At 56.6% G+C, this 69897-nt stretch overlaps 1 protein-coding gene across 1 annotated transcript; it reads left to right on the forward strand.

Annotated features, from left to right (window-relative positions):
• Positions 1 to 27004: 27004 nt before the first annotated feature.
• Positions 27005 to 60264, forward strand: NACC2 (NACC family member 2; the record flags this gene model as incomplete). The annotated part of the gene is made up of 5 exons (XM_080709348.1): positions 27005 to 27929; positions 55692 to 55856; positions 57833 to 57938; positions 58493 to 58590; positions 59753 to 60264. The coding sequence occupies exons 1-5, from the start codon at positions 27044 to 27046 to the stop codon at positions 60262 to 60264; spliced, it is 1767 nt and encodes a 588-aa protein (XP_080565474.1). The 5' UTR covers positions 27005 to 27043.
• Positions 60265 to 69897: the final 9633 nt, after the last annotated feature.

Here is a 69897-nt window from a genome sequence, read left to right on the forward strand (position 1 = left end):
CTTTCTTGGCAGAGTAGACAAAACCGGAGTCATGCAAGCAGAAACTTCGAGGACAGAAAAAGTCTTTAACAGACTCCAGGACAGGGTGCCAGACATTTAAATAATCATAGAAAGTCTGCTTTGTCTCATCACAAGGCCAGCTTGAACTTAATCTTATATTTGGCCCAAACTAAGGTCAGCTTGAACTTAATCTTGGGCCCAGACTTTATCCTTGGGAAATAAAAGATCTTTGCTCACTCAGTCTCTCACATGTCGCTGCCCATCCATTTTAGTTATAATGCATAAAATTCCAAGTACACATATTAATCTAGATAATCTCAAAGTAACTTTTTTTGAAGAAGGTACATGGGGGACTCGGGCTTTTGCGAGCCCCCTGGCCGGGCTTTTGCTCGAGGCCCGCACGAGCTGCTGCAGCACCCCCAGGGGGTTGTTTAGAGCACAGAGGTAGAGCGGCCGATAAACTCGATCATCCCAGAGGGTCCCTCACTGCGGGCCGTCTTTCCATCTGTGGCCGGGGAGAGGACACCACCGAGCCGCCAGGAGTGCGCCGTACCCGTCCTAGAGCGAGCTAGGGCGCTGGGACGCGACTAAAGATTGAGGGGAGGACAGAAGGTTGTCCCTCGAACAGTACAAGGAAGGTTAAAATTACCCTTGGGTGGGTCTTCCCTCTACCCACTACCCACGTTCCCTGGCAGGACTCAGAGAGGAAGAGACTCCAGAAGAGGAAGTTAGCCCAGAGCGGGCAGGTCTGAATTGAAAGGAAATGTGGGGTCCTACCCCCCAGGGCAGGCTGCCCTGACTCCACCCCTCAAGGTGATGTCCGGTGTGGACCCCACTCCTAGCCCAGGCCAGCGAGGGGGTCTGACCTGTGTCCCTTCGGTGCTCAGGGCAGTCTCCTCCCGTGAGCTAGCCTTTGGACAGAGGGCGGGGACACTTGCTTGACCAGTGTCCAGGCTTCCTGCAGCAGCTGGCTGCTTCCCTGGAGAAGGCTCTCCCAGGGGGACAACCTGGCTGACTGGCAGACCCTTACAGCGGCCAGCCACGGCGCTGCCTGGCCCCTCATCAGCCTTTCCCCCTATATCCTGGTCTCAGTTAGACAAGACCAAGAAGGCTGTTTGAATGCCTGAGGCAGATTGGGAGGTGAACTTATCATTTTAAACTAATGTCCCAGCCTCATGTGGTGGAGCGGGCCTGTAATCCCAGTACTCGGGAGGCTTGAGACAGGAGGAATGCAAGGTCCAGGCCAGCTTCAGTAGTTTAGTGAGGCCCTCAGCAACTTAGCAAGGCCCGGTTTCAAAATAAAAAATAGAATAGGGCTGGGGGTATAGCTCAGAGGTAGAACACTCCTGGGTTCAATTCCCAGTACCACTGAAACAAGCAATTAAAACTAAGTCGCTTCAGGGGAATTGAAGATCTGAGGAGTGTGTTTAATAAGGGCTTCTTAGCTGGGTGTGGTGGTGCACGCTTGTAATCTCAGCATTTGGAGGCTGAGATAGGAGGATTGCAGAGTGAGGCCCTTTGCAACTCAGTGAAACCCTGCTTCAAAGTAAAGAATAAAAAAATAGGGCTGGGGGTGTAGCTCGGAGGTCGAATGCCCTTGGGTTCCAACCCCAGTACCACAAAAAAAAAAAAAAAAAAAAAAAAAGGACAGGACTTCTTGAAGATCCTCATAGAAGGCTGTGAGGTTTGTTTGTTTGTTTTTTGTGGTTCTGGGGGTGGAACCCAGGGTCTTTTCTACCTCTGGGCTATACTCCCAGACCTATTTTATACTCTATTTGGAAACAAGGTCTCACAAAGTTGCTGAGAGCCTAAGTAGCTGAGGCTGGCTTCGAACCTGTGCAATCCTCCTGTCTCAGCCTCCTAAGCGCTGGGATTACAAGCGTGCGCCACCACGCCCGGCAAAGGCTGTGAAAATTTATTGGGTTTTAGATCTACAGTAGCCTGTTTATTTATTTGCAGGCTTCACCTGACTCAGTCTTAGCTTGACCTGAGCTTGTCACCTCCTCTGGAGGCCAGGTGTGAGGAGAGGGGGTCCGGGGCCAGCGTGGGTTCCCAATGAGGGGTGAGGGCTTTGAGTCGGGGACGCGGCCAGTGATCCCTGTGGTGGCTCCGCGAGGACCTTGTCTCGCCCGTACGTTGGCTCCCTAAAGGGGAGGTGGGCAGTTGAATACCACCATACTGGCCACACTAATCTACAGGTTTTCAAAGGCCAGGGCTGGCCTCAGGGCTATGAGGCTTGGACAAGGGGACCCGTGACGAGATGGTAAGCCATGCTTCCTTAGCTCCCAGCCTGGGCTGGGGCCAGGCTGCTTTATGGAAAACCAGCCTCTGTCTCAGGCCAGGGGCCAGGCTTGTCCAGGAGGAGGGGTGAGTGGAGGTGGAGACATGGGCCGCCCACCCGGAGAGGCGGAGCGGGAGGGGAGCCCTTCCCCTCGCCCTCTCAGCTGTGGCTGAGACCCAGAGACCCAGAGAGAGTACGCCAGGCAGGCCCAGCGGCCCCTCGTCCTCCTCGGGCCAGGGGACCTGGAGCGAAGCCCTCACCACCGTCGGCAGCTCACCGGCCTTCGCTGCCCTTACCCGTGCCAGACCCGGGGCCTTCTCTGTCCTTCCTTCAGATCCATCCTAAGGGTCTGGAAGCATCCTTTCTCTGTGGTCTTCCTGTGATGTTGGGACCTGGAGATTTTCCTCTCTCTTCTAAGGGACTCTGGAAGAGAAGATGGAGGGCCCCTGGCCTAGTATGTAGGAGGGCGCCCTGCGTCCTCCGCAGCAAGCTGCCTGGGCGGCCGCCTCGCCCGAGTCCGGCCTTAAGCGCTACGCCCCGCGCTCTCTCCCACTGGTCACCGGAACCTGACAGTTCCCTCCGTCTGCTGTCTTCTGGGAGGTCCAGGCACAAGGCAGCCTCCTGTGGGAGCGAGATCTGGGAGACGGTCTGAAGAAGCCGAGGTGTGAGCCCGGTGTGGCGGCACACACCTGTAAAAATAAAACACACCGCGAGGCTGGGCGCAGCCAAGAACCCGAGACATGGACCTTTGCTTTCCAGGCCGGTTTTGTAACTTGTACCATGAGCCCGTCACACTCCTAAGAAAACCTGATTATTTTTAATATAACATTAAATTCTGATTATTATAGTCAATTATGGAATCAACCCAGGTGTCTGTCAGCAGATGAATAGAAACAGAAATGTGGTGTATATATATATATACGTACATATATATAAAACATGCATACACACATCTGAATATGCACACACACACACACACACACACACACACACACACACACACACACACACGAGGAACTTACCCAGCCATAAAGAAGAACACAGTTATGTAATTTGCAGGAAAACGGATGGGACAGGAGGATATTGCTAAGGGCAAGTGAAGGGGCATGTGTTTTCTCTAGAACAAAACTAGGAAGCAAGGATGAGGGGCGAGAGCAGGATGGGTCGCGCTGGGGGCAGGGAGGAGGAAGGGCGGCTCGAGGGAGGTGCAGGCCTAAGGTCTCACCACCGGCCTCCCCAGCTTGTATGGGGTGGGAGGCAGGAAGATGGGCCGGGTCTTTGGAGGAAAATATGTCCAGCCATGTGTGCATGTATGTTCGTACGACTTTGATTATCATGATAATGTATAGTTACCCTGCCCTAATAAAAAGTATAAAAACTCTAATTGTTAGAAAACACTTTTAAGAGTCGGGCGTGGTGGCGCATGCTTATAATCCCAGCATTTGGGAGGCTGAGACTGGAGGATCGCGGTTCATGGCCAGCCTCAGTTACTCAACGAGACCCTGTTTCCAAAATAAAACATAAAAAAATAGGGCTGGGGTGTAGCTTGGAGGTAGAATGCCCCTGGGTTCCACCCCCAGTACTCCCCCCACATAAAAGAAAATGCTTTTCAGTAATTTGTCTTAATTATTACCAACTTTATCTCATATACAAAATTCCTTCCAGAAGCATCATCCTCCTCGACCTTTTGTGACTTCTTTAACCTTCCCTGTCCTTATCTTTCTCTTCCCATTTCGGGACAATCCAGCCATTCCATTGTGGATATAATTTACCATGCAGGAGCCTTTCTTATTCCCCAAATATTTTCTTTTCTTTTTAACCTTCTTTACCAAAAATATATCTTCATACTCATGTACTTTCTTCCTAGCGCGCGCTGGCCCGCCCGCCCTCCCCCCCTCATTCCTATTTACTGATTCCGTTTTGTTTTAATTCCTTCCTTAAATTTACATGTAAAATAACCTAGCTGGGCGTGGCGGCTCAGTGCACACCTGTAATCCCAGTACTTGGGAGGCTGAGACAGGAAGATCGCAGGTTCAAGGCTAGCCTCAAGAACTTAGTGAGACACTGCTTTAAATAAAAAATAAAAAGGGCTGGGGGTGTAGCTTGTCTGTAGAATGTTCCTGGGTTCAAAAGCAATCCTACAAAATATCTGTCTGAATTTAGACAAAATCACTTTTATCCTTCAACAAAAACAACATACTTTATGGTTTTCTCATATTTTCCCCATCAAAGTGCTGCGTAATTTTGTGTATAAAATTACACATTGACCAGGACCCTATTTTCCCGCAACCTTTGTTGATTTTAGGGAAGACCAAAACCAAAGGCATTGTACACTGTTGTTTTTCTACATACCTACAATTTAATAGGTTATTCTAAACCTTAAAATACTGAGAACATAGCCAGGCGTGGAGGCGCACGCTTGTAATCCCAGCATTTGGGAGGCTAAGACTGGAGGATCGTGGTTCGCGGACAGCCTCAGCTACTTAGTGAGGCCCTCTGCAACTCAGTGAGACCCTGTTTCAAAATAAAGAATAAAAAATAGGGCAGGGGGTGTAGCCCGGAGGTCAAATGCCCCTGGGTTCCATCCCCAGACCCGCAAAAAAAAAAAAAAAAAAAAAAAATACTGAGAACATTTTAAGCATTTATTTCATTTGCATTTACCCAATTTATTTATTATTATATTTATTTATTTAGTGGTACTAGGGATTAAACCCAGGGGTTTTTTCTGCCTCCAAGCTATACCCTCAGCCCCCATTTATTTACTTATTTATTTATTGTTTTTGAAACAGGGTCTAAGTTGTTGAGAGTTTTGCTACATGGATGAGCTGTCCTCAAACCTGTGATCTTCTTGTCTCAGCCTCCGAAGTATTGGGATTACAGGGGTACATCTCCTTGCCCGACTCCAATTTATTTTTAATAATTAATTATACATTACCCCTGAAAACCAAGACATCAGACAAGCATCGTTAGTATCTCAACCCATTTTTCCTGCCAAAGAAAAACTCCAGAGCAGTGAACATTACACTTAAAAAGATCCTACAGAGAGCCACAGAATCTTGATTGGCTAGCCACCTAGGGAGAGAATACATGTTTTAATCACTCCAAGGACATCTTTTGACTCATGAAAAAAGTTGAATCCACTTATTGGAGGGATTTTAAAAAATGTATTTGTCTATCTACTTTGGTACTGAGCATTGAACCCAGGGGCACTCTGTCTCCGAGCTACAACCCCAAACCTTTTTATTTTTGATGTTGGGTCTCGCTACATTGCTGAGACTGGTCTTGAACCTGTGATCCTCCTGTTTCAGGAGTACTGAGATCGCCAGCATGCCCTGTTTATTTGCGAGATTTAAGTCCCATGAACTAAATGAGTGCCCATTTGTTTATTCATTAGTCAATTTTTAAAAGTAGAAAACAAAGCTTTCATTGCCTCTGTTTACCAGGTATTGAGCCAGAGCATGGTGGTCCATGTATAATCCCAGGACTGGGGAGGCTGAGGCAGGAGGATTGTAGGCTTGAAACCAGCCTCAGCAATTTAGCAAGGCCTATAGAAACTTAGTGAGATCCTGTTTCAAAATAAGAAATAAAGCCGGTGTGGTGGCGCACACTTGTAATCCCAATATTTGGGAGGCTGAGACAGGAGGATCGGGATTCGAGGACAGCCTTGGCTACTTAGGCCCTCTGCAACTCAGTGAGACCCTGTTTCAAAATAAAGAATAAAAAATTGGCTGGGGGTGGAGCTCAGAGTTAGAATGCCCCTGAATTCCATCCCCAGTACTGCAATAAATAAATAAATAAATAAATAAAAATAGGGCTGGGGGTATAGCTCAAAGGTAGAACACTCCTGGGTTCAAACCCCAGTACAAAAGCAAAAATAATTTTTAAAAAAGTTACATTTCCCGGATATTGGGTATGAACAAGTAGGGACAGGAGTTACAGGTATTTACTCCACAGAGTGCTTGCCAGAGCTGGGCCTTCTAGAAGCCCACGTCCTGTGGCGCAGACATGGGGAAGCCTGCACAGTTGGGTGTCCTTGGGCAGAGTCTGTCAGCGTGGGTCACCAGGTTTAGGTGACTGCTTTGTCCTTGAGGACGGCAGATACCCAGTCATCTGTCTAGCCTCCTTTCAAGTGAAGCGGAGAGTTGACCCTTGAGTAGCTGTTTTCTGAATGACAGGAGAGAAAAGAAAAAAAAAGAAAAAAGAAAAAAGCCGGTGTGGCGGCGCACATAAAATCCCAGAATTTGGGAGGCCGAGACAGGAGGATTCCAGCCTCCACAACCTAGTGAGACCATGTTTCAAACTAACCTATAAACTAGGGGTATGGGTGTAGCTCAGAGGTGCAGTGCTGCTGGGTTTAATCCCCAGTAGCACACGCAGACACACACACGCTCAAGATACCTATAGTTAGACAAAACAGAAATCAGAACAAAAGAATGCATTGAACTAAGCATGCCCGACCAGGTGAACTTATTAGAAAAGCCATGAGCTCAAAAAGGCAGGTTCTCCCCCCAGAGAAAAAGGCAGTAGCTGTAGTTAGCCTAGCTAAAGGACACACAGATGGCCCAGCGTGAGAGCAGGGCGCCGCGCCCAGCCCGTCAGAGACCTCCAGCCGGGGCTAGAATGCAGAGCCCAAGAATCCCGGGCTGGACCCCCCAGGGTGCCGGGGGCAAACGACAGCAGAAACTGCCCTTAGAAAACGTCTCCCCAGGGCAGAGGCCCCGAGGGAGGCGCAGAGCCTCCGCAGCTCACCCTGGCATTGAATTGTCCCCGGTATTCACAAGAAACACCCGCAAGCGCATTTCCTTCCCTTGTTTACTGGCCTCGGCCTGGTGTGCGCAAACATCCCTACCCGCAAGGGCGGGCACCCTGGCTGAGCCGGACTCCTCCTGGGAGCCTGTCCCGCGCATCAGAGGGCGGCGCGGGTCACACCAGGGCTGGCGCGTGGCTCCCGTCAGCCGTGGGATTTGCCGGGGCGGGTGGTCTCTGTGGGGCCACAGCGTCTCTGTTATGGCTGGGCCGTGGGGCACACCCATGTCCCAGTGTAGAGTGAACCAAGACGGTGTGCCCGTGTGAAGCCCGGTAAACCCAGGAGGCGTTCGGTGACATGCCAAGATGGCGGGACAGAGCCAGCCAAGGCGGTGCGTCTGTGTGAAGTGTGTGTGCGCGCGCAATAGCCTGGGTGCCAAGGTGATGTTCCGTGGGGCAGGCTCCTTGGCAAGATGGCAGTCCTGCTGGGCGTGGTGGCGGCGGCTGGAATCCCAGTACTTGGAAGGCAGAGATGGGAGGATCGCTGGTTTGAGGCCAATAACAGAGAGTTAGTGAGACCCTGGGCAACTTAGTGAGACCCTGTTTCAAAATAAAGAATAAAATAGGGCTGGGGTGTGGCTTGGAGGTAGGATGCCCCTGGGTTCCACCCCAGTAACACACACGGTGGCATCCTGCAGAGTGTGCTTGGTGTCAAGATGGCTTCTGGGGGGCCCCACCGGTCCTGGAATGTGACCCCATGGCGTTTCCACCAGCGGCGGCAGGCGGCTGTGAGCAGACCCGGGCCGAGTGCTGCAAAGGAGCTGGCCTGGGACCTGTGCGCGGGATACGTTGCGCCACTCCAGGGAGGGACGGGACCCACCTGTAGCCGGGGACGCCGCCGTTGGCAGGAGGCCCCCAGCGCCTGCGGTGGCGGGAGCGCGCCTGAGATGGGGGACGGCCTGGCCCTGAGGACACAGGACTCGTCTCCTTGGCCACACGCACTCCAGTGTTCAAAGTCTCCGGTAATGGCGGATCTGCCACAACCCCATGTGTGCGCCTCGCGATGGTGTGCCTGGTGTGTGTGTGTGGGGGGGTGTGATGCTGGGGATCGAACCCAGGAGCATTCTACCACCAAGCTGCCTCGCCAACCATTTTTTTTTTTTTTTTTATACAGGGACTCACTATGTTGCAGGTGGCCTAAGGTGCTGAGGCTGGCCTCAAACCTGCAATCCTTCTATCTTAGCCTCCCAAGTACTGGGATTTCAGGCATGTCCCACGCAGGGCTCAGTGGTGTCCTGGTGGGAGGGGCTGCACCCCAGCTTTGGGAGCCTTCCACAGCCTGGCTGCCCCAGCTGCCCCAAATATTTCCTAGAGAAATGGGCCATGCAGGGCTGGTGGCCCCACCACGGCATGGCTCTGGCCCATGGCCTGCCGGGGGCCTGGATCTGAGACTTCCCTGGCTGCCTGCTCTCTGTCCCCAGGGGCATACTGGTGAGCTTCTGGACTTCAAAACCAGCCATAGGAGAGACTCGAGCCTCACTGGCCTGTGCAGTCACTATCCAGGGCTCCAGCGGGCGCTCGGACATCCAGAGAAGGCTGGGCCAGCGGGAGGGAGGGGCCCCAGCCATGCAGTCTTCAGCCTCACGCCCCTCTGCGAGGACCGTGCCACCCTCACCAGGGCCCCACTGGGGCCGGGGCTGGGGGCACCCTCTGGCCTGGCCCTCAGTGTCCGGGGCCGAGGGGAGGGAGCCCTCTGTCCCATGCCTGTGCAGCGAGGACCACCAGGAGGTCAGCTCACCTGCCTGGCCACGCCTGGTCCCATGGTTGGACCTGGTGCTTGGAGGAAGTCCCCTGCCGAGATCGGCGGCATGGCACCGGGCTATGGGAGGGGAAGGGGAGGGGGCCTGGCCAGGCCTGGGGGGCTCCTGCATCTCCCCCTCAGCTGAGGGGTGTGGACCCCATCCTGGGGGAACCTGCTGCCCCTGGGGTCCCCGAGGCCTCACTGGCCAAGCGCAGGGTGCACGTTCCAGAGTAGCTTTTAGGATCTGCGCCCTAAAGGAATCTAGCGTGTGCTTTTGGAATGAAAAAAGCCATGATTGTAGTCAAATTACCATATTTACCTTGGGCGCTCCCATGGGAACCGTCCGGGAATTGGAGAGGCGTGGAGCTGCGGCGGCAGCCACGGGCCGGGCCGGTGCTCCCGAGGGCAGGGCCCTCCTGACCCCCGAGCTTCCCTGCCACGCAGGGTCGCCTGGCAGCGCTGTCCAGGCCAGTACGTGCCTCTGGGCCTCTGCCCAGCTTCCATCCGGCCCATGGGGCGGCTGACCCTGCCCAGAGCACTTTCCTTGGAGTCCCGCCTGTAGATCTCAGTAACGTTTCTACATCTGTAAATGGGTGATGGCACTGCCTCTGGGCTTCTCGAAGGTGTCCATGGAGAAGCCCAAGCAGGAGCTCAGCCCTCGCCTCTTGCAGGCGGGAGGAGTTATTCAGGGCACCCGCCCCACAGCGGCCTGCCATTTGGTGTCTGGGCTCTCCTGCTTGCAGGAAGCTGGGCCGCTCGTGGGACACCGGGAATCTGCAGGATGGAGTGCGCCCAGGCCCCGGGGACGAGACGTACTCTGCCACTGAGCGGCACCCCAGCCCCGCCGCTACTCACAGCAGAGACAGAAAAGCTTAGGCATGGCTTGTTTAAAGGCAATACTGAGAAGTATGATTAAAAAAACATGGCTAGAGTGATATTTATGACCTAGTCTGTGTGTGGTGTGTGTGTGTGTGTGTGTGTGTGTGTGTGTGTGTGTGTGTGGTACTGGGGATTGATTGAACCCAGGAACCTTCTACCTCCGAGCTCCACCGCAGCCCTTTTATGTATGCATGTATGTACTATGTATGTACTGTGTATGTACTATGTATGGATGTGCTCATTTTGGAAAGAAGGTCTCACTAGATTGCTGACAGTCTCGCTACATTGTGAGGCTGCCCTTGAACTTGCCATCCTCCCGTCTCAGCCTCCCAGACGCTGGGCTTTCAGGCGTGCGCCACCACGCCCGGCTGGTCGCTCCCTTTAAAAGCTCTCCTGTGTGTAACGACGCACGAGTCAGGATTCATTACGGGCTCATCGTTCAGGCCCCAGCTACTTTCACTCACCTTTTTAACAGGAAGGTTGAGCGTGTTGTGTCGGCCTGGGACCACGGGACGGGGCAGATGTCCCGGGTGACGCCTGGATCTGACCCTGAGATGCAGGTGGCCCCGGCCCGACTGGACTCCAGGGACTCACTCGCTGTTTGCGAATCCTAGCAAAGGGCTCCGAGTGAGCCGGCCCCGCCTTTGCCTTCGGCTCCAGGCCTCTCGTTTGCCTCTGGGAGGCCGCGGGGAGGTTCGGAGGTGGGGTGTGGACAGTTTCTGCTGCGCTCTGGGACCTTTCCTCCCAGAGCTACTTCAAGGCCTGCTGGGAACGTTGTGGGTGGCGTCCGAGTGCCGGTGTCCGCCTGGCGGGAGCTGGGGGCCACGGCTGCCCTGACCCCTGCAGGACCCACCACCCAGCAGCCGTGGGCCCGGCCCTGTCCTCTGGGGTCATTGGCATTTCCCTGGAGACCTCTCCTGGCCTCAGGCTTCTGCCCCTCCTCCCAGGAGGATTTGTAGAATTCTTTAAACACTCTGGCCACACCTTTTCCTGAATCCACAAATACCCCCCCACCACATGCACATGCACACTTGCTGAACGGCTGTCTGTAGAATTCCTGACTTTTTGACAGTGCTGGTAAGGTCCCCCGAGGTCAGTGCTGCGCCAATCCCTCTGCTGTTCTCTCGGCCTGGCCCTTTGATCGGAGAGTGGCCTTCGGGGTTTTTGATCTTGAAAAGCACGCAGGACGTGGCCCAGGCCCTCCTGTGCGTTAAGCGCATCCACGCTGTCCTGCAGTTGGCCCGGTCACCACTGTTCATCCACGGGGCTCTGATCTTGCAAAATGAAAACTCTGCCTGCATTGAACACTAAGTCCCCAGCCCCAGCCCAGCCCAGCCCGGCCCGGCCCGGCCTCGGCTTCCTCATCCCTGGAGCTGGCGGCCCCAGGGACTTCTGGAAAGTGGATGCCTGCAGGGGTTGGCCTTTGGGGCTGGCTTCTTTCACTGGTCACAGCATTTTTGAGGTTTGCCCAGGTTGCAGGCTATATCAGAACTCTGTGTGTGCGTGTGTTAGTGTGTGTGTGTGTGTGTGTGTGTGTGTGTGTGTTGCTGGAGATTGAACCAAGCAGGGGCATTTTCTTTTGAGTTACGCCACCAGCGCCCCCTTTTTTTTGTGGTGCGGAGGATGGAACCCAGGGGCATCCTACCTCTGAGCTACGCCACCAGCCCTAATTTTTATTGTTTATTTTGAAACAGGGTCTCACTGAGTTGCAGAGGGCCTCACTAAGTAGCTGAGGCTGTCCGCAAACCGTGATCCTCCAGTCTCAGCCTCCCAAATGCTGGGATTACAACGTGCGCCTCCATGCCCTGCAGCCCTTTTTATTTTGAAACAGGGTCTCACTAAGTTGCTGAGGCCCTCACTAAATTGTCTCGAAACTGATCCTCCTCTGTCTCAGCCTCCCAAGAGCTGGATTCCAGGCGTCGGCACAGGCCGGCCTCATCGGTGTTTCGCCTGCCGATACCCTACGGTATGCACGGGTAACTGACTGAGCAGCATTGGAGGCACCGGTCACTTCTAGCCGTTGAAGAGCGGCAGGCCAGCTTGTGTGCAGCCACTCCCAAGGTTGCTTAATGTCCCGCGGGGCGGGGAAGGCATACCCTTAGGGTTCTCTTTGCTATTGGACAGAAATCATTTGTATGTTTTGGGCACAGATCCCAGAGTTGGCAGGTTCCAGAGCATGAAATGTAATCCTTGGTAACTAGCACAGCAGACGGGGTCACAGGTATGCTCTCTGGTCTCTGGAGAAGGAAGCTACCGTGCTGCGATGCGGGAGGGGCATGGACTGTCTGTGACACTCCTAAGTTTCTGAGACTCTTCTTGGCGGTGACTCCTCGTGATCAAGAGTGATCGCCAGGTACAGCTTTGTTTGGGGCATGCGTTCCTCCCCCGGCCGCTGGGGCCATTGCTGGGCCCCACCTGCAGCTGGAATCTACTGCTCAGGATATTAGATTTTCCCCCTGGCCAAGCATTTGACTTGGTCAGTACAGAGGTGGCTCAGGACCGGCTTTTGGAGTCAGCAGAAAACCTTACTACTGCCCCACATTCTGGGTACCCCAATCTCCAAGACCAAGATGGTGCTGACAGCAGATGCCCTGTTCCACCTGTAGGTGGACACAGTTTGTAATCCCAGTACTTGGAAGGCTGAGGCAGGAGGATGGGAGGTTCAAAGACAGCCTCAGCACGCAGTGAGACCCATCAACCTAGTGAAGCCCTGTTGTCACCGAAAAATAAAATAGGGCTTGCGAGGAGGTAGACCGCCCCTGGGATCGCCCCCGTAGCCCACACCGGCAGCCCAAGCAGTTGTCCTGAAGCCACCACGTGTCACGGCAGCTTTTCAGGCTTGTTATTTACAGGTATAAGCCAAGGCGTGAGCGCACTCTCTGCGAACCCCCGGCTTCCATTCATCCGCCTGAGCCTTTTATCTTCGCTGAGTCTCTTCAACGTTCTGCCGGCACGCCTCTGGCTCGGGCCAGAACGCCTCTCCCCTGAAGCGCAGAGCTGAGGCGGAGGCGCCCTGGCCGGCCTCACCCTGCCACCGCCTTTTAACTGCGGAACTAACTTCCCTCTGCGCCGGGCTGGCGGTGGCCAGACGAGCACGGCGCCTGCTTGTCTTACATACGGCCTCAGCACCTGGCAGACCAGGAGCACGCTCGACACGTGTGCACACATGAGCATATAGCTCACACACATGCACACACGTAAGGATATGGCTCACACATGCACTCGTGGCTAATGCATACCCCATGCACACACGCAAGGATACAGCTCACACGTGTGCATACATGCAAGGACACAGCTCACACATGTACTCACGACACATGTACGCACAAAGACACAGATCACGGAGTACTCAAGACACATGCATACCATGTGTGCACACACGATACAGCTCACACACATGTGCACAAACACAAGGACACAGCTCACACATACTCATGACACATGCATACCACATACACTCACAAGGACACAGCTGATACATGTGCACACATGCATGCACACATGCAAGGACTCAGAGCCCACCCGTGTGCTCATGACACATGCACACCACGTGCACACAGAAGGACACAGCTCACACACGCACATAACAAAGACATAGCTCACACATGTACTCACGACTGATGTGCACACTTGTACGCCACATGCTCCTTTTTATACCTTATACAACTGACCAGAAATGTGTCCATCTCCTCTGACTAATAGCAGTAATCAACAGCATATGTTTTAAGGCTCTGCTGACTGACAGTGTTTCGTTTCTGTACTTCCAAATTACCCGGGTATCTCAATGTTCATGAATTCGTCTAATATTGATGTAGGGTGCTAAATTAAGGATTCTGGAAATTTTAAGTTGACATCACAGAATAGCACAGCTACTTTTTGGTTATTTTAAGGCCTTTGGGGACATAATTATAGACTCATGCAGCTGTGACTGGTACAGAAGGAGTGATTAAACAGAGTGGGGTATTCATATCGTGGAGTATTATTTGACCATAAAAAGTATTATTTGACCAAAATACAATGTAAATGAGTACGTTTTTTTCCTTTTCCAGTGCCGGGTATAGAGCCCAGGATCTCGTGCCTGCTAAGCAAGCGCTGCCCCTTGGGCCCCGGTGGGTACGTTTTATGGTGGGCGGCGCTCTCCCTGGAGGGGCCATGTGTGGCCTCCCGGGCTGGATGTTTTTACCTCACGGGACTGGAGCCTGCGCCTCCTGCGTGGCCAGTGACGTCCACACCTTGCCCTGAGCCCTGCTGCCCCCTAGGCCTTCCTTGGGAAACGCCTTGTGCCTTCTGCCCATGGGCGGCCAGGTCAAGCGTCGTGGTCAGATCTGCGGTTCCTCGGGTGGTCTCATACAGCCTTTGCGGGGTGCCTGGGCCGTGCGGTTTGTGTGCGGTTTCTCCTGGGCTGTGTCTTTGCATTCTCTTAACAAGCTCTTTTTTCAGCACCAGGGATTGAATCTGGAGACTTTCTACCTCTGAGCTACACCCCCAGCCCTGTTCCCTGTTCTATTTTTTAATTTTGAAACAAGGTCTTGCTAAGTTGTTGAGGGCCTCACTAAGTTGCTGAGGCTGTCCTCAAACCTGTGATCCTCCCGCCTCAGCCTCCCTGGTATTGGGATTCCAGGTATGCACCACCACACCCGGCTTAACGGGTTCTTTTGCTGAGCACAAACGTTCACGCTTTGGTAAGTTTATGTTTACCTTTATGTTCTCGTCCATTTCGGTTAGTGTTTGTGTGGAGTGTGAGGTTTGGGCGGGGCGTCTCTGCTTTCTGCCTCTGGATGCGCAGTCACTGTGGGGCCACTTGCTGTAGACCCCCCATTCTCTATAAAAGGATCGATTGGGCTGGGGTGGCTCCTGGCCCTGCTTCCACCCTGGCACCAGCGCTGCCCCGAGCAGAGCCAGTTGCGCACGCCGCGTGGTCTGGCTGGGGTCTCCTGGTCTGGTCCGCAGAGCCGCGTGTCTGCCCCTCTGTCCCCCGCTGCAAGGCACTGCCCACTGCGCTCCGCACCGGCTGGGCTCCGCAGCCCCGTTCCTCTCATGGAATTCTTTTTCCTGTTTTCTTAGCCATTGCAATTTCTGTGCCTTTCCACATAACTTTATTTACTTACTTAATTTACCTCTTGGCGCCGGGACAGGGGTGTAAATCATTTCTAGCTATTTATTTATTTGTTTGCAGTGCCGGGCCTCACAGACGCGAGGCAAGCACTCTGCGTCTTAGCTGCCGCCCCAGCCCACATCATAGATTTTAGAATCATCTTGTCCAAGTCTACACAAAACCTGGCTGGATTGTTGTTTTTTTTTTTCTCCCTCTCTCTTTTTGAGACAGGGTCTTGCTTTACTGCCCAGGATGGCCTCAAACTACTGGGCTCGGGTGGTCCCTCTGGGGAGTAGCTGGGACAGGTGCTGCCACCCTGGCTGCCTCCTGGGCTTTTGATGGGGGCTGTGTAAAGCCGTGCGTCCATTCGGAGGGAATCGGCACCTTCGTGATGTGGAGTCTTTCATTCTGGAGTGTGTGTCAATTTAGATCTTGATTCTTCTCGCCTGCCTGCCTTCCTTCCTTCCTTCCTTTCTTCCTTCCTTCCTTCCTTCCTTCCTTCCTTCCTTCCTTCCTTCCTTCCTTCCTTTCTTCCTTCTGTGCTAGGGATTGAACCCTGGGGTATTCTACCTCCGAGCTACAGCCCCAGCCCTATTTTTTTTATTTTAATTTTTTTTTTTTTTTTTTTTTTTTGGTGGTACTGGGGTTCCTGGAAGCCCATTTACCTTCAGGATACACTCCCACAGGCTACACTCCCAGACCTATTTTTTAACTTTTTTTTTTATGTGGATAGGGTCTCTTAAGCCAGCGTGGCTGGCTCTGAACCAGCGCCATCCTCCTGTCTCCACCTCCCAAGCGTGGGGATTACAAGCGTGTGCCACCATGCCCGGCTTTTTTTTTTTTTTTTTTAATTTTTAAAACAGGGTCTGACTAAGTTGTTGAGGGCCTCACTAAGAAGCTGAGACTGGCTGTGAGCCTGCGACCCTCCTGTCTCAGCCTCCCAAGCACTGGGATTGAAAGCGTGCTCCCCCAAGCCCGGCAACCACTGATCTTTGATGTGTAAATAAATGTAAATAAGTGTTCTGGACACTTGTATACATAGAGCCGGAAGACCTCTGCCATTTGTGATGGGTTCTCTGTGCCTACCCTGCCCTCTGCGAGCTTCACTTCACGATGCCGTGAGTGGCCTCTCATCGTCTGACTATTCCAGTCTCTGTTCACCAGCTGCTGGGCGTGTTGGCTCCCTCCACCCTTTGGCTGCTGTCATGTTGCTTGTGCTTTCGGTGTGACCACTTAGAACCCACTGCTGATCTCAGGGCCATGGAGGCTTATTTATTCCTGTGTTTTCCTCTAAGAGTCGCACGTGTAGCTCCTTTCACTGGGCTCTTTGACTCACTGGAAGTTAATTTTTATGTGGTATGAGGACGGGTCTGCCTTTGCCCCCACTCCCCTTTGTGATACAGGGGATTGAACCAGGGGCATTTTCCCCCAAGCTATAACCCAGCCCTTATTTGTTTACTTTTGTACTGGGAATTGAATCCTGGGGGATTCTGCCTCCGAGCCACACCCCCAGCCCTGTCTTTTATTGTTTTATTTTGAAACAGGGTTCCACTTAAGTTGTGGATAGCCTTGCTAATTGCTGAAGCTGGCCTCAAACCTGTGATCCTCCTGTTTCAGCCTCTCAGGTGCTAGGATTACAGTCCTACACCACCGCACCGGCTTATTTTTTGTTTTTTAAACAGGGTCTTGCTAGGTTGCTGAGGCTATCCTTAAGCCTATGATCCTCCTGCCTCAGCCTCCCAGATCCTGGGATTATAGGCGCGCACCACCACACCCAGCATGCCTTCGGCCTTTGGCCTGTGATGCCCTCTGGTCCCAGCACCGTATTCTGAGCAGACACTTAGGTCCCCATTGTGGAGCCTTGGCACGTGTTAGACCAGCTGACCTTGGCCCCGTGGAGTCCCAGTGATAGGCCTGTCTCACACCAGCACCACACTGCCTGGACTCGGGTCGGGTCGGAGTGAGTGTCGAGATCAGGGGGCGCGAGGACTCCCATTTCATTCTTTCCGTATTTTTTTGGCAGCTCTGGATTCCTTGCGTTTCCACGTGGATGTTAGCATCAGTCTGTCAGTTCCTGCAAAGAAGTCACTGGGGTCTGGTGGGGCGGCGCTGAGTCTGTAGGTCAGTGTGAGGGTTTTCTGGTCCTAACGACTGGATGTAGGGCCAGCAGCATGTGCTCCCTTTATTTATAGCTTTCATTTGTTTCAACCAAGTTTTGCAATTTTCCAAGATTAAGTTTCACACGACTGTTATGTTAAATCGAATCCTAAGTGCCTTCTGCTCTTTGGAGTCGATGTACACGGTTCTCCAGTCCTGTCTTCCCTGGACTGCGCACTGCACGGTTCAGCCTCACACTCGGTTTCTATCTCGGGCTCTCGCCACACTCATTCACTAGCTCTGATGGCTTAGTGAATCCTCAGGGTTTTCTTTTCTTTCTTTCTTTATTTTTTTTGGCGGTACCGGGGGTGGAACTCAGAGTCATTCTACCTCTGAGTGATACTCCCAGCCCTATTCTTTATTCTTTATTTTGAAACAGGGTCTCATGGAGTTGCAGAGGGCCTCACTAGGTAGCTGAGGCTGTCCATGAACCGCTGTCCTCCTGTCTCAGCCTCCCAGATGCTGGATGACAAGCGTGTCCCCACGCCCAGCTGTGACTTGTCCTTTTGACTTTTCACTCTGACTTGTGCCTCTAAGGCCTGGCGGGGCTCTGAGGGCCTGGAGGCAGGTCCCTGGCCTCAGAGGCCAGCAGGCCTGGGCCTCGATTTTGGGGGAACCTCACACCAGGCCTTTGACCCTCCGCTGTGGCCGCTCGGCTTGTCTGGGGGCCTGGGCGCTTCCTGGTGCCCATCCCCTTCCCTCCCCTGCCGCCGGGGCTGGGTGATCTACTTCCCACACCCCTTTTTTGCAGTACTTAAGGTTGAACCCAGGGGCGTTCTACCTCCGAGCTATACTCCAATCCTATTTTTATTCTTTATTTTGAAATAGAGTCTCAATAAGTTGCATAGGGCCTCACTAAGCAGCTGAACCTGTGATCAGGTGCTTTGAACCTGTGGTCCTCTGGTCTCAGCCTCCCAAGTGTGGGATTACATGCGTGCACCACACCCCAGTTTCTGTGGGTCTCGGTGGGTGTCATGGTCCCAGCTCACGGCTTATGAGACACCACGTAGAATGGGGTGTGAGGGCCTGATCCACGGCCCTTCTCGGGCCGCAGGGCTGTGGCCGTCCTCCCGTGGCGGGTGGGATGGCGGTGGCCAGGAAGGGCCCTCGGCTTTCTCAGCCAGGGATTGAGATCTGAGGGCTGACCCTCTCGGAAAGGGCACGTGCCTAACGGAAGGATCCCTGGCTGCTGTTTGCTCTTGGAATTTCTAGGCTGTAAAAGTTGTGAAAGTTGGGCGTTTACGTTTATGGTTATTATTTTTCATATCGGTAATTACCTTTTATGGCCCAGCTTAAAGTGGTCCCAGAGCCCAGTGCGGGACCCCAGCCCTCCCCATCTCCGCCCCACTCGGATTCCTGGGTGTTGCCAGAAAAACGGGGGGAGGCTTGGTTTTGTGGTTAAGACTCCCACGCGGAGGCCCGAGAACGATTATGTGCAGCTTTTATTTGGCCCCTAGGATTTTTGCTGCTTTATCCGTGTTTCCTTTAATTTGTGGGATTTCTAGTAAATGTGCTTAAAAATAGTTCTGGGCGTGTTGCCAGGGCAGATGCGGGCAGCAGCGTCCCTGCGCTTCCCTCTCCAGCAGCGAGTGGGGTAACCTCCGTGCCACTTGGCCGTGCCTCTGCAGGGCCCTGGGGTGGCCCGTCCAGTGCACCCCTGGATGAAGTGCCCCGGGCACCACGGATAGGAAGTCAGGGTGGGTCCGGGCTACAGCCCGGGCACCCGTACCAGCACTGGGCCTGAGGTGTGTACCAAGGGCCCAGGAGGTGGAAGGTGGGCTTGGGTGGGCTGGGGCTGTTTTGGGGACTGGGACTCTGATGGGGCCTAGACTGAGTGCAGGGTGGGGAGGCGTGGCCACACAGGTCCTGGGCCCCTGTCTAGAGGCTCTCCCTGCAGCCTGCTGACCCGGGTGCTCTGCGAGCGAGGAGACATACCTGTGTGTAATGCCCATCGGATTCCAGCAAGCACTGCACTCAGTGTCTCTGACTCTCCCCAAGGTCAGGGTCAGGGCCCCTGTGGCCTCAGGTCCCGGGGTCCAGCTCTCCTGAGCCCCTTCCTCCCCTCTCTTTTGCTTCTCCACGGTGGGGGCCCGGCGGGCGCCTGGATGCCGAGAGCCGCTGTGGCCCTCCCTCAGTGTCCAGCCTCTCACTCAGCTCTGCTGGCCCTTGTGCTGCCCTGACACAATGACACAGATGAGCCCCGGGCCCAGGAACAAGCTCCGCCCTGGCGTGGCCCGGGTGCCCGTGGCCAGCTCACCCGATGCCCTCGGGCCTCCGTGATCTGTTTAGCATCACCCACAGGTTGGTGCCACGTGCCGTGTGTGGCTCCCAGGTTGGGGCCATGCTGCCGGGCCTCTGCCGCCACCCAGCCCAGAACCTTCCATTTGTGGGTCCCAAGCACCTCCCTGCAGAGCTCAGGAGGGATCTGTTGGAGCTGAGCCCCAGCCACCTGCTGGTGCTATGGGCCCTCCCCGGGTGGTGCTGTCCCTTGGAGTGGGGAGGGAGAGTGCGCCACTGCCGCCCCGTGGCCCTCAGCGGCTTGGTGTTCTGCCCAGGACTGCTGCCCAGTCCCCTACCCAGGGGCCAGACACTGCCCAGAGCCCGGTTGGCGTTCCACACCTCACCGCCTGCGAGTCAGCCCCGCAGAGCTGGTGTCCGGGCCCAAATGGATGCAGATGGTTCACATGCAGTGGCCACAGCCGGGAGACCCAGGAGCCCCTCACCCTATGGTGCCTGCTGCTCCCACCTGAGCCTGGGGTCCTGGCATCAGTGCCTGGGGGCTGTGTCCCCACTAGGACCCCCGGGCCTGGGCAGGACAGAGGGTGCCACCTGCTTGCTCTGCTCCTCATGCCTGGGGTTTGGCCGGGACACACAGACCCCAGGCTGGACCCTGATGGGCATCAGCTCCCATGGTCTAATTGGGACCGCCCTGGGGGCCGGGGTGCTGTCTGGAGGCCCCGTGCTGGGCTGGTAATGGTCCTGAGGGCAGCCGTGTTGTCAAGCTCTCTGGGGGGCTCCTACCGTGGGGTACCTGGGCGAGGTTGGTGCCCGGCCAGGGCACGGGGTAGGGAGGCTCCCGAGCTGTGGCCTGTCTCTGCAACTCACCCCCACACTGAATTAGTACTTCTGTGTCGGTCTGATTTACATTAGATTTTTAAGCATAATTAGGAATGCAGGGATCTTTGTGTCTTACCTCGCCTCCAACTATTTATGGCATGCTATGCAGATGAGGAGGGCTATGAATATTAAAGATGGGTGTGCGGGAAGTGCTGCGCTAATGAGAGGGTGACCCTCAGCCCGCACCCGCCTGTGCCACCTCCCCCGCAGAGCCCGGGACCCCTGGGGCCGCCCCCCAGCCTGACGGCCAAGGTCACAGGCTGCTCTGGGACCTCCCAGAGACCCACAAGAGGAAGGGGAGCGGCGGGGTGAGCTCCCAGGCCGGTGCCCAGCCCTGCTGTCTGCCGCAGGTGCCTGGGCCGGGAGTAGGGAGACCCCGCCTCAGCCGTGGAGCGCTAGGGAGGGCGGAGGGGGCACGAGTGCACACGGGCTGGTGCCGGCTTTTTAAGTTATTAAACTGTGCCCAGGGGAGACACTCCTCAAGCTCACGGTATTTAAATTACAAATACGGGTGAGGGAGATTGCCGGCTCTTCTCAAAACACTGCTGAATTCTTTGGAAACCTTTTGGAACTGTTCCGTGGCCCAGGGGAGCGTTGCACAGCATGCAGACTTGGTGGGTCCGCGGGGCTGGGGCTGGGCAGGGTGGGCTCTGGGCGTTCCCAGCCCGCCATCCTCCCCTCTCTGAGTGATTCCTGTTCTGGAGGTCAGCCTGTTTTGTTTGGCCTGACCCCCACCTGTGTGAAAGTCAGAGTATTTTGAGGGATGTGAGCTGGCTGTCCGGGCAGTAGGTGTGCCTCCCGGTAGTGGTGGCTGCCAGAGGGTGCCACCTGCTTGTGCCCCTCCCCGTGGGCAAGCAGAGCCCAGGTTGGACCCTGGATGGGCATCAGCTCCACCCGTCCTGGGGACCGCTAGGGCCTGGCGCTGGGGGCCTCCTGCAAAGCCCCCCAGCGCAGGGCAGCAGTGGGGAGCGATTGGTAAGCGAATCTTTGAATTTGTAGATTCTGGCAAGCTGCCCTTCCCCTTCTGGAAAAAAAAAAAAAAAAAAGCTTTCCAGGCAAACATTTGTTAGTGCAGTTAAAACCAGCTTTTATGGTTGGTGTTGGTCCAGGCTTGTGGTCAGGGGCGGCGCTGCCCAGGGCATACTGGAGGGAGAGAGACCCGCCATGCTGGCCTCCACTCCTCTCCGCCTCCCGGCCGGAGCACCATAAGGTCCAGGGGGCTCTTGAGGCCAGGAGACACCCTGTCTCTCCCACCTGGAAGTTGGGGAGGCCTCTGGACCTCCCTTCCTCCCCCAAGTGCAGAGGCAGAGGTGGACTGCCCCCTGCGGTGGAGTCCTGGGAGTGGGGGGCAACCCTGAGCCTCAGCTGCCCAGACAGGTCTTCTGTCTCCGGGTGATATCTCAGGTGCTGCCCCTCCTGGTGCAGAGGCCTCAGTGGGGGCCCTGCCCTTCCTGTGCCTCAGTCTCCTTGCTCCCACCTCCTAGAGGGGCCGCGGTGGAGCAAGCAGAAAGCGCCTGCATTTGGTGGGTAGTCTGGGAACTCTGGGGAGAGGCGTGGAAGCCAGGGCCCGCCCTGCTCCGCTGCTTCCGTTTGCCTGAGTTCTTGCCCGCTGGCCGCTGGTGATTCCATTAGCAGCAGGGCCTGGGGCAGCCCGGCTCTGCTTGATGGTGTCTTAAAAGTTTAATGCAAACCTCGGGGCCAAACCTGGTGCTTTGCCCAACTCCCTCGAGGCCTGGGCACACCCACCTCGGCCAGCAGCCAGCACCCTGGAAGGGTTAACCTGGGGCCCTTCCTACCCCCCAGTAGGGCAGAGCTAGGCAGGAGCAGACCAGACCTGAGCCTGCGCTGAGACTGAAAGCAGCTGCCCTGCAGGCTCCTCCTGGGCGAGGCCCTAGCCCTGCGGGCAGGTGCCCCCAGCCACCCCGTTTGTGTGCTTGCCCATGGCGGGATACCTCGCACCGCAGTGCCCCTGGCCCCCCTTGCAGGAGCCCTTAGGATTTGTGGCCAGGCTCTCTTCTCCACGAGGCAGCAGGACTTGGGGCCAGCCTGGAGGCAGGGGCAGCCCTTGGGGACAGGCCTCCTAACTGGGGTACTCTGGGACTGCCTGGGGGGTTCCTTTTTCCGTAACACGTTTTGCATGTAACGGCCTCCTCCCTCTCAGCTGTGTGTGGTGGCCTCGTGTTTGCTGAGGTCCAGAGCCTCTTATTAGATTGGTAAAATTAAATCCTGCACAATAATTTAATTTAATTTAATTTATCTCGCCTTCCTTTTCCTCGCTGGCAGTAATCCGGCAGGAGGGACTGTGCTGTCCTCCAAGTGCCATGCTCCTGCAGAGGAGGTGCGCCAGGGTCTGATGGCTCTCCACAGGACCCCAGGCCACGGGGCCTGGGAAAGGTGGCCTCTCCTACGGGCCAGCTAGCTGGTCCCTGCCCCGGCCCTCTGGGCTCAGCGGTGCCCTTGGGTGGTCCTCTTCCTGTCAAAGTAGCTTTCCCCCAGGTGTATAGTGCCGGGCCCGGGTGTGTCAGAGCCCCACAAGGTCGGCTTGGGCCTAGAAGTGGGGTCCTCATTTGCATCCCGCCTGGGGACTCTGGCAGAGGGTCCCTTCTGTCAGGTCCTGGGCACACATGTCCAGGGGTTCCTCCGGCGCTCCGGCCCCACCTCTTCACGGCTTGCCTCCCTCATGTACCTGTGGGTACACGGCCCAGGGCCATCTGGATCCCAGCTTCCCCTGGGGAGAAGAGCCCTCCCGACACCCAGCTTTCCTTATCCTAGGGGAGGTCTGTGGGTTCAGAGGAGGGCCAGGGTGCCCCAAAGCAGGCACTACAGTGAGACCTGGACTTGGGCTTTGGGTGATGTCCGTGGTTTTCCCAACGTGGGCTCCATTCTGAAGGGTGTTCTGAGCTGGACGTTCCTCGGTGCAGCGGTTTTGAGGACAGCTGGCTTCAACAGAGATCTCCCATTTACTGCCTGGCTCCTGAGGGACTTCTGTGAGCGAATGGGCACGGTGAATCTCACCAAGGAGGGAAACAGAATGGCTGACCGTGCTTGGGAAGCAGGAGGGGGAAACTGAGTCACAAAGGGAGCGGTCACAGAGTGGCTGGCTGCCACCGTGCAGGCGGTGCTGAGGTCCTGCGTCCTGGGGACAGGCTCAGGCCCTCCCCAGGCAGACAGCCATGGGCGCCCTGGCCCACTTAGGCAGAGGCCCCCTCCTCTCGGGTGGGGCTGGAGGGTCGCCCCGGCTTGTCCGCGGACAGGCCCTGAGAGCATCAGCTAAGCCTTTATTTCATTATTTTCTCCTAAAGTTCAGCTTTGTTCATGCCCCAGCTAGGCTTCTAAGAAAGCAACCTGAAACCCGTGCCCGTCCGGTTCTCGCGGGCCAGGACAGGTATCCTGAGGACAGGCAGCAAGGGCGCCAGTTGTCCCGGATCCCCTGGGACCCAGTTGGCCGCGTCAACTGCTCGGGAAATAATGGCCCCTTCTCTGGGCAAGCTGGTCTGACCCCAGCCTGGGGTGTAGGCCCCAGGGGTGTGGATGCAGGTGCCCACCTGCCTGAGTCATGGCAGGTCACAGACGTTGCTGGTACACTGCCAGGCTCAAGTCCAAGGCTTTACAAATACGGCCTCGTTCATCCCTCAGCAACTGGCCCGGCAGCCACCGGTGCCTGGTTCCGAGGCTGCAGGGTCATGGGCGTGACTGGTACCACCAGCACCTGGACTTCCTCCTGGCCAGCCTGCCAGGAGGAGACCCCCATGAGTCTCCTGCTGTCCCTGCTCTGTGGGACTTGGCTGCTGGCCGATGGGACCCTCTGGAGCCAGCGCACAGGGATCAGCCCTCCTGGCAGAGGCCCCGGCTCAGGTAGCCCACCTCACTGCCCTGACTGAGGCTGCCAGCCGCTCTCTGGGAGGAGGGTGATGAGTCTGGAAGAGGAGCCTTCTGGGGTCCCCCTCGCCGGGCCCTGTGTCTCTGGGCAGTATAGCCCCTCTCCAGCTATGCCCAGCCGTCAGTACATTGCCCACTTGGCCCTGGGCACACCTGGCCCTGCCCTCACCGAGCCCCTGAGGGGGCACTTTGGAGGTGCCAGGCTGAGCCCTGGGTCTCCCTGCCCCATAGAACTCAGGGCTTCTGCACAGCCGAGCATGGGCCACTTCTTTAAACACCCATCCCGTTGCCCCTCATGATCACCCTGAGTTGCCCTTCGCCCCATAGGAGGCACAGACGATGGGGCAACGGGGTCTCGCCTTGGGGGGCCTCTGCGCATGGCCGCTGGGCGGCTTCCACACCTGGACTTCCCCGTCCCCACTTCCGGCTTGGCTTTTTGTCTGGTCTTTGGAAGCCAGGTGGTATGCACAGGGGAGGCACCGGATGGCTCTGTCATCTTCTGACACCCCGGAGGGATGAGGGATGCTGGAGCACAGGGCCCACCGTGCTCCTCCTCCAGCAGGTCTCCTCCTCCTTGCCCATCTCTGCAAGTGGTGGTGGCAGAATCTCCGGCCGAGCGCGCTGGCTCCGCTCCACCTCCACCCCTGTGCCTTCTTGTGGGTGCCATATGTTCTTTCTGGGGGTCACAGTTGGTGGCAGGTGGGGAGGCCGAGGCGAGGCTGCTTAGTGGTGTACAGAAGCACAGCACGGCTGCCTTTTTCTCAGAAACGGACTCCCTAAAGAGAGGGACCCCATGGGTGGGCAGCATGGCGGCTGGGTGTCATCACCGGGCGAGCTGGTCTGCGGGGAGTTCCTGTGCCCCAGCTGGGTGTGCGTGGAGCAGGCACCCACCTCCTCTGGACAGGCAGAGTTGCTCTTTTCTTAATGAGCCAGGCAGGGAAGGTTCCGGGCTGGCCTGGCTGGGCCTGCCGCTTTGGGACATGGTTCTGAGACTCCAGGGAGAAGGGGGAGCCACCCAGGGCCCCTGCAAGTCCTCCTGTTTCACCTAGCTGCTTCCTTCCTCGTTCATGTCCCTGCCGCCTCCTCCCAGTGCGCTTGCCCCCCCCCACAGGCCCCCATCTGTCCCTGCGCCCCAGTCCCCTGGCCCCTCACCCAGCCTCAGCCTGCCCTGGAAGAGTTAAGCAAGCAGGCTTTGCCAGCCCTGCAGACTGTTTGGAATAGTTTAAATGCTTTGACACTGGGGCTGTGCTGGGTGGCAGGGAGGCAGTTTACTGGGTAATTCATATGCAAAACTGCACTATAAATTTCCAGGCTGTCTCGGTGGCCGCGGCACCGCGAAGCATCTCTCCGCGTACAGTACAGTATTTCTGCCATCTTTGTTTGCATTGCAGTGAGTCATCAAAAGTCTGTCTTGCACCAACACCCGGAGCCGTGCATTCCTCTGGCACCAACGCGCCACTGTTTTTAAAGCCCGGGCTGGGAGCTGGCATTTACTTCAGCCCCAAATCAAAGGCGGCTTTCATTCCGAGAGCTGCCTGAATGCTCGGCTGCATCCGGCCGCTTCATTGAGATGCTGCGCGCTGCCCGGGAGAGCCGGCCTGGGTGCAGCTGAGCGCGGAGCCCAGCGCGGTTCCCCACCCCACCCGGCTCCGCGCCCTCCCCACCCCAGGGCTCCGTTTGCTGCAGTCCGGGAGCAGCTGGCGGGCAGCGTGCGGGGAGCCTGCCCTGCCAGGCTGAGCGGGCAGTGTCGGCCGCCGGCCGCAGTGGCTGAAGGTAGGTCTTCCCCGCGGGGCCAGGCCGGCAACTTCTCCGCAGCGGGGCCACTGCGGGAACCCCGGCGCTGCGCCCACCTGCCCAACTCCTGGCGCGGGTGGCTCCGCCTTCCACCCCGGCTGCCCGGCGCCTCTGCGGCCGCCCGCACTTTCCTCCCGCGGGACACAGCGGCCCTTTGTGCAGCCCGGCCCTGCGGAGTTGGGCCAGCGCCTTCTCCCGCCGGCCCCTGCCCCCCACGGCGGAGCCGCGCACCCGATAAACAGTGGCCGCCCGCCCCACCTCCCCGGCCCCCGGGCATCCTCCCAAGACCCCTTCAGTTACCTGGGCTGGGACCGAGCCAGCGGGGACTGGCCGGTGTGGGAAGCGGGCCGGGAGGGCGGGCGGCGCACGCGAGCTAGCTGGGCTGCGACAGCTTCTAACTCTGGCTTCTGGCTGCGCGTTCCTGACGGCCCGACCGCTCAGGGACTGGGTCAGGGTCTACCTGCAGGGAGCCAGGAGCTGCCCTGGGAGATCGGAGCATGCCCAGAGCCCCTGTGCCGGCCCAGAGGCCCCTCTCCACCAGGGCAGAAGCCAGGGGGGAGCCGGCTGAGCCATGCCAGCCTCAGCCCACTTCACCGCCCCAGCCCCTCCCCACCTGCCCGGGGAGGCCCGAGGTGGCCAGGGGACGTGGGAGGGGGACCACTGCTCCGCCGGGAGAGAGGAAAACAAACTGGAAACCGAACACCCCCAAAAGGCCTCCCGGCTCTGGGGGCGGCCCCTCCCGGAAGGCCGGCGGAGGGGCTCCTAGTCAGCGGAGAACTTTTTCCCGTGGACAGGAGTTACTGCGACTTCCGCACACTCTGCCCTGGCTCGACCCTCCCCCAACCCCAGCCCTCCGAGGTGATTGCCCATCCTGCCCAGCTCTGTCCCGGCCTCCCAGGGTTCCGGTGGAGCCTTTGCCGGTGTGCCTCCTGCAGAGCAGGCCGGCTCTGAGGCTCCGCCCTGGGGTCTCCTGGAGCAGAGTGTGCGGAGCAGTGCCCGTGGTCTGCCAAGCAGCGAGCTCTGGATCTTGCAGTCCTGTTTCTCAGCCAGGGTCCAGACTGCCCCTGCCCTGGCCGTGAGGCCCCAGGGAGCCCTCTTCCACAGTAGCCGTTCAGGGGGCATGCCCTCTTTATGCCATCTGCAGGGGTGGGGGCACAGACGGGCCCTCGGCAGGCCGGCTGCCGGGTGCGGACCATGTGTCTGGACCATGTGAACTAACCATGCTGCCCCCACAGATGTGCCCCGCCCCGGCCACCCAGCGCTGATCTGAGGCCCGCCTGCCCGCCTGCCCGCCATGTCTCAAATGCTGCACATCGAGATCCCCAACTTTGGGAACACGGTCCTGGGCTGCCTCAATGAGCAGCGCCTGCTGGGCCTCTACTGCGATGTGTCCATCGTGGTCAAGGGCCAGGCCTTCAAGGCCCACCGCGCCGTCCTGGCCGCCAGCAGCCTCTACTTCCGCGACCTGTTCAGCGGCAACAGCAAGAGCGCCTTCGAGCTGCCGGGCACCGTGCCGCCCGCCTGCTTCCAGCAGATCCTGTCCTTCTGCTATACCGGCAAGCTCAGCATGGCGGCCAGCGAGCAGCTCGTGGTTATGTACACGGCTGGCTTCCTACAGATCCAGCACATCGTGGAGCGGGGCACAGACCTCATGTTCAAGGTGAGCTCGCCCCACTGCGACTCGCAGACCGCCATGATCGAGGACGCCAGCTCCGAGCCCCAGAGCCCCTGCAACCAGCTGCAGCCGCCCACCGCCGCCGCCCCCTACGTCGTGTCCCCGTCCGCGCCCATCCCACTGCTGACCCGCGTAAAGCACGAAGCCATGGAGCTGCCGCCCGCCGCCGGCCCGGGCCTAGCCCCCAAGCGCCCACTGGACACGGGGCCCCGGGATGGCGTGACCGTGGCGGCCGGCGCTGCGGTTGCAGCCGGCATGGCTCCTCTCAAGCTGCCCCGAGTCTCCTACTACGGGGTGCCCAGCCTGGCCACCCTCATCCCCGGCATCCAGCAGGTGCCCTACCCCCAGGGGGAGCGGACCAGTCCGGGGGCCAGCAGCCTGCCCACCACCGACAGCCCCACGTCCTACCACAACGAGGAGGACGAGGAGGACGACGAGCCCTTCGACACCATGGTGGAGGAGCAGTATGGCCAGATGTACATCAAGGCCACGGGTGGCTATGCAGGTAACGGGGGGGGGGGGCCCGCGGGCGGCCTGAGCGTGAGTGGGGGGACGGGAGCCCCACCACCCAGGAGCTTGTGACCCGTCATCAGAGGGGTCTCCTGGACGATGGGAAACCGAGGTCCCAGTGGCCCGGGGAGCCCCTGGGTGCTCAAGGCCTCATGTCCCTGTCTGTGAGCTGTGTGGTCCCCACAGGCCCCGCCTCCCTCCCTCCCCAGCCTCAGCCTTGGCCTCCCTCTGACATCTGCCCTCTCCGCCAGCAGCGGCCAGGGTGCCTGTGAGGTAAATGAGCATCCCTAGGCCCTGTTTGTTTTGCTAGGGAGGGCTGCTCCCCCTTTTGGGAATAGTGAGCCCAAGATGCCAAGCGCCGTGGCGTGGGGAGCACGCCACGCTGGAGACTTTGGGCTCACTGGGCAGCCAGTGGGGCCCAGGGTCGGCTGTCCCCTGCAGACCTGCAGTGTGCCTGGGCCGCTGCCCGTGGGATATGCATGCAGGGCCATGTGCGACGGCCTGGCCCCAAGCACGTAGGCAGATGGACCAAGGGCCAGCGTGGGGTCTCTCTGGGTTCTCCTGCCCTGGTGCTGGAGACAGGGTGGCAAGGCACACACTTGGTCTGGCTCTTGGGACCGCCAGGTCCCCCGAGAGCAGCTACGGCTGAGGCTGGACGGAGGGTCTTGGTCCTGCCTTGCGGCCCTCGCCCCTTCCCAAGCCTGCAGCACCGGCTCAGCCTGGCCCGGTGCCACCCCATCGTGCTCAGGGCTCAGACGTGGTTGGTTGACATGCTGTATGCAGGTGACGGGCTGGTCTCCTGGAGTGCTCAGAGCCCTTGAGCCCGCCTCACACGTGCTTTGCTTTCTCTTGGTGGTAGGGGTCAGGGCAGAGTTTTTCCTGAGATCAAGAAATGGACCAGCCACCAAGTTGGCCCAGATATATTGGACTCACAGTCGTGCACCCAGGTCAGCCTCTTGGCCCTGCCAACGGCCACCCCAGGAGGCAGGGGAGGACCCAGAGCCATCCACCCAGGCACCACAGGCTTGGGGTTTCTGTAGGTTGGACGCTCCGTTGTTAGGCTCCACTTCTAGGGAAGACCCCTTGGCCCACTGGTGTGCCCTGTTGGCCTTGAGGACTCCACTTCACACCAGTGGCTGGACACATCCCTGTGGGTGGTCGGGGCAGCATTAGTTCTGGGCCCGAGGGCAGGGGATGGTCACTGATGGCCGTGATCCGCAGAGTGAAAATGGACTGTCTCCAGGCTTCTCCTAGGACCATTCCTGTGTGGCCCCTGACCCCTCCAGGGTGACCTTGGCCGTGTCTTGTTGGGACAGTGGGCAGTGGGCAGAGTGCCAGGGTGGCTGGGGCAAGGGCTGGTCCGACAGCTTGTGTAGTGCGCCCATCCCTCGGTGCCGGCTCAGCTGGAGCTCGGTTGCCCCTGCACAGGGACAGCCCACCTGCCTCTGGAGGTGTGAGGAGTCCCTGGGGGGGCGTGGAAGGGCTTTGTGGTCGGCAGGGCCAGCAGCTCTGAGCAGCCCTCGCCATGGCTGGGCCTGCCTCTAGCTCCCTCGTGCTCAAACAGGACTCAGTGCTGCGGGGCTGAGGGGCAGGACCCCCAAAGGCTGTTGTGCAGAGGCTTTCCGTGGGCTTGGGGACAGGAAGCAGCCCCGCCAGCCCCTGCCCACTTCCCTGGGGTGCTAGGACGCCGGAGGGGCTATGGGCCCAGCCTTGCCCCTTGGCTCCCTGCACAGCTGTCTGGGCTGTCTCGTGGTTTTTCTCTTCGGCAAGCCCATAAGTGGGGCAGAGAAAGGGGGTGTGTGACTTCTTAGTTAAAATCTAGGTTATTGGCAGTGACGTCTCCGGCATCACTGGTGTGCTGGGGGAGGGAGGCCTTGGGGTGAGCAGTTAGAGGGAGGGCCCGGCCCCAGGCAGAGCCGCCCCTGGGTGCCTGCTCCCGTATCCTGGCTTCCTGGGCTCTGGCTCAGCCCCCTCTGGGGCCATCCTCACACCCACCTGCTTGGGAGACCACAGTCTGCTACCGCTGGCCCGACCCCTGCCAGAGTGGGGTATCACCCCGCCTCTGAGCGGGTAGAGCCTGGAGTATTCTTAAATACCCTCCAGGGAGGAGTCCCTTCTCTCTGGCCTCAGTTTCCTACCTGTCAAGTGAGAGGTTGGTCGGCGACCTCAGGGCCCTTTGCTCTGAGGCTGACCGTGCACCCTGTAGCAGCACCCGCTCCACCACTGAGAGCTGCGAGCAGGGAAGACATCGAAAGAGTGAGGCGGAGTTACCCGCTGCCTCCCGTCCCGGCCCACCTCCACTTGGCGCCGTCCCGGTCCACCTCCACTTGGCGCCTCGTCTCTGGCCATCAGGTGGAGTGCCATCCTTGAGTTCCAGTCCTTTTAGCAAAGGGTGTTTCGGTGGTGCGCGTTTTCTCTCTCTCTCTCTCTCTCTCTCTCTCTCTCTCTCTCTCTCTCTCTCTCTCTGTGTGTGTCTCTCTCCCTCTCTCTCTCTCTCCTCCCACCCCCTGATACTAGAATTGAACCCAGGGACATTCTACTTCCAAGCCAAACACCCAGCCTTCTCTTCTTTTTCTTTTTCTTTTTTCTTTTTTCTTTTTCTTTCTTTTTCTTTTTTTTTTTTCTTTTTTTTTTTTTGTGTGTGTGTGTGTGTGTGTGTGTGTGTGTGTGTGTGTGTGTGGTTACTGGGGATGGAACCCAGGGGCTTTCTGCCTCCAGACCTATATCATATTTTATTTGGGAACGGAGTGTGATTAAGCTGCCAAGAGCCTCACTAAGTAGCTGAGGCTGGCTTTGAACCTGAACAATCCTCCTGTCTCAGCCTCCCGAGTACTGGTATTATAAATGTGTGCCACCATGCCCAGCTTTATTTTTTCTTTGGAAACAGGGTCTTGCTAAGCTGAGGAGGCTGGCTCAAACCTGCATTTCTCCTGTCTCAGCCTCCCAAGCCTGAGATTCCAGGCGTGTGCCCACCGGCAGGTGTTCAGGTTGTTTTCCATGTGGTGTGGGGAATGAGGCCTGGAGAGGCTCCTGTGGTGGGAGAGGTTGCCGGCCCCCCTCCCACCCACCTCAGAGTTCTCCCTGCTGGCCCTCCCATTGGGCAGGACTGGCGGGGCCCTCTCTGCTGCCCCCACCTGGCAGTGGTCTGTCTCTGCCCTTGGGAGAGCACCCTTCTGGGGCCCAGAGCAGGCACTATAGCAGCAGGCCCGGCAGGTCCCTCCAGGCCCTGCGAGATCACCTCACCCTACCCAGCACCGGGAAGCTTAGAGCGAGGTGCAATGGGGCTGGAGCACCTGGGGGTGGTGCAAACACCCAGCCAGGAATAAAGCAAAATGCGAACACGACCGGGGGGATGGGTCACGTAGACACTGTGCACGCATGCTGGGCACTGCGTCCTGAGCTAGAGATTGTAGCATCTGCCTCCTGCCCACCCAGGTGTGGGGTGCAGCGGGGACCAGCATCTGCTGCCCAGCCAGGGACCTCTGCCTCCCCCAGCTGTCCCCCAGAGGGCGTGCCTGGGGGTCGCCTGAGCTCCCGAGGGCTCCAGCCTGGCGGGTGTCTGCCATCTGAGGGCAAGTGCAGGAACAAGTAGGTGGGCCTGGTGGGCCTGGACACGGCCATCTGGGCTGTGCCTGGGGATCTGTTCCCGAGGCCCGCCTGTCCCTGGGTTCCTTGGGCACATTCAGCCTCCCAGGTGGTGGGATGGGCCTGCTGTTGCCTCGCCGCTGGGGGAGACGGAGCACAGGGTGCCCTGGACAGTTATCAGTCGTAGCCAGACAGAGGAGGCCATGTGGCAGGGCCGGGCTGAGCAGGGAACATGCCCGAGGGGCTCCTTGTTCCTCCTGTGCAAGGCAGGGCTGGGCCAGGCACCTCGCGCCTCCCGGGCCCCGCTGGCGGCCCTCGCAGCCCTTCCTCTGAGCCCCCCAACCCAGGTGGGCAGAGGTTCAGTGTAGTGGCAGCTGCTGCTCTCTGGATGTCTGGGACACTGGCCTGCCTGGGCATCGATGCCAGCCCCTTCCCAAGAGGGGCAGTGGCCTGTCCGCTCTTGCTCCTGCTCTGTTCGCTGTCCCCTGCACACTCGAGCCCAGATCAGGGGAATGGGTGTCCATCGCCAGCCTGTGAGGGCTGCCTGAGGCTGGGGGACGCTGGACCACTCAGAGCCTGAGAGTTCCTGGCTCCTGGCCCCAAATGCCTGGACGCACATGGCGGCCCACTGTCCAGGCTCTGCCCACCTGAGCAGACGCCGCCAGGACCTTGGGGTTCGAAGGGGACAGCATGGGGCCCTGCTCCAGGCCCTGGCAGACCCTCGGCCATTGGCACATCCACGGATATGCAGCTGGTGGCTGCCTTGGTCCTGGACAGAGCTGGGGCCGGCTCTGTCCATCAGGGGTGTTTTGGTTTGAGGCTGCCCATCCCTCGCGGCACAGCCTGGCACCTATCCAGAAGAGTCCCCGACCTGGTCAGCAGGTAGGGATGCCCACTGGAGGCTGCTTCTGCTGGTAGCTAAAAACTTGGGGATAGCTGCTTGGAGTTTCCAGAGAAAAGAGAGAACTGGGGCTGGACCCAGGGCACGCAAGCTCCCCCCCCCCCCATAGCCTCTTGGCCTGGGTTGGGCATGGCCACACTGCCTGAGCTCAGCCTTCTTTGGTCTCTGGACTGGTCAGGGTGGGGCCCAAGAAGAAGCCCTGGCACAGGTGGGTTCTCTGGGGTGAGAAGTTCCCACTTTTCGTAGTACTGGGGATCGAACCCAGGAGCATTCTACCTTCGGGCTACACTCCCAGCCCTATTTTTAAACCTTTATTTTGAAACCGGGTCTCACCAAGTTTTGGAGGGCCTCACTAAGTAGCTGAGGCTGGCCATGAACCTGTGATCTGTCTCAGCCTCCCAAGTACTGGGATTACAAGCGTGCGCCACCACATCCAGCTGGGTTCCCTCCTTTTTAAATAGCCAGCAACCAGGAGGAGCAGCTCACCCTGTGTGCTGTCCCACCAAGTGCTGGAGTGGCTGCCCTGAGGCTCCCCAGACCCCCCGGTGCTGTCCCAACGTCCTCCCTGGGCGACTCTGGTGGGGCCACCTTGGCCTCGGCTGCCGCTTGGGCAGGTGCGTGGTGGAGCCCTCCTGCGCAGCCTCCAGCGCAGCCCTGAGCCCCGAGATCGGGGAATTTGGGGTGAGATAGGATTGAGTCCCGGGTGGCACCATGGCCACCCTGGAGGCCTTCGTCACCAGAGCCTCTCTCAGCTGCTGGCATCTCCCTCCTGCCCGGGCCCAGGTGGCCCCGGGCCCGTGTCTGTCTCTGGATGAGCCCGGTGGTTCTAGAGCCTCCGTGTGGACCGGCTACCGTGCTGTGCTTCTGGAGGGGGCTTCCGTCAGCATGGCACCTCGGAGGCCCCTCCGTCATTACGCACGAGCACCGCTCCCTGCACCCCCTCTTTTAATTATTGGAGGTTTAATAAATAATAAATGCACCAAGTTTGGGTGTGCCAGTCGATGAGTTTTGTGTACAAACAAGACCCCCCACAATCAAGAAACGGCATGGTTCGCTCCCCTGAAGTGCTTCCCAGGGTCTTCCACCCCGTCCAAGAGCACTCCCGCCTTGTCAGTACCGCCGGCCGGGAGGACTCTCCGTGGACCAGTTAGCACGCAGGTGCCGCCGCCTCCTTGTGCCAATCGCTCCTGCAGGCAGAAGGGCCGCCAGTGATGGGCCTCGGGCGGCTTCCCGGGGGGCTGCCCCTCCTGTGGCCGTGTACACCGTCTCTGTTTCTCGTGGGTAGGTACTGGGGGTGGAATTGCTGGGCCAAAACCTGGTGTGTCCTAACTCCTGCCACACAGGCCTCCCTAGAGGTCACGAAACAGCAGCCCGGAGAGCCCCAGGTCCCCAGGCCCCCCGCCAGCCTGGGCGATCCCTGCCAGACGCTCGCCTGAGCGGGGCTAGTAGCGATCGTGTGGCTCCGCGCTGCATCCCCTGGGGTACATACCTTTTCCTGTTATAAACCATACTTTAGAACTCTATTGTGACACATTTCTTTGGCTGTTTTGCTGTTTTTTAATGCATTGTAGAGTTCCCTGTCTAATTTGCAAACAAGTTCTTTGTCAAATATATGGATTGCAAATATTTTCTCCCAGTCTGACATACTTTTTTTTTTTTTAATTTTTGTGTGGTACTAGGGATTGAATCCAGGGGACATTCTGCCTCTAAGATACACCCCCAGTCCTATTTTTTTTCTTTATCTTTGAAACTGGGTCTTGCCAAGTTGCTGAAGCTGACCTCAAACCTGTGATTCTCCTGTCTCAGCCTCCCAAGCACTGGGATTACAGGTACACACCACTGTACCTGGCTTCCTTTTTAGTGTGTGTGTGTGTGTGTGTGTGTGTGTGTGTGTGTGTGTGTTACTGGGAATGTAACCCAGGGGCATTCTACCTCCAACCTATACCCCCAGCTCCATTTTGTATTCTTTATTTTTTAATTAATTAATTTATTTATTTATTTGTTTTTGTGGTACTGGGGTTCCTGGAAGCCCTTCTACCTCCGGGCTACACTCCCAGACCTTTTTTTTTTTTTTTTTTTTTTTGGAAACAGGGTCTCTTAAGGCAGCACGGCTGGCTTTGAACCTGTGCAATCCTCCTGTCTCCGCCTCCAAAGTGCAGGGATTACAAACGTGCGGCACCACGCCCAGCTTGTATTCTTTATTTTGAATCAGGGTCTTACTCAGTTGTGGAGGGCCTAAGTATCTGAGGCTGGCCACAAACCCTGTCTCAGCCTCCCAAGCACTGGGATTACAAGTGTGTGCCATCATGCCCTTTTATTATCTTAATGGTATCATTCAAAGACCAAAAGTTTTAACTTTTCATGAAGACCAATTATTAATACTTTGTTTATGGCCAGTGATTTTTATGACCAGTTGAAGAAATCTTTGTCTCCTAACATCCTGAGTGTGTGTGTCCTTATATTCTTGAAATTCTGGCTGTTACGTGCCAGGCTTTGATTCGTCTTGAGTTCATCTTCATGCAGGGCGTAAGATGAGTGCAGAGGGTCTGTCCGTAGGGTGCCCAGTTACTCAGCACGGCTTCCCTCCGGATCCAGATCCTCGATGCGTCGGTCTGTGAGATTCTGCTCTGCTCCTTTGATCTGCTTCTCCACATTTGTGCCAAGTTTACTGTAGCTTTATAAGTATAAATATTTTGTGGTACTGGGGATTGACCCAGAGGGATTCTACCTCCAAGCTACATTTCTTTTATAACCTATTTTATGTTTTTTGTGTTGAAACAAGGCCTCACTAGGTTGATGAGAGTCTTACTACTTGCTGAGGCTGTCCTGGGCTGTCCTGAGCCTGCAATCCTCTTGTCTCAGCCTCCAAGTACTGGGATTATAAACTTGTGTCACCACGCCCGCTGACTGTGGTGGGCGCGGTGGGCGTGGTGGCGCATGCTTGTCATCCCCCCCCCCCTGCTTGGGAGGCGGAGACAGGAGGACCGCCAGAGACCCTGTTTCATAAATATAGAACAGGTCTGGGAGTGTAGCCTGGAGGTAGAAGGGCTTCCAGGAACCCCAATACCACCAAAAAAAAAGAAAAAAGAAAAAAGAAAAAAAATTACTCTCCAAGTCTGGGCGTGTATGTCCTCTGGCTTTGCTTATTTTATTCAAAATTGCTTTTGCTACTCAAGTTCTTTTCTGTTTTCTGGTTTCTTACTGAAAGTTTGCTAAACTGTGGATTAGTGCATTAGTTCTACAGATCAGCTGGGTGCAAACGGCCTCCTTGGGTCACCGAGTTTCAGCTCTTGTCTCTGGGTTTCATTCCCCATGGGACGCACACAGGTCACCGGTTCTCAGCGTGTGCAAGAGCGAGCGGCCAGCACTAAAGTCAATCTTAGAACGCTTTTTTCTCCCCTAAAAGAAGCCCCATGTCAGGCACCCGTCTTCCCAGCGCTCCTCAGCCAGCCAGTCTCTGGTCGCCATCTCAGCGGAGAGCTTTAGTTCTTAGCACTGGGATGGACGGAGCCATAGGGATACCGGTTTGTGTGACTGGCTCGTGGCATTGGACGTCATAGATCATACCTCATTTTTTTCTTGCTGGATTAAAATCCCATTGTGTGAACATATCACATTTTATTTATTTTTCTCAGGTTGTTTCCACCTTGGGGCTATCATGAATCACCGTGCTGCACACGTGCACGTCCAAGCTTTGCAGATGTCTATTCTCATGCTGGCTACCTACCTGGGAGTGCGATCGCTGGCCCTCCGTGTTTTCCTTTTTTGTTTAATTGGATGCATTTGTGAATGACCTGGCTGGATGATGTCACTGTCCAGTTGTTTGCTGTTAGAGATGAAGTTGGGTTCCATGTGTTGACTTGCAGCTGAGAGTTCTCCAGGCTTTCTGCAAGTTCCTTGGGATTGTCTACGTATGCCACCGTGGCCTGTGGGAATAGGCCCTCTTATTGGCAAGCTTTACTCCAGGTCGGGTGGCAATGAGGAGCACAGCCACGGCCTCAGTCCCAGGAGCAGCATCCTGTGTTTTATCCTCAGGTGTGCTGTCCAATGTGGGTCTCGCATAGACGCCCTTTATAAGTTTGTGGACACTTCCTTCAAGGTGACTGTGAGTTTTCTAATTTTATAAGTGTGCTGAATTGCGGTTCCTGCGTGTATGTTGAACTATCCTTGCATTCCTGAGACTAAGCCCATTTGGTCATTGTGTAGTATAGTATAGTGTTTATATATCGCTGGGTTCAGTTTGCTAATATTTTCTCAAGGAAGTTTGTGTCTATGTTTGCGAAGACTTCTGATCTGCAGGGTTTTTTTTTTTATAGTGTCTTTATCTGGTTTTGATATGGCAGGGAACATGACTTATGTTCCCTTCCCTTTATTTTCTGAAAAAGTTCATCATGTTTGGTGTTATTTCCCTTTTTATATATATATTTTTTCACTGGGGACTGAACCCAGGGCCATTCTACCTCTGAGCTACACTCTTGGCCATTTAAATTTTTATTTTGAAACAGGATCTCACTAAGTTGCTGAGGCTTCCCTCGAACCTACAATCCCCTTGTCTCAGCTTCCCAAGTATCAGGGTTACAAACATATACCACCATGCCTGACTGATTATCAATATTACTTTAGATACAGGACTGTTTAGATTTTCTCTTTCCTCTTGTGTCAGTCATAGTAGTTCGTGTCTTTCAGGAAATGTGTTGTCTATATAGACGACAAGTCACTCCAGCTTGCTTTTTTTTTTCTTTCCTTGTCTTACGGCACATCTTTAAAAGGTCCACCTTTTGATCATGTATGTACAGCAAAGGTCTTTAGTTTTTCATGTACATTTTGTGGTTGCCTTTGGTTTGTTTTTGTTGTTGTTGGGTTTTTTTTGGTGGTACTGGGGTTCCTGGAAACCCTTCTAGCTCCGGGCTACACTCCCAGACACCCATTTTTTTATATTTTTATTTGGAAACAGGGTCTCCTAAGCCAGCACGGCTGGCTTCGAACCTGCGCAATCCTCCTGTCTCCGCCTCCCAAGCGCGGGGATTACAAGCGTGCGCCACCACGCCCAGCACGTTGCCTTTGGTTTTGAGGGTAGAGCCTAGGTCAGCCACGTGTCCTGTGTTCAGGGCGGCTGAGAGCCACCTTCTTGTCCTTGGACGGCTCTAGAGCTTCAGTCACCCCCGTCCGTTCTTCTCTGTCTTTGTGTCTTTTCAGGCTGCTTTCTGCCTCTCTCCTGGACTCCAGTCAAGACTGTGGTTGTCCTGCAGGCTCTGTTTATTTATCAGCTGTTTAGCCTTTCCCCTTTAGAACATTCACATTGAACACTTTTCCATGGTTTCTTTGTGCTCATGGGAGAAACCCATGTTTCTGAAGTTCCGGCTCTTTGTTTTGTGTAGTTTCTCTGTCTCCCCTCATCGAGTTCCCCTTCTATTCTGCGTTCCGTGCTCCACTCGAGTTTGTGAGCGTCTGCGGCCTTTGTTGGCGACTGCGGTCAGCCCGCCGTTCGTGGCCATCTCTGTTGACCGCTGCTTCTCCTCCGCGGGTCACCTGTGTGTGGTTCTTCGTGTGACCGCTCATTTTTCGATGGTGGCTGCACACCCTGGTGGTGCATCCACAGCTTGCTGCCGTGAATCCCTTTCAGCACTGTTGAACTGAATTTCCATAACGTGATGGCATCGAAGACCTTCCGTGGCTTCTCAGCCATTTGGATTTTCTCCTTTGTGAAGCGCCCGATTGCGCGTCTTCTTGGACTTTTTTTGAAAAGTGCATTGTTCACTCTTCCCCTGAAACTATGTACATACTCTCTCTGCTCTCAGTTGGTGTCCTTTCCCAGACACGTGCTGATATCTTCTCCTAGCCCGGTGTGGTGGCACAACCCTGTAATCCCAATACGTGGGAGGCCGAGACAGGAGGATTGCCGTTTTGAAACCAGCTTCAGCAACTTAGTGAGGCTCTCAGCAACTTAGTGAGACCCTGTTTCCAAATTTAAAAAAATAATAAAGTAGGCCGGGCGTGGTGGCGCACGCTTGTAATCCCCGCGCTTGGGAGGCAGAGACAGGAGGATCGCGCAGGTTCGAAGCCAGCAGCACACGCTGGCTTAGGAGACCCTGTTTCCAAACATAAAGTATAAAATAGGTCTGGGAGTGTAGCCCAGAGGTAGAAGAGCTTCCAGGAACCCTAGTACCACCAAAATAATAATAATAATAATAATAATAATAATAATTAATAATAATAATAATAATGTAGGACTGAGAGTGTAGCCTGGAGGTAGAAAGCTCCGGGTTCCACCCCAGTACCACACACACATATACCCCCCCCCACACACACACGTGCACACACATGTACACACATGCACACACATAGTCTTGCACTGTACTTTTCATTTTCTTAATATAACTTTATTATTATTATTATATTATCATTATTATTAGTGCTAGAAATAGAACAAAGGGCCAGTGCACACCAAGCCTGGGCTTACTACTGAGCTGCACCCACAGTTCCTCTTAATATAATTTTTTTTTTGTGTGTGTGTGTGTGTGTGTGTGTAGTACTAGAGATTGGACCCAGGGGCATTCTACCTCTGAGCTACACCCCCAGCCCTTTTTTTGTTTGTTTGTTTGGAAATAGTCTCACTGTGTTGCTGAGGCTGTCCTCAAATCTCAATCCTCCTGTTTTAGCCTCCTAAGTAATTGGATTACAAGCATGCACCTCCACACTGGCCTCTGAATATAATTTTTTTTTTTTTTTTTTGCAGTACTGGGGATGGAATCCGGGGACATTCTACCTCTGAGCGACACCCACAACCTATTTTTTATTCTTTATTTTGAAACAGAGTCTCACTGAGTTGCAAAGGGCCTCACTAAGTAGCTGAGGCTGTCCTCGAACCTTGATCCTCCTGTCTCATCCTCCCAAGTATTGGGATTACAAGCATGCGCCACCATGCCTGGCCCTCTTAATATAATTTTGATGTAAAGTTTATAAAATTTTAAAAATCAATAGCAGCGTTTATAGCCTACTTAAAGAAATCTCTTGCCAAGTGTGGTGGTGCATACCTATAATCTCAGTATTTGGGAGGCTGAGACAGGAGGATCACAGGTTCAAGGCCAGCATGGGGTAACTGCGAGATCCTGTTTCAAAATAAGAATTAACAAGGGTTGGGGTTGGGTCTCAGAGGCAGAGCACCCTGGGTTCAACCCTCCCTCCCTCTCTTTCTCTTTATCCCTCCCCCTCTCTCTCTCTCTTCCTCTCCCTCCCCCCCAATACACGGGCACACAAATGAGAAAGGGAGGGAAGGAGGGAAGAAAAAGGGATGTCTCCTTACCACGAGGTCATCACATTGTCTTCGTGTGTGTAGGACAGAAATGAAAACTTGCTCTGCTTTGAAGTCACTTTAGGTGTACAGGAAATCTGGAGACAAGCGTGTGGCCGGCTGCTGCGCCTTCTCCCAGGTTCAGTGATGGCAGAGCCCACATTTGCAGCCTCTCCTCCTCTCTGCACAGTTTACCTCTAAACCACGTGAGAGTAAGCTGCTGACACCAGCCCCGAGCCAGGGCGTGCTCTCCTGCAGTCCTGGTGCGGTGGTCGAGGTTTGAGAGACTCGTGTCCACCCCGCCGCGCAGTAATCCAGCTGCGGATTGCCTGGTCTGTGCTTGCATTCCTGCGGTCAGCCCCGGACACCCCTGGACAGCACGCTCCTTCCCGACCCCATCAGCCTCGGACACCCCTGGACAGCACGCTCCTTCCCGACCCCATCAGCCTCGGACACCCCTGGACAGCACGCTCCTTCCCGACCCCGCGGTCAGCCCCGGACACCCCTGGACAGCACGCTCCTTCCCGACCCCATCAGCCCCGGACACCCCTGGACAGTACGCTCCTTCCCGACCCCGCGGTCAGCCCCGGACACCTCTGACATTCTATGGTTATCAGCTTTAGTGGCTTTTTTCTGGAGGAGTGTCTCTGCCTTCATTGTCCGTCCTGATGAGGACCCCTCTGAGCACACGCACTGTCCAGCTGCTGGGGAAGGCCATCCCAGTCCTCTGTGGGGTTCGCCCAGTTTCATCCCAGGCTTTGGTCAGGTGCAGCCAGCTGCCGTTCCACAGGGCCAGGCCGTGACTTCACACATCGTGACCCCAGTTTGGCTCAGCGCTGGCGACGGTATTGGTGAAGGTGGTCTCTGCCGGGTCAAGCCACGGCCTGCGTCCCTCTTTGGGGGGAGAGGCTGAGTAGCCACCTTCCGCGTTGGTGTAGGGACGGGGTTCTCACCTCCATCAGCCGCTGTTCGGACAGTCGCAGGAACCGTGATTTCCAGCCCCACGACTCCCACGTTTATTAGTTAGCAGTCTTTTGTAGCAAAGAGCTCCCACTGATACCGCCCGCTGATTTATTTTATTCCTTCGTCTGTTGCTATGATTTATTTACCACAAGTGTAGAGGGTTTTTTTGAAAAGCATTTTCTTACTGTCTTGCTCAGCAAAATATCCCAAGCTTATTTTACACTTTCTCTTCTCCAGCCCTGGAATCAGTTATGCTTCCTTTCTCTGGGGAGGGATATTTATGGTTGTTGTTTATTTATTTATTTTGCTGCTGCTGGGCATCAAACCCAGCGCAAGCATTCTGCTACGGAGCCACGCACCAGCTTTTGTGGTATGAAAAACCAAGATCTAGGTGCTGTGTTTGCTCACTGCTGTGAAACCATCTTTTTTAGCAGTTAGAGTGAACGATTCATTTATTTAGAAATCACAAGCCAAACGTGGTTGCGCATGCCCGTCGTCCCAGTACCGAGAGGCTGAGACAGGAGGATCCGGGTTCGTGGCCAGCCTCAGTTACTTAGTGAGAATAAGAAAGAGTAGGGCACAGAGATTCCTCTAGCACGTCAGAGGCCTTGCTTCCATGAGTCCACATCTGGATATGGTGGGGCACACCTGTAGTCACAACTATCTGGGAGGTAGGGATAGAGGTGGAGGTAGAATTCCTCTGGAGTCGGTTCTGGGAGGTAGAGGATTTGAAGACCAGCCCTGGCAGCAAAGCAAGACCCAAGACCTTACTCCCAAACACTGTGACGATGATCGCAAAACCCAAACACTCCCCTCCAAATCCTGAGTTTGTTTATTTATTTATTGTGTGTGTATGTGTGTGTGTGTGAGAGAGAGAGAGAGGGAGAGAAACGAGGGGTGGAACCCAAGGACCTTCTACCTCTGAGCCATACCCCCAGAATTAATTTTATTTGGAAACAGGGTCTTGATAAATTGCTGAGGCTGGCTTAGAACCTGCGACCCTCTTGCCTCAGCCTCCCAAGTACTAGGATTGCAGGTATGCGCCACCACGGCCTCCCACATCCTGGGTTAAACTGTTCTCTGACCATCCTGCATTGGCCTCCAAGGAGGTAAGGCCTGAGTCTCTGCAGGGCCCGTGGGCGTGGCGCGGGCCCTTGTGGGCGTGGCTGGTGGGCGTGGCGCGGCCGCGGTGGGCGTGGCCGGGCACAGGCTCAGGTTTTCCTCTCGACACTTGGCGGTCCTCCTTCCACTCACTGAGGAGCGCGTCCGCCCTGCCTCAGCAGCAGAGTGCCCGCGCTGTGCCCGGGGTCTCTGCACCAGGCTTCACCACTGAACTCTGTTTTTTCCCGTCACTCCCTGGCTTACCTATGCTGGTATACATTTTATTTTCTTGATTTAAAAAATATTTTCAGTTTTTTTATATTCTGTGTGTGTGTGTGTGTGTGTGTGTGTGTGTGTGTGTGTGTGTTACTAGGGATGGAACCTAGGGCATTCACCTCTGAGCTACACCTCCAGCCCTATGTTGCAGGGGGGCCTCACTAAGTAGCCGAGGCTGATGGTGAGCCGTGATCCTCCTGTCTCAGCCTCCCAAGTACTGGGATTACAAGCCTGCGCCACCATGCCTGGCTCAAACATTGATCTTTTTTTGAGAGAGGGGATACTGGGGATTGAGCCCAGGGGTATCCTACCTCTGAGCTACACTGTAGCCCTTTTTATTTTGAAATCGGGCCTCTCTAAGTTACTGAGGCTGACCTGAACCTGTGATCCTCCCATCTCAGTGTGTCACTGTGCCCAGATTCTCCTTGGCCACTTTTTCCCTTTTCTTATGCTTTTTGGAATCGTGTCGCCAACTGTTACACTCACAACTACCAGCCTGGAATCTGGGGCTGCCTTGACTCGTGGATCCGCCCAGGGTAGTGTGACATCTTTCCAACATCAGGCCCTCGGCTCCGGGGATGGGGCGGATCCCTTCACTTAGTTACTTCTTTCTCAATCTTTCTGGGAATTAGTTTGTGGTTCTGGGAAATAGTTTGTGGTTCTCTGCATATCTTTTGTTAGGTTTATTCCTAGAAATTCCATTTTTTTTGTGTATTAATTACATGGTATTTAAGTTTTTCTTTTAAATTTTGTGTTGCTAAAATACAGAAACAAGTTGGATTATTTTACAAATCTGGTCGCCTTGCCAAATTTACTAATTTACTCTAATAATTTATTTGCAAATGCTTTTGGACTCCCTGCATATATAATCAAGCCACCTGCTAAAAGTGACAATTTTATTTCCAATGTTAGCCTTTTCTTGCCTTTCTTGCATTGTTGAACTGGCCAGGATTTCTTGTAGATCCCTGTCTCATTTCTGAACTCAGGAAAAGCACTGGATACTTCCGAGTCACTAATTAGGATACCTTAACTGTGGTACCTCTTAGCAGATTAAGGATATTCAGTCGTTTTCCTCGGTTAACTTTGAGAAAGCCTTTCCCCAGATGCAGCGCCACGTGGCTTAGCGATGGGGTACGTGGGCAGCTGCACCCCCTGTGAGCACGGTGGGTACTTCACGAGTGACGGTGGCGAGCCCTAGGGCGCCACGGTCCCGCGCGTGCTCCTCCACGGACTGAAATGTCTGTGCGTGGCCCACCGCCGTTTGAGGCCGTCCTGTGGATTTCCTCTGGTCCTTTGCAATGTACCTAGCGCTATTGATTGCTTTCTCAAATCTTAAGGCAACTTTGCATTCCTCTGGATCCAGTTTACTAACCTCCTCCTGCCCGTTCATCTCTTAGAAGCGGAATTTGCAAAAGGGGCCCTTGGCACACTGGGTATGTAGAGATTGCGAAATCACTCAGCCCTCTCCGTCCCGCGCCCAGGCCCCTCTGGAGCTGCAGGAGTACGGCCCAGGACGAGGACGGGCTTGGCCTGACCACTGCAATCCGGCCCCACGCCCGTGGCCACAGCACGGCCTCGCAGCTCCGGAGGCCGGGAGAGGCCGCGATGGAGGGCAAGTGCAGGAGCAGGCCGTGAGCCCCTCCGCACCTTCCTGCTCTTTCTTTCAGGTTTTTGCCACCGTGTGCGTGAGGGGGCGCCCTCTAATGTCCTTTAAGGTAACAGTCCATGTTCTAATACAAGGTTGTCTACCCTCAGAAAATGAGGTGGGAATGATCTCCTTTTTAAGGTGTTTACTTGGTTACTTTTGGTGGCCCTGGGGTTCCTGGAAACCCTTCTACCTCAGGGCTACACTCCCAGGCCTACTTTATATTTTATTTGGAAACAGGCTCTCTGCCAGCGGCTGGCTTTGAGCCTGCGCGGTCCTCCTGTCTCCGCCTCCCAAGCGCGGGGATGACAAGCGTGCCCACCACGCCAGGCTTGTGTCAGTTTTGATATATTGTCTTCTAGAAGTTCTCAACTTCATCTGATGTTCAAAGTGAAGCCGTTCCAATATGTACTCGAGACCTTCACATCTGTAGCAGAAGGGGCATCGCGTGTCTTTGGCCTGCTCTCACACGCACAAGCCGAGGATGGAGCGTACGGATTTTTAAAAAAAGTCGCCAGGGCGGGGTAGCGCACATTTGTCATCCCAGCACTTGGGAGGCTGAGTCAGGAGAATCACAGTTTTGCAGCCAGGCTCAGCGACTTACTGAGGCCCTGTTTCAAAATTAAAAAGTACAGTAGGGCTGGAAGTGTAGCTCAGAGGTAGAATGCTCCTGGTCGACCCCCAGCAAACGTACATGCGTGTGTACATACGTACATGTGTACATACAGCCATGCAGCGGGGGACGCCTGGCGGAGACCTCCTGTAACCAGACAGCCTAAAGTCCATCTTGTCTGGCCCTTCCCAACACTGTCCGCTCCCGCCGCGCAGAACCTGCTGGCGTATTTTTAATAATTTGTTTCTTCTCTTTTCTTCATTTAGACTTACTAGAGAGTTTCTATTATGCTAGGCTTTTTAAAGAACCAACTTTTTTGGAGTTCTCTCTCATAAATATTCATGTATGTTTTAATTTCAATTTATTTGTACTCTCTGTGAATTGAATTTGCTGTTCTTTCCCAGTTTTTTGAGATAAATCTTTAGATCGTTGGTTTCTCAGCTTTTTAAAGCCACATGCACTTAAAGCACTGCATATCCTGCTCGGCCCTGCCTGCGGCTTTTCAACTTTTGATTTATTTCTTTATTTTTTGGTATAGGGATTGAACTCGGGCATTCTACCTCCGAGCTATACCCCTAGCCCTCTTTCTTTTCTTTCTTTCTATCTTTCTTTTTTTTGTGTGTGTGGTACTAGGAATTGAACCCAGGGGCATTTTACCTCCAAGCTATACCCCCAGCACTGTTTTTTATTCTTTATTTTGAAACAGGGTCTCACTAAGTTGCAGAGGACCTCACTAAGATGCCCAGCTTCTAACTTTTTTTTGGTGGGGGAGTCTGGGGACAGAACCCAGGGTTATTTGAACTCTGAGCTACACCCCCTGCCCAGTTTTTTATTCTTTATTTTGAAACCGGGTCTCACTGAGTTGCAGAGGGCCTCACTAAGTAGCTGAGGCTGTCCGCGAACCGCGATCCTCTGGTCTCAGCCTCCCGAAGGCTGGGATTACAAGCGTGCACCATCACACCGGGCTCTAATTTTAGTTTGAAACAAAGTCTTGCTAGGTTGATTAGAGTCTTACTACTTGCTGAGGCTGTCTTTGAATCTGAGATTCTCCTGTCTCAGCTACCATGCCTAGCTCAGCTTTTAATTTTCTCTCTGTGTGTGTGTGTGTGTGTGTGTGTGTGTGTGTGTGTGTGTGATGGAGATTGAGCCCAAGGCCTCATACATGCTAAGCACATGGTCTGTCATGTCTCAGTAGATTGTGAAATGATGTATTTTCTTCACTTTCATCCAGATAAATATCTGACAATTCCCACCCTACCCCTTCTTCACCCCTGGGTAATGTAGCAGTGTATTGCTTAATTTCTAAACAGGTTTAGATTCCTGATTGTTTTCTTTTCTCTTTCTTTCTTTCTTTTTTTTTTTTTTTTTTTTTTTTTTTGGTGGTACTGGGGTTCTTGGAAACCCTTCCACCTCCGGGCTACAATCCCAGACCTATTTTATACTTTTCATTTGGAAACAGGGTCTCTTACGCCAGCGTGGCTGGCTTTGAACCTGCGTGATCCTCCTGTCTCCACCACCCACGCGTGGGGATTACAAGCGTGTGCCACCACGCCCGGCTTGATTGTTTTTAGTGTGTGTGTGTGTGTGTGTGTGTGTGTGTGTGTGTGTGTCTGTGGTTCTAGGGATTGAACCTAGGGGTGTTCTACCTCTGAGCTATAGCTTCAGTCCAATTTTATTTTTTATTTCAAAACCAGTTCTCGCTAAGTTGCGAAGGGTCTCACTAAGATGCCGGGGCTGGCCATGAACCTGCGACCCTCCTGTCTCAGCCTCTGAGTGCTTGGATTACAAGCCCAGCTTGTTACCGTTTCTAATTTAAATTCCCTGTGGGCCTAGAGTATGCTCTGCCTCTCGGGAGGCTCAGGCCCCTCCTAGGTCCTGGTGAGCGTGTGTCCACTCCTGCCCAGCCACGTCCCCTCCCTGTGCGCTGTGTCTTGTTGGTACTTGGGGTTATGCCCAGGGACTTTCCACCTGTGAGCTACACTCCCAGCCCTATTGGTTTGTGCTTTTTGTTTGAAACAGAATCTCAGTAACTTGTGGAGGGTCACACTAAGTTTGCTAAGGCTGGCCTCAAACCTACAATCCTCCTGTGTCACCCTCCCAAGTACCTGGATGTCAGGTGTGCACCCCCACCCCGGCTCTCCATGCGTCTTTTATTCTTTGTTCTATACTTTCATTTCCTCCCCCTCCTCCCCTCCTCCCACCCCCTCCTCCCCTCCCCCTCTTCTCCCTCCTTCTTATCCTCCCCCTCCTCCCCTCCTCCTCCCCCTCCTCTTCTTCCTCCTCCTCCTCCTCCTGCCCCCTCCTCCTCCTCTTCCTCCTCCTTCCCCTCTTCCTCCCTCCTCCTCTTCTTCCTCCTCCTCCCCCTCCTCCCCCTCCTCCTCCCCCCTCCTCCTCTTCTTTTATTTTCATCTGGATAGTTTATGTTGAATTATTTCCTACTTCACAAATCTTCTCACCTGCCGTTTAATCTCTCCTTTAACCATTTTTTGAATTTATAATCTCAGTGGCTGTAATTTTTTGCTCTCTAGGGCCTGGTCTTTCTTATTGTTTCTGTAAGATTCTCCATCTTGTTACCTACATTTTCTGCAGATATCCAGAACAGTTATTTTAAAGTCGGCGTCTGCTAATTGTCTGATCTAATGTCTTTTTGTAAATTGGCTTTTTTTTTTATCATTTGGTCTATGGGTCTGTATCTAATGTGTCTTTGTAAATTGGGATTTTTTTAATTGTCTGGAGCTGTTTGCTAGTATTCCAGGAATTGTTTTATTGATTGCGGGGTGTTGTTCGCAAATGCTGTAGAAGTGCTGAGCAGGCTGCAGGGGGAGGTCGGGAGGCCGGGAGGCCGGGAGCCGCCCTCAGCGGTGCGCCATGGCGCCCACTGCAGGCTGGGCTGGGCTCCCAGAGCCGCTCCTCTTGGCCGTCCTGAAAGCCAGTTTTGTCTCCCTGGTGCAGGAGACACCACATCCTCGAGCAGTCCTCCGGGCTCCTGGCAGGTGCTCTCCCGGCATCCAGTCCTGCACACGAGCTGCTTAGCATTCAGCAAACGCCCAGGGGAAGGCTGCGAGCTTGCGCCAAGAGCCCGACAGGGACAGGTCCTGGCCCGCGAGGCCCCGCCCGGCCTGCGGGCTGCCTCTGCTCAGCGTCCCAGCCCCAAGTCCTGGACACCCGGGGACCTTTACGTAACCCAGCTCTTGCCTATGGGCACCCCGCACGTCTGCAGTGGGGATCTCCGAGGCGTCTTACGGTTAAACGTGCTTTGCATAGTTGATGGGTGCCGACTAACTTTCAGATGAGGCAAAGGTCACACCTGGAGAGTCCTCCCACGCTGGCGCCCTCCTGCAGGGTCTGCAGCGTGCGCGCGGGGTGTCAGCTCTGCCCTCGGCCTGGTTTCAGTGCGTCCTCGTGTTGTCTGGGCACCAGAGCCCCTCTGGTGTCCTCATAGGGACTGGCACCCTTGAGTGGCCGCCATGCCCGCTCCACCTGCCCCACGGCTAGGCTGGGAAGTGGCACGCGCCCGGGGTTGTGGGCACTGCCAGGCCTCTAGGGTGAATGTCCTCAGACAAATCAGGAATTGATAGCGGGCAGCGCAGCAGGGGAGCGCAGCAAAACTGGCGGCAGAGGCATCATCCAGAAACTAACCAGAGCCCCTGGCGCAGAGGCTCTGCCAGGAGGGGCGTCCGCCATGGCCGCCATGACCAGGAGAGGTAGGACCAGGAGTTGGCCTGGAGAAGCCAGGGGCCCTGACCGACCAGGAGCCCAAGGGGACGTTCACCCATCCAGAGCCCAGCCGGCCGCGTTCAGCGCCAGACCCTCGGGGGCGCTGGGGACTTTCCCCCACCCCCTCCTCATCACTGTTGCACCTGCCTGGGCACGGTGACCCCAGAGACCACCGAGACCCCGCGGAGGTCCTTCAGGGAGCCGCCAGGCCCTGAGCTCCTGACTCCACTTCTGCTCCTCCACCGGCCTGTCCTGCCCGGCCTCGCCCTTCTGCACCAGACCCCGCACCTCACTGCCTCCAGGAGCCGCCCGTGGCTTAGCGTCCATGCCAGGGGCACCTCTGCTGTCTGTGGGACGCCGTGCCACACTGATGGCTGCCGTCTTCTTTTTCCTTTTTCTTTTTTTCCCTTTTTTTTTTTTATGTGTGTGTGTGTGTGTGTGGTACTAGGAATTGAACCCAGGAACATTCAACCTCTTAAATACACCCCCAGCCCTTATTTATTTATTTATTTATTTTGTGGTGCTAGGAATGAAACCCAGGGGCATTCTACCTCTGAGCTACACCCCCAGCCCTATTTTTTATTCTTTATTTTGAAACAGGGTCTCACTGAGTTGCAAAGGGCCTCACTAAGTAAATGAGGTTGTCCGTGAACCACGATTCTCTTGTCTCAGCCTCCAAATACTGGGATTGCAAGTGTGCACCACCACACCCAGCTTCTCAGCCCGTTTTATATTTTATTTGGAAACAGAGTCTAAGGTGCTGAGAGCCTTGCTATGAGGCTGGTTTTGAACCTGTGATCCTTCTGTCTCAGCCTTCCGAGTACTGGGATCACCGGTGCCCTGCCGTCTTCCCGTCTTCTGCCCCATGTGAGGGGTCCCGGGGCAGTCAGTGAGTGGTGTCTCTGCTTCCCCTGGACACAGCCCATCGCTCCTCTCTGGAGCAAGGTGGGGCTCTGTGAGCCTGCATAGGCCGAGACAGCACTTTGGGGAGTGCTGGTACTGACAAGCCTGCATGTATTAGGCCAGGCTGCTGGCCAGTGGGGCGGTGCTCCGTAGAATGGGAAATGCTGGGCCAGAGGAGCCAGCGGGCCCCCCAAGGCTGGGTGTGGGGGACAATAGAATGGATTTTCTTTCTTTTTTTTTTCGGTACTGGGGATTGAACCCAGGGGCATTCTATCTCCAAGCTATACCCCCAGCCCTATTTTTTATTCTTTATTTTGAAACAGGATCTCACTGAGTTGTGGAGGGCCCTCACTAAGTAGCTGAGGCCGTCCACAAACTGTGATCCTCCAGTCTCAGCCTCCCGAATGCTGGGATCACAAGCGTACGCCCCCATGCCTGGCTTTTGAGGAATGGCTTTTCTAAGCAGCACCGACGCCCTGGAACCCATCTTCGCTTGAGGTGCCCTCAGCCGGCCGGGGCTCTGCCCATGAGGAGGTAGCTGGCTGAGAGCGGGCCTGGCGGGCTGGCTGTTGGGTCCAGGTGTTGGTGCACAGGTGTGAGGAGTTGGGGCAAAGGCAAGGCTCGCCTTGGGCATCCTCCACACCCTCTCCAGCATTGGCCAAGGTCTGCCCTCTGCTCCCAGCCCACCTGGGCACTCATCCATGAGGCCTCTCCCAGGGCTGTCCCCTGCCTTCACGGCGTGGCCCAGAGGCCAGTCCCTGGCAGTGCCACACTAGCAGGGCCATCGGCACATAACCAGGAGACTAGCGTCTCCCCTGCGCTCATCCAGGCCCTCTTCCTGCCCGCGGTGGAAGGTCACAGCGTGCTTACCCATCACCTGGGCAGGCACTTGGGCCTGTTGCAGTCCTGGGGTTCTGGGCAGAACCGCACGCACGTCCCTGTTGCCCATGAATGTAAAGTTTGGTCTCTCGCTTCTCCTGGGTAAACACCTGGGTGTGTAGCTGCGGGTTAAGTGTTGGGCGTGTGTTTGACAGCGTAGGTTCTGCTGAGCCGCTCTCCGGAGGGGCTTTGCCGTGGCATGTCCTCTCAGCTGCAGAGGGTGTCCCCGAGTGCCACCACCGCACTAGCACTTGGCATTGGCGATGCCAAGTCCAGCCGTTCTAGTGAAATGGTGAGGTGGCTTCTCGCTGTGATTTTAACTTGCATTTCTCCAGTGACTAACAATGTTAAGCATCTTTTTTTTTTTCTTTTGTATTGGTAATAGAGCCCAGGGGCATTCTACCTCCAACCTACACCCTTATCCCTTTTATTAATTAATTAATTTATTTATTTATTCATTTTTTTATTTTTTGTGGTACTAGGGATGGAACCCAGGGGCATTCTACCTCTGAGCTACACCCTCAGCCCTATTTTTTATCCTTGATTTTGAAACAAGGTCTCACTAAGTTGCAGAGGGCCTCACTGTAACTGAAGCTGTCCACAAACTGTGATCCTCCTGTTTCAGCCTCCCAAGTATGGGGACCCTTTTATTTTTTAATTTAAAACAGGGTTTCTCTAGGTTGCTGAGTCTCAGTTGCTGAGGCTGGTCTTGAACCTGTGATCCTCCTGTCTCAGCCTCCCAAGTCCTGGCGTTCCCGGTGTATGCCATCAGGTCCACCTTCAGCATCTTTTTATGTGCTAATTGTCCTTCTGTGAGTCTGTTCACATCTTCTGCCATTCTTGAATCTGGGCTGTTTTCTTTCTGTTGAGTTTTGAGAGTTCTTTTATTATTTCATTATTATTATTATTATTATTAATTATTATTATTATTTATTTTTGGTACTGGGGGTGGAACCCAGGGGCTTTCTACCTCCGGGCTATACTCCCAGACCTTTTTTATACTTTATTTGGAAACAGGGTCTCACTAAGTTGCTGAGAGCCCCACTCAGTAGCTGAGGCTGGCCACCACGCCCGGCGTTGAGAGTTCTTTATGTTGTTTAGACACGAGCCCTTTGTCTTACTGCGAATATCTTCTTCTATTCTTAGCTCTCTTGCCCCCTTCGTCTTCTTGCACAGCGTGGACGTTTCTCAGGTGACGACACCACCTCCTCAGTTCTTTGACTTAGGGCTGTGCTTTGGGGTCCCAGCCTTTGCTCAACCCCGACCACAGGGACGTCCTGCTGCTTGTGCCGTGCACTCGGCCCCTCGGGCGTTGTGCCGCGTGGCTGGAGGGCGGCCTTGGCTTGTTTGTTGCACTGGGACAGCAGCTGCTCTGGCGGCCTGTGCTGAAAGGACCCATGGCTTCCCACGCTGAAGGGCTGTGCGCCTTGTCCCGGGGGTCTGCGTGGGCCTTCGCTCTGTCTGCTCAGATGCGCACGCGATCTTGATTACCGTAGCTTCAGAGAGAGCCTCACAATCAGCACGTGAGTCAGCATTTTCTTGTCAGTTTGGGCTTATGTTATATATTTTTCTACAACCAAGGACCAGGGCTTCGTTTTCTTATTCTGAGTCTCACGGGGTAACAGGTACTTCTGTGGCGCGTGTGTCCCCTGTCCTTCCCTCTGTCCCTCCCCAGGGCTCCGCAGAGCCTGCGCCAGGGTGGCTGTTTACCCACAGGCAGCCGCCAGCACCTGCGTGGGCTCCATGGTGGGGTGGCATGGTGCATCCCCAAGGACACTCAAGACAGAGGCGGGGCGCGGCGTCCGGTGTCTCTTCTGGGCGGCGCCCTTGCGCTGGCCCTGCGTGCTCTGCTCGGGGAGGGTCTGGAGCCCCTCAGAACCCGAGTCAGTGATAGGGAAGCAAAGAAATATCAAGGCCAGGACCAGGGGTCCCTCCTGCCCTCCGCGCCGCACCCAGCCCACTCTTCCTCGACCTTTTTAAGTCCAGTGCTGGAAATTAAGTCCAGAACCTCACACATGCTAGCCATGCTAAGCCCACTGAGCTGCCCGCCATGGCCCCTTTTTATAGTACTGGGAATGGAACCCAGGGGCATTCTACCTCCAAGCTACACCCTCGGCCCTTTTTGAAACAGAGTGTCCATAAGTTACTGAGGCTAGACTCCAACCCCTGCTCTTCCTCTCTTGGCCTCCCAAGTACTAGGATTAGAGTCATGTACTATTGGTGTCCAGCTTCTTTTTCTTTTTTATTATTATTATTATTATTATTATTATTATTTGTTGTTGTTGTTGTTGTTTTGTTGTTGTTGTTGTTGTTGTTGTTGTACTAGGGATGGAACCCAGGGGCATTCTCCTCTGAATTACACCCCCTGCCCTATTTTTTATTCTTTATTTTGAAACAGGTTCTCACTGAGTTGCGAACGGCCTCACTAAGTAACTGAGGCTGGCTGCAAACTGCCATCCTCCTGTCTCAGCCTCCTGAATGCTGGGATTACAAGTGTACATCACCAAACCTGGCTTAAAAAGTGTCTTTATTGTACTAAAACACACAGAGCGTGAGGTTGAGTATTACGATCGGCTCTATGCACACAGTTCATAAAGGCGTGAGCACAGTCACAGTGCTGGGTAGCCATCACCACGTCCAGCCACAGGGTGCACCTCCCCCCAGACTAAAATCTGTCCCCAGCCCTGTCCCCAGCTTCTCTTGCCGTCTCTGGCTTGATGGCTCTAGGGACCTCACGTAAGTGGACCCTGTCGCGTCTGTCCCTTGGTGTCTGGCTTATTCCACTCAGCACGGTGTGCCTGGGTTTCAGTCCCTTCTCCGTGTAGTGGTCCCTGCAGCCTGTCACCAGGCTGGACCTGAGACTCAGCGGGTCTTTGATGCCCAAGGCCATGACGCTGGAGGCCTCCCACAAGCCCTGTGGCCACAGTCCTCCTTGGGTTGGCTTCAGCCGTGTGACCCAAGCTCCTGCCCCATCTGTCCAGAGGGGCTGCTGATCTGGATCTTTCTGCTGTAACCTTTTGGGCTGAATCACCTTGGTAGAGAGCGATTAGTCACCACTCCATATATACAAACAGCTAATTTCTCCTTGTGTGCTTTTCTCCCTGCAACAAAATCCTGGGTTTTGACAACAGGGCTGTCGATGGTGAAGGTGGTGGGCGGGAAGGGCTCTGGTCTTCCTAAGCCCAGGTACCAGGACCTGGTGTGACCTGCTCAGCTCACAGCCCGCTGACGGCTACCCTAGCCCAGCAGGCCAGCGCCGGCCCCGTGGTCCTCAGACATGGCCCTCCGTGCTCTGGACAAGGGCCCCGTCTCTCCTGTGAACAGTCAGGTTCTCTTCTCAGACCCGAAGCTTTGGGGAGTGATCGCGGCCCCTTGGGCAGCAATCTGGAGGCCCGGGGAAGGGGTGGGGGGCCTGAGAAAGTTGGGAGCACCTTCGCAGCTCCGACTCGGCTCGGGGTATTTTTAGCCGCCACAGCATCCAGCGCTCAGCAGGGCAGAAATAGAAGCGGTTTTTTCGGGTGTTCTGGGGCTGACAGTCTCTGGCTCTTGGGGAGCGGGCTGGGGCCGGGGAGGGGCGTGCGTGCAGAGCGCACATAACTTCTGCTGTTGAGAAAACATCTCGAGATGCGGTGGCTGTGGATGGGAGTTATTCCTCATGGCGAGCGTTCTGTATGTAAATGGCAGAGCACCGCTGGCTGCTGCGTCTGCCTTGTGTGTAATCACAGCAGGCCGTGGGGGCGGGGATGTGCAATTATGTTTTAAAATATCACCCAGATTGTCCCCCCCACCCCGTGTTCCCTGAGCCCCCGGGGAATTCTGGCTGTAAAGGCTGCCGTCGCTCTGCCCAATGGGAAATGTCACCTGACCCTCCGGCATCAGGCCAGCCTCGGCCCACCTCTGCGCAGGCCACCTCCGGGCTTCTACCTTTGTCTTGGGTGTCTGTGGACTTTGGGAGACCCCCTCATTTTCCCCAAATCCAGCCACAATCAGGCTGAAGGTCACAGCATGCTTATATTGAGCCGTGGTGGATAACACCCGGGAAGGGACCCGAGGCCCTGTGCAGGGACACAGCAGAGGGCCCAGGGTTTTCCTGGAGATAGTGTTGGGTGATTCTAGACATGGTGGTGGTGGGAGGCAGTGCAGGTGGTCTCAGCAACCCAACCCCTCCGCCCTGATCCTCAGCATTGGAAGCACCCGTGTTCTGCAATGCCTCCTGTGGCTTTGGGGGTGTGCAGGACCTCCATACCCAGATGTTGGCCCTCGGCCCGGTGGCCCAACTCTGCCCTCTTGGAAAGATAGCTTGTAGCTAATTTCTGTGCAGGGCCCCCTTGCCGCCTGGCCTCCTGGGCCACCCACAGCAGCCCTGCTGAGAAGTTGTGCTGAGGCTCTGGTGCACAGTCCCCCACCCCCAGCACCTCTGGGCAAGAACACCTGCCTGGAGTTGCCAGACTCCAAGCTGCAGGACTAGCAGGTTCAGGGTGTTTACAGGCGCTTCCTCCAGGGGGCTCAGACCCCACTGAGAGTGCTACGGGATCTGCCACCCTCGCCAGGCAAGATCCACCCCGGAGTAGCCCAACGGCCTTTCCAGCCTGCTGGCCACAGTGGTCAGGGAGGGACAGGCCTTCCCCTGTGCAGGAGCCTGCCTGAGCTTGGGGTCCTCTGAGAGAGGACAGCTGGCCAGGCGTGGACAGCACCTGTGTGCTGGGGATATGGGCCAAGCAAGGGGTGCCTGCCCTCAGTGGAGGCAGAGAGGTGCCTGCCCTCTGTCAGGGTGGTAGACGGTGGCCTGTGGGATCCTGGGGTAGGGCTGCTCAGAGAGGTGATCCTGCCGGAGCCTGGCTGGCCTCCTGGTTGGAGGGGCGGCCAGGAAGGGTGGGGTACTCAGGCAGCACCGGCTAGGACTTGGGGGCAGGGCCACTTGTCTTCCTAGACCGGGGCCCTCCCAAGCCACTGTGTCCTGCTGGAGAACCTGGCCAGGCCGGCTGGTCAGGAAGCCTGTGGTGTCCTCAGGGAAGAGCTGATGCCGGCTGGCTGATGTCCTGCCTCAGGGTCATCTGAGGGGCCCATCTCTGCCAGGCAGTGTGTGGGCACACACTTGCAGAGCCGCTGGCTCAGAGTGGCCTGTGGCCCTGACTGTCCACCCTGGCGGGGCTCATGAGGACCATTCCCAGACAGTGGGAGGCTGGAGCCGCCTACAGTGATCCACGTCTGCCCAGCTTTACTGCTGACAGATATTTACAGAGCAGCTCCCGTGCCAGGCCCATGTGGTCCAGGGGGCCGCACGCCCCTCGCGTGTGCCAGGTGTCCTGTCCTCTCTCACTCACGACACGGGCTGCTCATGTCTAGCTTCCTCTTGTGTTGAGCAGGAATGAGGACTCCAGGGGACTGCCCGCCCCGGGCCTCCACTCCAACTCCGGCCTCCAGGCCTCTTGGCAGTGGCCTAAGAGCTTCCTGCTCCTCCTGGAGGAGTGCCGTAGGCCCTGCCCCCAGCCACAGTGCCTCTGACGGGTGTCCCGCACCGCGCTCCAGGCACTCTCTGGCCGCCTGCTCGGGCCCCAGCCCTGTAGCTCCTGCAGGTGGACACCTGGGAGTTGCCACTACTAACAAGACACATATTCTACGTAGGCCCTATTGTGGAGCTAAGCCCTACCGGCCCCTTTTCTGGGAGGACAGTCAGGCCTCACCCGAGGAGCTGCTGAGGCGTCAGCCAGCCTGGGGCCAGCTGTTGCGTGATCCTGCGTCAGTCTGCTCGCTTGTCCATGGGGCAGGCCAGGCCAGCGGGAGAGGGGGACATGCAGGGTGGACTGGGGCGGGGAGCAGGGTGGACTGGGCGCAGGGCAGCGCAGCAGACGCCCACCTCACCAGGTCGGTTCTGTGCCGCAGTGCAAGAGAAGCCGGAGCCTGTGCCGCTGGAGAGCCGCTCCTGCGTCCTCATCCGCCGCGACCTCGTGGCGCTGCCCGCCAGCCTCATCAGTCAGATCGGGTACCGCTGCCACCCCAAGCTCTACTCCGAGGGTGACCCCGGCGAGAAGCTGGAGCTGGTCGCAGGTGAGGCCGCCCTACCGCCTACTGTATGCAGATGTCCTCTCGATTGTTTTTTCAGAGCTGTGAACAATGTGTTCATCACCAACCAGTCAAAAAAAAAAAAAAAAAAGAACATCTTAAATTCTTCTAATTTCCTTTTAGAAGAATGTGTCATTAAGAGGAGTTATTCAATTGAATTAATTTAGCATTTTAATTGAATCCCCTGAGCTGGCCGCACTCCTGATTGGCAGAGGCTGCACTGGTGATGTGTTTAATTTAGGTCACGGATAGAACGAAGTCGGGTAGTTTACCAGCATCCCTCCCGCTCGAGAGTCCGGTTGCAGCCTTAGAGGGTGGTGACCAGAGGTTCCAATGGCAGCTCCGTCCAAGGTGGAATTCTGCGAGAACAAGTAGCAGCACTGAGTCCAAAGGCCCCGGGGCCGGGGCCTCTGAGAAATACTTGTCTCAGCAGTGCTGGGATCCATCTGGCCCCGTAGCTCCTGGTAGGCTGTTCAACGCAAAATGTTTGTGGGACTGTCAGCCCATTTGGCCCTCAAGCTGTGTTCTGGTCATTTCTTCCCTTGGTTTGCCAAGAGGGTCCCACAAAGGGGTGGAGCAGGGCCCCAGGGGCACCCCAAGGAGGCATCTTGGGGTTTGTCCTCCCCTGGAACTGGTGTTCCGGGTTCTGCCTACTTGTCCCCTCTGCTGGGAGCTGCCATCTGGGGCTGACTTCATAGCTGGCTGCAGGTGTGTGGCCTCACAGGAGCGTGCCGAGGGCTGCCCTGGCCAGGTGGGTGTGGGGCGCGCCACAGCCTGCTCTGACACTGGGCTGCCTCTGGGCGGGGGCCTCTTCCAGGGAGTGCTGGGTCAGGATGGGTCCTGAGGGTGGAGGTCTCCAGGGCCCCCCTCCAGCCAGCGGGAGTTTGTGTTTGGGGTGTGAGGGTGCTGGAGAGATGTTTAGGGAGAATGAGCCCCCTGAGAGTTCAGCCAGATCAGGGCCAGGCAGGGCGAGGGGCCAGGCAGGTGTACCCCAAGGTAGGAACTCGGGGCACATGTGGATAGCAGCCTCCTTCAGGGCATGGCGCCAAGGCTGCTGCCCCTCGAACAGGACCAGCTACCACCAGGTGAGGTCCCCAGGTCATGAGAAGATGCCGACCTCTTCCTTGCACTGCAGCCCCAAGAAAGGACGCGGCCTCTTCTAATGGGGAGCCTCGACCCCATGCCCATCGCTCCATCACAGATCAGTAGAGACCCAAATAGATGGGGCTGTGCCGGAGCTGCGGGGGCTCCCAGCGGGTTCTGTGCCCTTCAGCACCCCCATTCCTTCCTACAGCGTGGGGTAACTGCCTCGCCCTCTTGTAAGCTGCCCTGTCCATGTGAAAACATGCGGTGTAGACAGTGGCCTCCCATTGCTCCGGTGGGTCCAATTCCATGGCTCAGCCCTCTGCTCACAGTGCCTGCTGGGGCTCTTGGGTGTCGTCAGGTCTCCGTGGGGTCAGCAGCATAGCGCTGGTCTCCTGGGCCACACCTCCGCCCTGTACCGGGTTCTCCTCTGACCACACCCAGGGAGTTCAGTGCTGGGCCGGGTGAGGCCGCAGGTGGACCCTCTGGCCTGGGCTTCCATCTCCCTTTTGCTGTCTGAGGCTCTTTGGTATCTGGGGAAGGGACAGTCCAGCACTTGGAGGCATATTCCTAGGGTGGTGGTCAAGGCTGGGGTGGCCCCGCCCTGCCAACAGGGCCTAGCACAGGCGAGAATTTGGAAAGGATTAGGAGGTGCCTGGGCTCTCCCCAGCCCCTGCTGTTGCCAGCTGTGGGTGGTGGCAGCCTGCTGCGGGAGGGGTGTCCTTGGCCTTAGCGTGTCCTGGTGACCAGCAGGTGGGAGCGGAGATCAGCCCTGGCCAGGAGCCGTGGGCCCTGCTCCCTTGCGGGCCTGGCATGTCCGCAGAGTCAGACCTTGGGTTTGGGGGAGGCGGGGCCTCACATCGATCTGCTTGCTGCAGGCTCCGGGGTCTACATCACGCGGGGTCAGCTCATGAACTGCCACCTGTGTGCGGGGGTGAAGCACAAGGTCCTGTTGCGGAGGCTCCTGGCCACCTTCTTTGACAGGTAGGTGGAGAGCCCAGGGGGTTGTGGGAGTTCTAGCATTGCCCTGGCACTGAGCTGACCGTCCATCAAGGGCTGCATCTCTCAAAGACCCCACATTTCCCCGGCTTCAGGACATGACCCATCAAGGCGAGGTTGGCTGGAGGTTGGCGCATCCCCTTAGACCAGGGCTCAGTATAGGAAGGGGCTGAGTTGGTGTTTCCCAAAGGGCTTGTGGGTTCCCTAACCACCATGATACAATGAAAAGCCACACATACCCCATGCTACAGACAGGCCAGCAGAGCGTCCCCAAGGCCAACAGCACACTCAGGTGAGCAGGGTCCCTGCGAACAAGGATCCTGCCAGCTTCCTAGAGCAGCTGTTGAGGCTGCACACGGAGGCTTTGGCCTCTTCCTGTCCCTTTGAGGAAGGCCAGGCCTGCTCCATACAGGCTGGATTCTGGGATGTGCACCCCAGCAGGAGCCCTTGGGCAGAGCGCTCCTCTTCCTGGGTGCGGGTGGAACCTTGTTCCCCTGTACCTCTGGCCCAGTGGCCTCCCTTCTTGGCCTGTCCACCAGGAACACGCTGGCCAACAGCTGCGGTACAGGCATCCGCTCCTCCACCAGCGACCCAAGCCGCAAGCCACTGGACAGCCGAGTCCTGAACGCTGTGAAATGTGAGTGGGCTGGGGTCTCCGGGTGGGCTCGGACTTCAGCTGGGGAGGCTGGGCGGGCCCCGGGGTCCCTGAGTGCTGGCGGAGGAGCAAGAGAGTAGATCTGGGGCCGGCCCCGAGGTGTGAGAGGCCTTGGTAGGTTTCCAAGCGTGATGAATTCAGCTGCGAAACTATTTTAATATGTGAAATAGATCTAATTTTCCTTTTTGAACAAAACCCCTTATTTACATGTTGAGGTTATTTTGAGCATTTGCCATCTGTTCGGCCGGCTTCTGCCTCCCGCTCCTGGGTGGCAGGGCGGGGCTGGTCTGTCTCTCCAGGGCCCATAGATCGCTGGCCTGGTTCTACATACCCACACCCCCACGTGAGGAAGAATCGCTGCTGCCCAGCACAGGCTGGACTGGCCCGGAAGCTCGGCCTTCAGTGCCCGTTGGCCCAGGAGACGCTGGCTGGTTTTCTTGCTTTAAAAAATCCCTTGTGTAGCTAATTCTGTTTTAGAGCAGAGAGGGGCCTTGCCAATGAGTGATTATAGTCCCAAAGCTCAGGGTGACAGCCGTGTCCCAGGAGGATGTAGGGAAAATGGCTGATGCTCCCCAGCAGGGCTCACTGGGGGCTGTTTCTGGGCTCCTTGCTATCTGGGGACCCAAGCCCCGGCCTTGGTCTGTAGCTCCAGACAGAGGAAAGGGGAGAAAGTCTTGTTTGTTTTTAAATGGATGACGGCTACCATCTGTTGATCCTCAGGACTGGGACAGGAAGGGTCTTGACAAACTGATTCTTCACTTCTTGCCACCCTGTGAGGAAGACTGTCATCAGTCGTAATTTGCAGGTGGAGGTGGGAAGGCCTGGAGAGGTTAAACACAGTCCAACGGGTAGAGGCTGTCCCCGAGGTTCGTGTGGGCCTCCTGGGCCCAGCAGGGAAGAAGTGGACCACTGGTCATACAGCTCGGCCCAGGGAACTTGGGTAGGGGGGAACCACTCACTTGACCTAACAGACCAGTAGGACTTCCAGGTCCCCTGGCACACTCCGGCCCCAGGAGAGGCAACCCGAGCTCCTTAACACTGGCTTCAGGTAGGGTTCTGGTTCCACGGCCACAGTGGAGGCAGCGAGTTAGACCGTGGTGGGGTCACCTTCATCCCTACCTCCGCCCTGTCCCCGTCCCCACAGTGTACTGTCAGAACTTCGCCCCCAGCTTCAAGGAGAGCGAGATGAACGTGATCGCAGCCGACATGTGCACCAACGCGCGCCGCGTCCGCAAGCGCTGGCTGCCCAAGATCAAGTCCATGCTGCCGGAGGGTGTGGAGATGTACCGCACGGTCATGGGCGCCTCGGCCGCCAGCCTGCCCCTCGACCCCGAGTTCCCGCCCGCCGCCGCGCAGGTGTTCGAGCAGCGCATCTTTGCAGAGCGGCGGAACGACGCGGCCACCATCGTGGCTCTGAGGACTGATGCTGTGAATGTCGATCTGGGTGCCACAGCCAGCGCTACCTTCGAGGCCGGAGAGGAGGCCGAGGGGGCCGGCTCTGTTATCCAGGAGGTGGCCGCCCCGGAACCGCTGCCCGCCGATGGCCAGAGCCCCCAGCAGCCCTTCGAGCAGGGCAGTGCCAGCTCCAGCAGGCCCCAGACGCCAGCGGCCGCGGCGACAAGAAGGCCGGAGGGCACCTATGCAGGGACCTTGTAAGAGGGGCCCACATGGCCGACCGCGAGGGACCGAGTACTAAGCTGCTTGCATGCGTTACTAATACAAACAAATGTGATCAAGCCACTTACCTACTGAACTGCTACTGCTGCCTGACAACAATGTGATTTTTATTCTGCCTGTATTTAAAATGGATGAAGGAAGCGAACGCATTCATTATACTATAAACAGTAAGGCGCTGGCCACCTCTCGGAGGAGGCCCCGGGGCGCCTTTTGGACATTCGCGAGGTCAGTCTCCTACTGTAGGAGAGGGCTGGGAGGCCACAGGCCGCTGGTGTCCAGCCCTGCCCCGCCTAGCCCGCCTTCCTGCCCCCTGCCCGGGAGCGGCGGCTGGGACCCGTGGCCGGGTGGGGCACACGACACTCCGTTTTCTCCCACGGGGACCCCTCTGGGGCAACAGGGCAGCACCAGTCCCCCAGGGGCCAAACTCGTTTGTCCTTCCCAAGACGCCACCTGCGTGGGTGTGTGTGTGCGTGTGTGTGAGAGAGATGCGTGTGTGTGTGTGCGCGATGCGTGTGTGTGTGTGTGTGTGTGTGTGTGTGATGCGTGTGTGCTGGGACCAGTCCAGATGGTACAGGGATGGTGCTTCCCTCCAGGGAAGGGGGGAGTGCACCTGTTTTCCCCCATACCCTGTCCTCGTCCTGCCTGACTACTCTTAGCCCCGTGGCCCCTCCACCCAGCCAGCCTAGGGACAACCTGCTGTCCCCTGGGGCACCGCTGGCTCCTGCCCGGCTGGCTGGCCTCCCATGGGGGAATGCCACCCCCGCCCCCACCGTGGGCCACGTGCAACTGGCGCCGCCCCCTGACTCCCCAGCCACTCTGGGATTTTGCTTGTTTGGTGTTTTTGTTTAGTTCAAATCTATTTCATATATGGTTTGGAAAATTTCAGACCCAATTGAGCAAAACAGTTGGGGAGGTGCAAGAGTCCCTGTCCCGGCCTGCCACAGACTGGGGATCATAAGCGGCCATGCTCCCACCGGCCAGTTGGATTCAGAGCGGCCTGGGCACGGCAGCCAGCATGCGTGGGGCCCGGGGAGCTCTACGGGCAGGGCATGCCACTTGGCCGGCTGGTTGCCCACTCGTGCAGGGGACTGCGGAGAGTGGACAGTGAGCTCAGGCCTGAACTGCGGCATGTGGGGCCCCAGTGGGGGCCAGAGGGCCAGGAAGTCTGAGGGGCAGTAAGGAGGCCATGGAGGATGCTGGCTAGTTTGAGGTAGTCAGGGCGCTTGCTTGGAAGTTATGTTGAGTTTTAAATGGCCACAGACTGTGAAGTGTGCACGGGGTGTGTGCCCGGGCGCCTCTTCCTCTGCCCTAGCCAGGGGCTGCCTGCGGAGCCCAGGTAACTCCTGGTGTGGCCAGGGGCCCCCATTCTAAGACTTGAAGGGTCTATTGCCCCCATCCCTCCGTCCATCCTGAACTACTGTCCCTCCTGTGCACGTGGGCGGGCAGGTCCCCCTGCTGGGGTCCAGTGTGGGGGCCTGGGAGTGTGGTGTAGACACCCACCCGCTGCTCCTCACTCCTAATGGCATGGCCTCCCCGCGTGGGACCCTGTACCACACTGGCTCACCTCGAGCACGTGCCTGCCCTTCAGAAAGATCCAGTGGTTGGATCCGGAGGCGGGGGCCATGGCAGGCACCGTGGGAGCCGACCTCGGCTCTCTGCCTGCGTCTTGGGGCCCAAGTCCAGGGAGCCCCAAGGCCTGCATTCCCAGGGCTGTGGGTAGCTTCAGCCGGCGCGCGGGGAGCCCAGGGCTCCGCCCAGACCTCCAACCACCTGGCCTGAGGTGGGCTTCTCTGCCCCTTCCTCCCCGTCCTGGGCTGGGGTGGGTCGTATCCCCAGGGGGCCCCGTAGGGACCTGGACCAAGCCTTCTTAGTGCTGGGAGGAGTCTGGGTGCACAGGGGAGGATGGAGAGGCCCAGCGGCACCCTGGCCCCGAGGGTTTCTTCATCTGCTTCCCCACTCGATTTGCACTTTAATTTGACCATCCCTGGGGACCTTGAGGAGACAGAGCCGCCTGTCCTGGCTGTTGACAGAAGGGCTCTCTCTCCCCACCTCCACTCCAAAGTGGGTACGGCCCCCCACCCTGGGCCAGCGGAGGGAGGGTGCTGCTGGCCGCTGGAGGATGTGGTGGCCGCACAGAACGCCTGACCGCCGCTCGGGCTAGCACAATGTCCCGCAACCTCTGTCCCTTAGTTGTTTATAATCGCCGTCTGTTTTGTTGTTCCGGGTAAGGAAGGCAAGAGCTATAGGTAAAACTTAAATAATAATAATTAAATGTGAATGGGTTCTGAGCTCTCCTGCGCCCCAGGTGGGCCGGGCCGAGCGTTTTGCACTAATGTGTCCACAGGGGACGTGGTCGGAGCGTTCGCAGACGTGCGTGGCTGATGACTGTACCTGCCGGGCCCTCCCTCCTTCCGCATCCCGAATGTACCCGGGGCGGGCGGCGGGCGGCGGGCCTGGGCTCGAGGGGCCTTCCAGAGTGCCTTAGCATCTTTTGATCATTTTTCCCAAGGAAAACCAATTAAGAAAACCGACCCTCCCCCCTCCTTTGTTTACAAGATGACTAATTCCAGAATCGGGGGCTGTCTTGTCCTGTGAGCGTGACCCTGTAGACAAGAGACGAGACGCTCAGTATTTATGACATGTCTGCACCTTTATTCTTAAGCTTGACTACTAGCAATACCATATACTATATAGAGTCTATTATGGAGCTAAGTTATATCGGCGCCTTTTCCAGGAGGACAGTCGGGACTGGACCACGTTGGAGCTGCCGAGGCGGCGGCTGGCCTGGGCTCCAGCTGCTGCGGCGGCCCTCTCCTCCCCTCCCAGAGGGGTCAGCCCAGGAGGCAGCAGGGACGAGTGCAAAAGGTCCAGAGGAAGGGACCAGAGACGCTGTGAGCTCCGGGAGGCCGCCAGCCTGGCCTCGGTACTTGAATTCTGTCCTGTGCTCTGCACGGGACCCGCTCTCCCGAGTTCTCGGTGGTTGCTTAAGTTTGCAACTGATTTGGCATCTGACTTTGCCCCTGAATGTGTATGCTGCCGGGCGTGAGACGCTCGGGTGGGCTGTGTGGGGCGACTGCTGGGTAGAGGAAAGACTGGCGGCTTGAACTGGTTTCTCCTGAAAACTCACTGTTCCATGTTTGTGTTCAGAGGCAGAAGGAAGGCAAAGGGAGGGCCTGGGAGGGGCCGGCCGGAGGCAGGGCCTGTCCCCGCCAGGGCACTCTGGAGGACCCGGTGCTGACCTGGGCTCATCCAACAGCTGGGAGTTTCTAGGCGCAGCCCCGTCCTTGCCGGGCCCCTCCAGTCCTGTCCTGCGTGGGCTCCCCTCGGGTGGGCTGTTCTTAGGGACGGATCTTTGCCAAAGCGGGGAGAGGCGACCGCCCAGTTCAACAACTGAGATCTGCCGGCGAGGCCCAGACGCGGGCGGAGAGGCGGAGCTGTCTCAGCTTTAACTACTGTTTGGGGATGGTGCTGCTGCTGCTGCTGCTGCATGAATAACTCATTATGTCGCCCGCCGGCTCCGCGGGGTCAGTGCCGGAGCATGCAGGCTCAGTACAAGATGTTTCTGAAATGGCAAAGGTGTTTTGCTTTTGTTTGTTTGTTTTGTTCTGTTGAAAAAAAAAAAAAAGAAAAGGCAAATTATATGGCATCTAAAGCATTCGATTGGACGACCCGCTGGCGTTCTGATCAGTCGCCTCTGTTGCTAGCGTTTTGCACACGATTGTGATTTTTATGTCAAAAGAAGCCAAAACTTGCAATACTATTTTTAGCAGACAAAAAATCCTAAGCATAAAATGTATAAATATTTTTAACTTGAACATTTGGATGGCACGGGGTGAACAACTTTCATCCTTTCCACAGAATGTTTGGAGAGCGGAGACGAGGAGGAGATGGTTGTTAAAGGATTTTGTCTCCAGGTTAGAGTAGTGCTGCAGCTCGCCACTGTTAAAACACAAGTTAATAAAGTCAGTTTGATCCCGTGCTGTAAAGGAGGCGTCACGGAGCCACCGGCTCAGATTCAGCCACGGCGCCCCTCGCTTTCTGTTTCCGAGGAGGAGGAAGCCTTTGTCTGTCCTTCTTGGTCCTTCCTCGCTCACTTCCTGTGCTGATATCCTGTAGCAACAAGACTGTTACTCTGTAGCCATGGCTGACAACATTGTATCAATAACTAAAACAAGAGCATCTTGCTGGAGCGACCAGGGAGACCTAGGGCTCGTGGAGCAGGCTGCTCAGAGCCTTTCGGAAGGTGGAGTTCATGCCAGATTAAGGGTGTCACCATCAATTGTAAAGCGCTTTGTAAAATTCACATTTGCAGAATAATAAAGCCAGTTCAAACCCACTTTCCATGGACTCTGTGTGGCCAGTGAGTTGGGGTGCGGACGCTGCTGTGGACTGGACGGCCATTCATCCCAGAGGGTCCCTGTTTCAGGATCTAGGGCTGCTGGAGCCCCCCAGGGGGTGGGCAAGGGCCATCCGCAGGCTCACTGCCCACTGACTCAGAGGGCCACCGGACCCATCCCCCCGCGGTATCACCAGGGAATGGGGAAGGTGGGTGGGATCCCCTGGGGACATTTGTATGTCCTGAGCCCACAGAAACGAGAAGGGGGGCTACATTTTCTGGGTCTTGGTTGTATTGTCTGCAAAAGGACTTGCTCTCACCTGGCTCACCTGCCATCTACCAGGTATACGACTCCCTCCCTCCTTTCTCCTCAGCCAGGCCCACCCCCAGGTGGAGAGAGGATGGAGGGCAGTGGGCAGAGTTCTGGCTGGGCACCATGGGCCCGGCAGCACCACCTCGCCACCTTCGCAACTACAGGGCCGGCTGGGCTGGCAGCCGTCCCCGGCTTTGCCCCTCCGCAGTGCCCACATGTGCTTTCCTGGGCCCAAGCAGGCCGGGCCGGGCACTTGCCCAAATGTGTCCCTGAGAAGCAGATCCTGGAAGCAGCGCTTGGGCCTTGCTCAAGGCCCTGCACACCCTGCACCCGGCGGATGTTGTTGGTGCCTGTGCGGCGGGCTCCGTGCTTTGAAGGTCTGGTTCCCCCGAGGAGGCGTCCAGAAATGCCCAGTGGGCCTGATCACAGGTATGGATTTGGAGCACAGAGTACCCGACCCCTCCATGGCCAGGCCCAGTTCCGGGGACCCCTGTGAGAGGGCATGCTTGTCTCCCCTACCACCTCCAGCAGGCTGACTCTGCTGGGGCAGGTGCCTCCCGCCTGGCTGGGGAAGCTTGTGGGGGGGGGGACGCTGGGTGCACACCTGGGAGGCCCAGAGCCGCTGCCCAGAGGGTCCCTGGCCCCCTACAGCCTGCAGCCCCTGAGGCCAGGATATATGCTGTGAGGCAGGTCTCAGCTGGAACCAGGAATCGTGGCCCTGAGTTTCCAAGAAGGGGGCTGGGCAGCCACTGCATGGGCTTGTCCCCTGGCCTCCGCCCTCTGCCTGGCCTTTTGCACTTAAAACCTCTGATAGAAACCGGCTGTGGTATCAAACCTGTGCCTTGCAGCGTCCCCTCCTGCCCTTGGCCCTGTGTGCGGGGAGGAGGGCGCCCCATCAGGACACGGTGGCTTTGTCCTCAGCCCTGTGTGCCCTGGCACAGAGAGTCTGGAGCCCTGAGTCGGAGAGGAGCCCTCGGGAAGGGGCCCAGCCTGCCCTGGCCTGTAGACCCAGGCCATAAAAGCAATGCACGGTGTGGGGAGACTGGGAAGCCCGGGGCCGGTGCTGACACCTCAGGGTGGCCCCTCAACCATAGCTGGCACACCTCCAGTGGCATACTCCTCACAGCGACCCCAGGCCGGGCAAAGTCCACACCAGGAGTGGCCTGGGCTCCCAGGGGAGGGAGCTGCCAGTGCGATTCCCAGGCGGATGGCGGACAGCCGCGCTGGAGGGACTGACCTGCTTCTGCTCCTAGAGAGGGGGCTTGGAGTGTCAGCCCGACCCAGTGCCCGTCCCACCAGGAGGGCCAGGTAAGTGGTGACAGGCCGCTTGTCAAGGGATGGCTGCGGAAGGCAGGGGTCCTCGGCAAAGAGAATGATAGGGTTTTGGGAGCAGGTCAGCAGCAGAGCCCCTTGGCCACACAGCCAGTGGCCCCGGCTTGTTAGGAGGTGGGTGCTTCAGGGCTGGGGCCAGTGGAGGAGAGATAGGATCTGCCTCGTCCACACTACCCTGTAACCAGGAGGCCAGGAGCACGCACTGGCCTGGGCGTGATGGTAGTGGTTGTGGGGGGGACAGGGCAGGGTCTCATAGGCTGCAGCGGAGTCAGGAGCTAAGGAAGGGTGGCGGGAACTCATCCCTGTCCTGCTAGGGGGCCTGAAGCCACCACCCTCCCTCTGCAGCCCCCACTGCTGGCGTGTCTGTGGGCATCCTTGGGGGCTGGAGCTGGGGATGGGTGGGTAGAATGCAGGAAACCCCATGTGGCCCTGGTGGAAATGCTCCTGCCCAGGGCAAAGCCTGGACACAGACCTGGAGCCCAGCCCGGCAGGGGCTGTGCGGGCTCCTCCTGGTGGCAGTCTGGGCGAAGCCCCTTTGGGTGCTCCAAAGCCCTCCCCAGCCCTCCTTGACCCTGACCCTCCAGGCCCCCTAGCTGGGTGGGGGGATCAGCTGCAAGCTGTAGCTGGGCAAAGAAGTGGCCTTGGGGGAGCTGGCCCAGCCTCCTGGGACCTGTGATTGACTAATAGCTGTGGACAGATGCTCCAGGAATGGGTGACATCGTCTTGGGGGAGGGTGCGTGGAGGCCCCAGGTTTCCAGGAAAGGTGGCCTGCTTCTCCAGGGTGGCCCTCAGGACAGGGAGGCACCGCTCTGGCCAAACTACCACCTGGGCAGAGCAGGTGAGCACTGAGCTGGGAGGCAGGGTCAGGATGTGTGGCTCTTTACTGCTCCATCAGGTGAGGTAAGAACAGAACCCTCCCCGGGGAGGAGCCAGCCGCGGGCCTCTCTGGTCTCTTCCTTATGGGGCAGGTTCCAAAATGTGTCCTTTTAATATCAGGTGAGCCCCTGGGAGCCCTGGACTGCTCCACGCTGGCTGCCCAGACAGGTCATTCTTGCTCAAGGGCCCAGCACCCAGCGCCTGGCCACCCCTCGCCCCCCTCATCCAAAATTTCCTAAAGGGAGCAGCCCCGCCGGTTCCCAGCTGTGAAGGGAGGCTGCGAGAACTTGAGCTCCCTCGGTCTGGCTTTCTGACCGAGACCCTCCCTGCCTTGAGCTTGACCTTGGAGGCCAAGGCGCAGACCAGCAGGAGTGGGGGCTTTCTAGGTATGGAACCCAGGGGCATTCTACCTCTAAGCTACACCCCCGGCCCTATTTTTTATTCTTATTTTTTATTTTTATTTTGAAACAGGGTCTCACTGAGTTACAGAGGGCCTCACTAAGTAGCTGGGGCTGTCTGCGAACCACGATCCTCCTGTCTCAGCCTCCCAAATGCTGGGATTGCAAGCGTGAGCCACCACGCCTGACTGGCTTAGAGTTTTTATACCTGCTCCAGTGTCTCGCTTCTCCACCCAAGACATGACCTGGGTCAGGCTGCCTGGTAACAGGGTTGGGAGGTTGAGCTGGGGCCCTGCGGGTCCCCTCCTCCTGCCACTGCAGAGTGACTGGCTGGAGCCCGATTCTCCCAGCCCTGCCCTGGTGTCTCCAGCCTTTCCCACAGACCCAGAGCTGCTCGCAATGGGGGGAGTGAGGGAGGACTTGTCCTGGGGGTGCCCCAGGCTCCCCTTAGTATCACAAAGGCCAGTTCACAAATAAATAAGGTGGAGGCCTTGGGGGCAGGATGTGTCTGCTAGGCCTCACCCACCCCGCACCCTTGAACCTGTGAGGACTGAAGGCCACAGCCCAGAGTCAGCGGGGACGGAGCAACATTGCTGTCAGGCTGGGGGCTCCGCGCCCCTGGCCAGGCTCTCATCTGACACCCAAGTTGTCCCCAGAGGTAGCCTGGCCTCCAGCAGCTGCGGCAGAGGACGCCCATTGGGTCTGATGGGGAGCCTGGATCTGGAGCTCGAGGGACATCTGAGACCGGAGCCTTGGTCCTGCTGTCCACCAGCAGCTCCTCCTCTCCCTCCTCTGTGCGCCCTCCCACCAAGCTCTGCTCCCCTCCCCAGGGGGAGAGGAATGGGGGTGTCGCCAGCCCTCAGAGCCCAGGCTTTAGGGACACTTTGAAGGGGTGTTGTGGTGACTATAAAACTCCGTGGTGAGCTGGGCGTGGTGGCGCACGCTTGTAATCCCAGCATTTGGGAGGCTGAGACAAGAGGATCACAGTTCGTGGACAGCCTCAGCTACTTAGTGAGGCCCTTTGCAACTCAGCGAGACCCTGTTTCAAAATAAGACTAAAAAATAGCCGGGTGTGGTGGTGCACGCTTGTAATCCCCACGCTTGGGAGGTGGAGACAGGAGGATCACACAGGTTCGAAGCCAGCCTTGCTGGCTTAAGAGACCCTGTTTCCAAATAAAAATATAAAAAATAGGTCTGGGAGTATAGCCCGGAGGAAGAAGGGTTTCCAGGAACCCCAGTACCACCAAAATAAATAAATAAATAAATAAGACTTAAAAATAGGGCTGGGAGTGTAGCTTGGAGGTACAGTACCCCTGGGTTCCATCCCCAGTACTGAAAAAAAAAACATGGACCCCCAAGGCTCCCCCTGAGGGGCAAGGAGAGGAGAGGGCTCGGAGACCCCAACTCCAGCCCACCAGGACACCCTCAGGAAGGCCTGGACATCCCTGGGAGGGCCCCCATCTCCACCAGGCACCTGACCCGATCCTCTCGCCTCTGGTCACACTGTCGCACTCCCCACCCATAGATGTAGAGCTACGGAGGGCTAGCTGGTCAGTCAGTGGTGGAAGCAAGATGGGCCCCCTGCCTCCCTCGCCCTGAGGAAGCCCACAGAGCCTTCCCGAGGGTCCCCGGCTGTCCTGCCTGCGAGGCAGTGGCGCCAGCATTGGTACTAGGAGGGACATAAGCAGGGCGGGCGGGGCCCAGCGCCAGGGTGGGGGCAGGCTGCTCCTCATCTTACCCCTCAGAAAGTGGCTTGGGTGGCACCAGTCAGCATTGCCCTGGTGACCTCAGGGAGCTGGGCGGGGTGCGGAGGAGGACAGTGCCCGACCCTGGGGGCCGAGCAAAGGAGTTGGAGGACCCATCCCTCTGAGAACACGCCAGGGTCCTCAGCTCAGGACCAGTGGGGTTGGAGCAGACCAGGAACGGCCCGACTCGGGCATGGCTCGGGTTTTCCTGCGCGGAGCCTAGAGAGTACCAGGCTGGCCCGGGGGCACGCGGAGGATGGGGCAGAGCTGTGCTGGGCCCTGTAGAGGGGACGGCTGGACTGCAAGTGTGGGAGGTGACCTCGCAGGGGGGTCAGGATGGCCTGGGGGGTAGTTAGATCCCCCGGGCCCTCTGCAGATAGCGGAGCCCTCCCCACGGATGACAGAAAGCCGGGTGCATGACCCTCCCCAAGTGGGAATACATAAATTACTAGGCCTAAAAGCTCAGGCCATTTAGCTTTCATTCGATTGGCAGAGACCCGCAGTGCCCTCTGCATTTTGCCGTTTGATTATACATCTGTACCGAGTGCCGACTGCTCAAAATACCATTCCTGGAACGGAGGCGGACGCAGGGCCCCTCGGAATGAAGATCAA

The sequence above is a fragment of the Muscardinus avellanarius genome (genome assembly GCF_963383645.1).
Source record: "Muscardinus avellanarius genome assembly, chromosome: 13".
Classification (NCBI taxonomy): Eukaryota; Metazoa; Chordata; class Mammalia; order Rodentia; family Gliridae; genus Muscardinus; species Muscardinus avellanarius.